This window comes from Cetorhinus maximus, chromosome 28 (genome assembly GCF_964194155.1).
Source record: "Cetorhinus maximus chromosome 28, sCetMax3.hap1.1, whole genome shotgun sequence".
Lineage (NCBI taxonomy): Eukaryota > Metazoa > Chordata > Chondrichthyes > Lamniformes > Cetorhinidae > Cetorhinus > Cetorhinus maximus.
In genome coordinates this window covers 15,882,003-15,954,091 of record NC_135906.1, presented here as the reverse complement: position 1 = coordinate 15,954,091, position 72,089 = coordinate 15,882,003, and the positions used below count along the sequence as shown (strand labels likewise).

The following is a 72,089-nucleotide window of genomic DNA, read 5'->3' as shown; positions in this document are numbered from 1 at the left end:
GGTAAATCCTGACTTCTGCATGTCACACTTGTCAAGACGTGTTCTGCACTGGCATGTTTTACCGCCAATGTGGGCTGTAAATTTGATGGGAGGGGAATGATTCTGGCGAGCTGGGCGTATGACAAGATACAGATGTATTACAATGAAGTTCTCAACGTTCGTCAGCAGGAAACCTGGCTTGCCATTGACGGGCAGAGCAGACGATTGCAAACTGGTTTCATGATGGCGTGAAACCGATATCTGGCCTTCCCGCTATATTGTCCGCTCACACCTGCCATGGTGCCTGCCACCAACAGGAGCGGACGATTCCTCCCAATGTTTCTTAAATTCAACACAGTGAGAGAGCAAGAAGGAGAGAAGTTGTGTAGAATAATAAATTTGGGGCTTAGGGATAAACAAGAGAGAAAAGTTCCGAAGCCCAGGGAACACATTCAAACATAAAGGGGCAAGAAATTGCTCAGTGTCTAAAAAACAAACCTATATTATTGCCACTATCATTATGACCTGCTAATTGCAATTATAGCACCTAACATGTTTGGCCCTTCCCCCAGCATGTATGGACAACACAAGGGCTGAATTTTTCCACCATAACAGATGTACCACTGCCACCTCCCAGGGCTGCCAGCCCAATCACAGGACCAGCAGCTAGGCAGCCTCAACAGCAGCACCGCCAGTGTTGGCCACTGCTGGGGCTGCAGGACAAGAAAGCGGGCTCGTCATTGCCGAGCACCCTTGAAGACAAGATACATTTGTTTTTAGGAACTGGAGCCAGGGAGGCAGACCCTGGTGATTGGGTGGGTGGGGTCACCTTCAAGCAGCGGTGCCATAGCCAAATAACACCCCCCCCACCCAATACTTTGCTCTCTTTTGAGAACCTGCTGTGGGGTTACAAGAGTTTACCTGGCTTCTGACACTAACAAAATGCCCTTAATTAGGCACTTAAGTGACTTAATTGGCCACCGGTGGCCAGTTGCATCACTGAGGTTCTGCTGTGCCATGGTGATGCTGGGCACCGCTCCCTAAGCCTTCCCCCACCATTTTACCAGCCCTCCCGCCTCCCAGTCTATCACCACAGTACTGGGAAAATTCAACTCAACGTTACGGATTTATCTTAAAATCCTCATTTCCTGAAGGAGAAAGTGCTCAACACCTTCTGTGACATAAATGTATAGAAAGTACTCTCTTAGAATGAAGGCTAATTATTATATAGTTAAATCTGGGACACCCTGGCAAGTATTAACATTGTCTGATAGGGTGAATGTTCATACCATTGATACAGGGGTGGAGTCATCAGTGACAGTAAATTTAAATTCCTTTCATCATAACTGAGCGGAAAAAAATCATGGCCTACGGTCACTTAAGTGAATCATGAGCTCATTTAGCAAAAGTGAAAGAACACCAGTTTTATTTGTTCTTAAGAGTGCACAAAACATAAGAAATAAGAAGTGGAGTAGGCCATTCAGCCCTTCAAGCCTGCTCTGCCATTCAACAAGATCATGGCTCAATTCCACCTTCCCACACTATCCCCTTATCCCTTAATTCCCTTAGTACCCAAAAGCCCATCAACCTCTGTCTTGAATCAATTCAACAACTGACCATCCACAGTTCTCTGGGGTAAAGAGTTCCAAAGATCCACAATCCCTTGAGTGAAGGAAACTTCTCCTCATCTCAGTCCTAACTGGCCGACCCCTTATTCTGAGACTATGATCCTGTACTCTAGATTCTCAGCCAGGAGAAACATTTTCTCAATATCCACCCCATTAAGCCCCTTAAGAATTTTATATATTTCCTGTTGATAAAATACATATTAAATTGAATTTCGAACATTTTACACGTGTGAACAATTAAGTATGAACATGCATTCTCTATCCACCGTTAATGGTGGAAGAGAATTCAAGCTTTCACTGTTAGCAGTGACTACTCTTGCAAACAAAGATTAGGAGCAAAGCTACCTAGGCCTCATGTTTAGAATTTCCTCCTTAGATCCTTCTGCCTCTCGATCACCTCTTACTCCCACCTCTTTGCTCAAACCTTTGGTTGACAAAGTTCTTTGGCTTGACGTCTTATTTTAATTACTTTTGTGTCTTGAGATGTTTTTATTATGTTAAAGTACGACATAAATACAAGTTGTTGTTGTTCTATCAAACAGTCCCAGGGTAGATGTAGCACAGGTTAGATACACAGTAACGTTCCTTCTACACTGTTGCAACGATGGTATTTATTTCAGAATTTCAGAAAAGCACCCCCTACTATAACAAAATGGCATTGTAATTTTCCACATCACCCATCCTGCAGCAGCATCGAGCTCACCAGCATTTAAGTAAATTGCAAGTTCCTTCCACAGGAGTTAGAGTGTGCCAGGAACCTGTCAGGGGTGATATATTTCATTTATTCTGTGAATGCATGACTTCTGATAAAAAGCATTGGATCCTTACAGGCAGAAGAAAGAGGGCACATTGATCCCATCGATTTGGGCTGCATTCAAAGCTAAGTCACAGAGGTGAATGGGCAATGTTCTAGCTGCCCACACCCGATTCCTATTTTGGACGTCACACAAAATATATCAATGCTGTGGCAGTGAAAATATAGACCAGGGCCAAACAACACATTAAAAATGGTCCAACTGTTTACCACAGCTTGCAGCACATAAATCAACCCGGCATATAAGATGACCCTATTTTTCCAGCCCCAAAAATCACGTTTTTGCCTATACTCGTGTAGAAGTTGGTCCCCTTTTCAGCCACGTCATGCTATATTCATATTAGTAGTTAGCCTCAATTTTTCACCTCACAAATGCATGGTTTTCTTACCTAATAACTGGGTGCAAGGGATCGAACAGGCGATATGGGCTGTGTTGTGAAGGTGCGTGGGAGTTTAAGACATGCCCACACAAAGCAGGCCCTGGGTGAATGACAAAGAGAAATGAATCTCCCGACAAAATGAATGAAGCATGAACCTGGTTTCAAGCTAAAAATCACAACATTTACTAACTCGCCAAATACCTGTGCTGGAGCAAGAAAATGTGGTGTTTGTGAGAAACTGGTAGGAGAATAGAAGAACAAGGAATCTGCCCTGAAGAAGATGCCCAAGACCAAATGCGCCTCGAGATCAGGGACCAGCCACTGGCCTGATGTTGAGAAGCATGTGTTGGAATGGGTCCTCGAAAATCATCAGGATGGTTTTGTCTTCACCAGAAATGCTATGTGCCACATTTAAGTGGGCCAAATCAAACCAAATCCAACAGCCAGTTGGCGTAGGAATGAAAATGTCTAGTATGGCGGCAGAAGACCAAGATTACTCAGAGACTACCAAAGGACCCTGATGCCAAAATTATGTTTCCAGTGATTCACCATCAGGCTGCAGCAAAAAAATGAGTATCACAATGATAGGTGGCTTACTGCACCCTGAGACACTAATGATCATTTCTATTTTAACTTACATTAGAATCTGCTATCCTTAATATAGATAATAAATCATTATGTCAAGCCTTATCGATCACAGTTATTAATTCCCAACAAATCCAACAGAAATAGCATTCTATCTGTCCAGATAACATTGACAATGACTCAACAATGTTAGTCACTGACAGACCTAAAGCGGAAATGAACACATTTCTGGTTGTGTGTGCATGTTTGTATGTGTGTGTATATGCGTATGCTTGTTTATATGTATGTGTGTATGCTTGTGTGCCTGCCTCAGCCTCTTGGTATACGGAAGAGTCTGTATGACTATTCTGGTTTCTGTCTTATTCCTTGCTATCATGTACAAAATAGCTCTCACTGATCCAGAAGTACATCCAATCAAACCAGATGTCACCAGAATTTAGAATTGTCTGCTATGTTGTAGGTTATTATTGATGTGATTTTTAACACTGTGCAGACCTACTGGTAACTAAAATAAAAGCAAAACACTGCGGATGCTGGAGATCTGAAATAAAATCAGAAAGTGTTGGAAAAACTCAGCAGGTTTGGCAGCATCTGTGGAAAGAGGAAGAGTTAATATTTCGAATCCAAAATAACTCTTCTGCGGAACTGGTAACCAGTTTGCCACAGCTACAAACCATTTCAGATTAGCTCCGAACTCTACTGAAGAAGAGCCATATTGGACGTGAAGCGTTAACTCTGCTTTTCTCTCCACAGATGCTGCCAGGCCTGCTGAGTTTTTCCAGCACTTTCTGTTTTTATTTCAGATCTCCAACATCCGCAGTGTTTTGCTTTTAATTAAAATGTTCCTGACATACGGTTGGGCTTGATTTGAACCAAATTCCCGAGGTATTGGTGCTGCCTCACAACTTGTGATAAAACATCTGGGTACAGTTTGGTATAGGTTGCTTTTACACCTGGAGTAAAACTGGCTTCAATTGCATTAAGGAGGTAGGGGATTATTTAAACCTTTCCCTCCTCCTATTGTTCAGGCAGAGAGGACAGTCATCCCACTTCATAGTTGCAGTTGGGTTAAGATGAAGTAATCAGTCACAAACATCACAAGAATGGCTCACACTGAATGTGGTAAAATCTGACCTTTTTTTTAACTGTGACAAGTCAGAGTTCTCAAACCCTAACAAAACCTGGCTTACCACTGACATGAGTTATTGCATATTTGCAGGTTTTTTACCTGGTCTACTTTCAATGTCCCTTCTCACTCCCCAAAAAGCCATATACATTTTCCCACCAAAGGAATTGTATCAGTTAGTCAGCACGCTACAGGCCAGTTCCATGTCAGCCCACTGTCTGGCATCTTCCTCCTATCCAACCTGTCTGATGCCTGTCAACTTCATCCCACCAGCCTACTCCCATCAAGTTTGCATCCTAAATGTCTTCTCCAACTCCATTATCAATGCTGCATTTAACTTTATGCCTGTAGATACAGAAAACCAGGGTAAACTCACACAGCTCCAAAAAATGCACAGCAGCATTGCAGGGGCCAGGGCCAGCAGGTAAATAACAAAACAAGCCATGGCTCTGCAGCTTTATCCTTAATTATTGTGAACATTTTTATCAATCACATGATTTGTCCATGAGTAAACCCCTTGTCTTCCCTCGACTCAGCTTGATAAAATTAGTAACACTGCAAGTAAAGGCATTATGGTACAATGATTTAGTTTTAGCAATGATTATACAACCAAAAAAATCTGCTCCTTTTCCTCACACTGATCAATCAATGTACTGTCCACTTCCAGCATTTTTTGTATTTATATATTGAATTGAACACAATCCTCATTTCGATATTAATCTGTTGTTATTTTTGCTCCACCCATTTTCTCCCTTGAAACACTGGTTCTTTCTCAGGTAGAGTCTTGTGGTGTCAGCTATCCTCCAGTTCCTCAGCCTACAGGCATTCTTGATGTGTGAACCTTGACAATAAATGTCCATGGGATGTTCAACTGCAGAGGCATTGTGGTTAAGTCTAATGCTGTCCTCATTCAAATCCCCAAGTGCATCCTGCTCAGCCAAGGTCAATGAATAGTGATCAGGAGCAGGAACCTTGGATAATTTCCCCCCACCCTTAGCCCAGGGCACTGTGACCAACTGTAGCACCCCAGCTGCTGTTCCCACTTGGATTAACTAACTCAACAGTGATCAGAAGATAGAATCTGCGACTTTCTGGTGAGCATGATCCAATTACTCACTGCTTTTACCAAATGAGCCATCAGAGAAGAAACAAGACCATTTCTATAAAATTTGAGCACTGTTTTATCCAAATAATCTGCTGAACCATAGCCCACCAGGTACACACCACAAAGCCAGAGTGAAACTAGGAGAGCAAAATGTGACACATTATAAAATCTGTCAACCAGTCCCCTCAACCAGTTAAAGAAATCCCCACAGGCTTCAGAAGAACTATATATTGCTTTATACGGAAACCTCTTGCCTATTGCCTCATATTCAAACTGCAACATGACTTTTAAACAGCTAATCAGTGATTGCAGTGAACCGAGTACAATAAAAAAGCCTCACTCGTTAGGTTAAAAATGTACATAAAAAACCATGATATTAATGGGTAGTACAGACCGCTAAAAAAATATGATTTATGAAAAAAACATACATGAATAAGGGATGATCACCATCATTGGTTTAAATCCAGACAGACTCTGCAGCAGCTCAATGTGAGATCCAAACACGAAGCATATGCTTATATATAAAGGAGGCTCACCTTTGTAATAACTGAGAAAGGATGGGTCAGTCTGCTACAACGAGAGATTCTATTAAGGAAAGATTGTCCAAAAAAAATTCCCGGCTCCCACACAGGACCACCCCATTCACAGAAGCTTCTCTTTGTTTACCAACGTGCGCAGCCTGACGATGTGACAGCCCAGTTAATCACTGTGTGCAGAGACACAGTGGAGAAAACAGGATAGAGAAGGAAAGACTGCAGATCCAGCAGGACTTGTGAATAAAAAGCAAGCCGTGAAATCCCTGATATATATATATGTGTGTGTGTGTGTGTGTGTGTGTGTGTGTGTGCGTGTGTGTGTCTGTGTGGTGGGGGGGGAAGAGGAGGGGGGAGGGGGTAGTTGTTCTCACTGTATAAAGAGACTATCGCTGTACCCATTACAGATTCACTTCTCACAAAAGCTCACCTGATGGGAGGCAAATCATTTGGAGGTTTTCAACCAAGAAGCCAAGAGGAAGAATTTACATCCCTACATCTACTCCTTCAGACTATGTGGGTAAAAATTACCCAAGGTAAAAATCAATCCAAGAACATAGCTAGTTACCCCCAAATTCAAACATTGAGACATTCAATAATCCCATAGCTTCATCTCAGAAAATAACCTTATGCCTCCTTTCTAAATGCAAAAAAAAATTTGATTTTGAAGATTTCCCCAAAATAATGAAGCCTAAATAATCAAATGACAATGGCAGTGTAGAGTCTGTGTTAGGTAAACTCAACCAGGGTGACGCCACGGGTGCTACAATGGATCTCACAAAATTAGCCAGTGTTCTTGCTCCTGATTGGTACCCAATATCTTGCTGGAAAGAGGTTACAATTATATAGCATCTCAACATAATAAATCACCAAGTTGTTTCACAGGTGGAGTTCGGACACAAGCAGGAGTAAACAGAAAAATAAGGTGCCTGAATGGCAGAAGGTTAGTATGCAGGTACAGCAAGTAATTAATGAAGCTAATAGAATGTTATCATTTATTGCGAGGGGAATTGAATACAAAAGTAGGGAGGCTATGCTTCAGTTATACAGAGCACTAGTGAGACCACATCTGCAGTACTGTGTACAATATTGGTCACCTTATTTAAGGAAGGATGTAAATGTGTTGGAAGCAGTTCAGAGAAGGTTTAACAGACTAATGCCTGGAATGGGCGGGTTGTCCTATGAGGAAAGGTTGGACAGGCTAGGCTTGTGTCCGGTGGAGTTTAGAAGAGTAAGAGGTGACTTAATTGAAACATATGAAATCCTAAGGGGTCTTGACAGGGTAGATGTGGAGAGGATGTTTGTGGGAGAATCTAGAACTAGGGGTCACTGTTTAAAAATAAGGGGTCGTCCATTTAAAATGGAGATGAGGTGAAATTATTTTTCTCTAAGGGTCGTGAGTCTTTGGAACTCTCTTCCTCAAAAGGCGGTGGAAGCAGAGACTTTGAATATTTTTAAGGCAGACATGGATAGATTCTTGGTAAGCAAAGGGGTGATAGGTTATCAAGGGTAGGCGTGGATACAAGTTTGAGGTGACTATCAAATCAGCCATGATCTTATTAAATGGCAGAACAGGTTCGATGGACCAAAGGGCTTACACCTGCTTCTTGTTCGTATGTTCATATTTTGATCCAGCAACAGTGAAGGAAAAGCGATATATTTCCAAGTCAGGATGGTGAGTGTCTTGGGGGGAAACTTCCAGGTGGTGGTGTTCCTATGTTGCTGCTGTCCTTGTCCTTCTAGAAGGTAGTGGTCGTGGGTTTGGAAGGTGCTGTCTAAGGAGCCTTGGTGTGTTTCTGCAGTGCATCTTGTAGATGGTACACACTGCTGCTACTGTGCATCGGTGGTGGAAGGAGTGGACGTTTGTGGATGGGGTGCCAATTAAGCAGCCTTCTTTGTCCTGGACGGTGTCAAGCTTCTTGAGTGTTGTGGGAGCTGCACCCATCCAGGCAAGCAGAGAGTATTTCATCACACTCCTGACTTGTGCCATGTAGATGGTGGACAGGCTTTGGGGAGTGAGGAGGTGAGTTACTCGTCGCACAATTCCTAGCCTCTGACCTGATCTTGTAGCCACAGTATTTATATGGTTAGTCCACTTCAGTTTCTGGTCAATGGTAACCCCAGGATATTGATAGTGGGGCATTCAGCGATGGTAATGTCATTGAATGTCAAGGGGCAATGCTTAGATTCTCTCTTGTTGGAGATGGTCATTGCCTGGCACTTGTATGGCGTGAATGTTACTTGCCACTTATCAGCCCAAGCCTGGATACAGTCCAGGTCTTGCTGCATTTGGACATGGACTGCTTCAGTGTCTGAGGAGTCGCAAGTGGTGTTGAACATTGTGCAATCATCAGCGAACATCCACACTTCTGACCTTATGATGGAAGGGAGGTCATTGATGAGGCAGTTGAAGATTGTTGGGCCTAGGATACTACCCAATATCAGTGGACTAGTAATCCAGAGATCCAGGCCATGCCAACACAGGTTCAAATCTCAACAGGGCAGCTGTGGAATTTAAATTCAATTAATAAATCTAGAATTAAAAGCTAATCTCAGTAACGGTGACCATGAAATTATTGGTGAAAAAACCCATCTGGTTCACAAACATCGTTCGGGAAAGTAAATCTGCCATTCTGACCTGGTCTGGTCTACGGAACTCTGGTTGACTCTTAAATGCCCTCTTAAATGGTCTAGGAAGCCACTCAGTTGTATCAAACTGCTATGAAGCCTAAAAGGAATGAAACCGGATGGACTACCAGCATCACCCTAGGCACTGGAAACGACAAATGCAAACCTAGCCCTGTCGACCCTGCAAAGTCCTCCTTACTAATATCTGGGGGCTAGTGCCAAAATTGGGAGAGCTGTCTCACAGACTAGTCAAGCAATAGCCTGACACAGTCATACTCATTGAATCATATCTTACAGATAATATCCCAGGCACCACCATCACCATCCCTGGGTATGTACTGTCCCACCAGCAGGACAGACCCACCAAAGGTAGCGGCACAGTGGTATACAGTCAGGCGGGAATTACCCTAGGAGTCCTCAACATTGATTTTGTACTCCATGAAGTCAAACATAGGCAAGGAAACCGGATGACTACCACCTACTACACCGCCACCAACAACCACCCGCACCTCCCCCCCAAAAAAACTGATGATTCTGTGCTCCTCCATGTTGAACGTCAATTAGAAGAAGCACCGAGGGTGGCAACAGCACAGAATGTAACCTGGGCGGCGGACTTTAAAGTCTATCACCAAGAGTAGTTTGGTAGCACGACGACTGACCAAGGGCAGGCAGAGTCTGCAACTGGTGGTGAGGAAACCAACAAGAGGGAAAAACTTACTTGATCCCGTCCTCAGCAATCTACCTGTTGCAGATGCATCTGTCCATGACAGTATTGGTAGGAGTGACCACTGCACAGTCCCTAAGGAGATGAAGACCTGTCTTCATATTGATGATTCCTTTCACCATGTTGTGTGACACTAACGCCATGCTAAATGGGATAAATTTCGAACAGATCTAGCAACTCAAAACTGGACATCCATGAGGCACTGTGGGCCATCAGCAGCAGCACAATTGTATTCAACTACAATCTGTAACCTCATGGCCTGGAATATCCCCCACTCTACCACTGCCATCAAACCTGGTTCAATGAAGAGAGAAGGGCATGGCAGGAGCAGCACCAGGCATACCTAAAAATGAGGTGTCAACCTGGTGAAGCTTCACCAGAAGTGCCGAGTGGATGATCTATTTCCCCCTCCTCCTGAGGTCACCAGAATCACAGACGCCAGTCTTCAGCCAATTCGACTCACTCCACATGATATCAAGAAACAACTGAAGGCACTGGACACTGCAAAGGCTATGGACCCTGACAACACTCCAGCAATAGCACTGAAGACTTGTGCTCCAAAACTAGTCCCGCTCTTAGCCATGCTGTTCAGGTACAGCTATAGCATTGGCATCTACCCGGCAATGTGGAACATTGTTCAGGTATTGTTAGGAGCTAGAGATAGTTTTAAGTAGGTTATATGTGTATTTGTATGTGTTAGGAAAAAGCTATAGCTTTAAGTTTAAATTTAATTTATTTTTTGATCTGTGTATCAGAAAGATGAAGCCTGGATTTTGGTTTCACTTTGTTGTGGGCCTGCACTTTAATGAGGTTTTACGACCCATGCTGTTGTTTAGGGAAGTTAAAACGCAGCAGGGAAAACTATGCTGGTAACAGAGGGCCCACAGAGATGCAGGGAGAAACAGAAAGCAGTTTTAGTGCAGTTGGAAGCAAGTGCCAGGAGAAGTTGGGCACAGGAACAGGAACTGCAGGAAGCAGGTTCCAAAGAGCAAAGAAAAAAGTCTCAAAACCAGGGAATGGTACAGGAAAAGGTCCCAAGATGATCTAACTGGTCCCAAGTTATGTCAAAAGACAAGGACAGGAATCTAGAACAGAGCCTGTTCAATTAATTTAAAGTAAGAAGCAGAGGAAATGGCTCCGAATTAAAGAAAGAAAGCTGCAGGGAGCATAATCAAGGCAAAGTGGACCTGCGAGAAACCAGAAGATCCGAGGAGATAGCCAAAGGTGGGTGACTCCCTAATTCAGGCCAGTGAAGCAGTGGTATCCTGCTTGGCACAGCTGAATATCTGAGAGTGTGTGTGAAGGGTGAAGCCTGAAAGCATATAGAGATCCAGGAGAGATGAACATTGGAAGGAGAGGTCAAACCCTTGGAGGTGGATCCTTGTTGAAGACCAACTGAAAGCGTTGTTTGGAAGAAGATTCCACGGTGAGTACTTTGAGCGTTAAGATTGGAAACTCTCAGGAGAAAGACAGAGTTCAGTGAGACTGGTTGGCTCATGGTGTGACAAGCATCTGGTGTAGTTGATGGGAGATGCATAGCACCTGCTTTGGGTGGCATCTGTCATTTGGCTTCAGAGTGTGGGGTGTCCGACCACAGGTCACCTATTGGTTTATATGAACTGTATACTGTTATGACCACAGCCAATGTTATTTGCTGAGCAAGCCAGATCCCAGAGGAAAACCTGCCTTATTGATCATAACCTTTTTCTTATATTTTGAAAATGAGGAGAAAAAAGCTACTGATCCCAGAAGCAAAGAACTCCAGTGACACCTTATAATTTTAAAACGTCATAAGATTTATTAACAAGAAGAAGAAAAACATAAGCGCATAAGATTAAAGTCACACAGTTGAAACAGTCTTACAAAACATCCCCCAAAAAAACCACTTGGTCAGAACACACAAGTAAACTACTTGGCAACAACTCCCTTATAGATTTTTAACCATAAAAATCCAGTAATATTGTCCAAGGCAAAAACTGCTGTCACTTTAGTAAATGACATATGACTTCTCACTCTCTTCTACTGTGCTGTGGAAATCCAAAAGAAAGATTTAGAAACAGACTGCTTTCTGAAAGCAAAGACTTCTCTGGCTTGAAAATCAATGGTTGCATCAAACATCTTCTCCCAGCACAGGTCTGGTCTCAAGACATCTCCCCCACACAGCCACACAACACCTTTCCTTAATTATCCTTTTCCCCTTTCATCTTCCAGAAGGGAAAAACAGTAAAAATAAAACTAGAAAATAAGAATACTGGTCTGAACTGGTCTTATATACCTTAAAATGGAACATCAGAAAAATTGGGAAACAAGAGTACTGGTCCGAACTGTTTTTTTCCTTCTGGGCTTAGATTCCATTGTCCTAAGCACCTCTTTGAATTCAACTTCTCCAAATTATAAAAATCTTTCATGTTATTGCCTCCATTTTCCGGTCAAATAAAATTTAATAACCTTCCCTTGTTTACTTAAGAAACCTTTGTCAGTTGTAAAAGTTTCTTGTCACTTCTAATTTCCCCTTTGAAATTTAACAGCTGAAAAGTTAAGTCCCTATTTATCTCATAATGCAAATTTCACCCAAGCTATTTACTTGTAAATCCAACCTCTCCAACCTCTCATTACAAATACATGAACCTAACACCTTTACCATTCATCTCTCAGTTCCCACATACAAGCTGTCTTCACTAACCTTCCTTCCAGTTTAATTAATCATGAGCACAGCCTTCTTTACAGACTATCACCATATTCCCAAGAATATTTTTTTAAAAATCTATCTTCCCAATATTTATTGTGATCAGGAGGGAATAAGGTAGATTTTATAACGTGTGTCGCACTTACGAATCTGCATTTTTCTGTGAAGTTTTTTTTATTCATTCATGGGAGTGTGGGCTTCGCTGGCTGGGCCAGCATTTATTGCCCATCCCTCGTTGCCCTTGAGAAGGTGGTGATGAGCTGCCTTCTGAAACCGCTGCAGTGCATGTGGTGTAGGTACACCCTCAGTGCTGTTAGGAAGGGAGTTCCAGGATTTTGACCCAGCGACAGTGAAGGAACGGCGATATATTTCCAAGTCAGGATGGCGAGTGACTTGGAGAACTTCCAGGTGGTGGTGTTCTCATCTATCTACTTGTCCTTCTAGATGGTAGCGGTCGTGAGTTTGGAAGGTGCTGTCGAAGGAGCCTTAGTAAGTTCCTGCAGTGCATCTTGTAGATGGTACACATTGCTGTTACTGTGCGTCGGTGGGGGAGGGAGTGAATGTTTGTGGATGTGATGCCAATCAAGCGGCTGCTTTTGTCCTGGATGGTATCAAGCTTCTCGAGTGTTGTTGAAGCTGCACTTATTCAGGCAAGTGGGGAGTATTCCATTATACTCCTGACTTGTGTCTTGTAGATGGTGGACAGGCTTTGGGGAGTCAGGAGGTGAGTTACTCGTCGCACGATTCCTAGCCTCTGACCTGCTCTTGTAGCCACAGTATTTATATGGGTAGTCCACTTCAGTTTCTGGTCAATAGTAACCCCCAGGATGCTGATAGCGGGGGATTCAGTGATGGTAATGCCATTGAATGTCATGCAGTGATGGTTAGATTCTCTCTTGTTGGAAATGGTCATTGCCTGGCACCTGTGTGGCGCAAATATTACTTGCCACTTGTCAGCCCAAGCCTGGATACTGTCCAGGTCCTGCTGCATTTAGACTTGGACTGCTTCAGAAACTGAGGACTGACAAATGGTACTGAACATGGAGGAGTCGCAAATGGTACTGAACACTGTGCAATCATCAGCGAACATTCCCACTTCTGACCTTATGAAGGAAGGAAGGTCTTTGATGAAGCAGCTGTAGATGGTTGGGCCGAGGGCACTACCCTGAGGAACTCCTGCAGTGATGTCCTGGAGGTGAGATGACTGACCTCCAACAGCCACAACCATCTTCCCTTGTGCTAGGTATGACTCCAACCAGCCAAGAGTTTTCCCCTCGATTCCCATTGACTCCAATTTTGCTAGGGCTCCTTGAAGCCATACCTGTTCAAATGTGGCCTTGATGTCAACGACAGTCACTCTCACCTCACCTCGGGAGTTCAGCTCTTTTGTCCATGTTTGAACCAAGGCTGTAATGAGGTCAGGAGCTGAGTAGCCATGGCGGAACCCAAACTTGCGTCAGTAAGCAGGTTATCGCTAAGCAAGTACCGCTCGATAGCACTATGGATATCTCCTTCCATTAATTTACTGATGGTCGAGAGTGAACTGACAGAGCGGTAATTGGCTGGGTTAGATTTGTCCTGCTTTCTGTCTAAAGGACATACCGGGGCAATTTTCCACATAGCCAGGTAGATGACAGTGTTGTAGCTGTATTGGAGCAGCTTGGCTAGGGGCACGGCAAGTTCTGGAGCACAAGTCTTCAGTACTATTGCCGGAATATTGTCGGGGCCCATAGCCTTTGCAGTATCCAGTGCCTTCAGCTGTTTCTTGATATCACATGGAGTACATCGAATTGGCTAAAGACTGGCATCTGTGATGCTGGGGACAGCCGTAGGAGGCTGAGATGGATCATCCACTCAGCACTTCAGGCTGAAGGTTATAGCAAATGCTTCAGCCTTATCCTTTGTACTGACATACTGGGCTCCCCCATCATTGAGGATGGGGGTACTTGTGGAGCCACCTCCTCCAGTGAATTGTTTACTTGTCCACCACCATTCACGACTGGATGTGGTAGGACTGCAGAGCTTAGATCTGATCCGTTGGTTGTGGGATTGGTTAGCTCTGTCTATCACTTGCTGCTTATGCTGTTTGGCATGCAAATAGTCCTGTGTTATAGTTTCACCAGTTGACACCTCGTTTTTAGGTATACCTGGTGCTGCTCCTGGCATGCCCTCCTGCACTCTTCATTGAACCAGGGTTGATCCCCTGGCTTGATGGTAATGGTAGAGTGGTAGATATGCCGGGCCATTAGGTTACAGTTTGTGTTCCAGTACAGTTTTGCTGCTGCTGATGGCCCATAGCACCTCATGGATGCCCAGTCTTGAGTTGCTAGATCTGTTCGAAATCTATCCCATTTATCACAGTGGTAGTGCCACACAACATGATGGAGGGTATCCTCAATGTGAAGGCAGGACTTCGTTGCCACATTGACTGTGCGATGGTCACTCCTAACGATAGTGTCAAAGACAGATGCATCTGTGCCATCTTGGTGAGGATGAGGAAGTATGTTTTTCCCTCTTGTTGGTTCCCTCACCACCTGCCGCAGACCCAGTCTAGCTGCTATGTCCTTTAGGACCTGGCCAGCTCTGTCAGTAGTGGTGCTACCAAGCCACTCTTGGTGATTGACACTGAAGTCCCCCATCCAGAGTATACTCTGCGCCCTTGCCACTCTCAGTGCTTCCTCCAAGTGATGTTCAAAATGGAGGAGTGCTGATTCATCAGCTGAGGGAGGGCATTACATGGTTTCCTTGCTCAAGTTTGACCTGATGCCATGAGAGTTCATGAGGTCAGGAGTCAATGTTGAGGACTCCCAGGGCAACTCCCTCCTGATGTGTTGCCAACTCTGCTGGGTCTATCCTGCCAATGGCACAGGACATATCCTGGGATGGTGATGGTGGTGTCTGGGACATTACCTGTTAGGTGTGATTCCGTAAGGATGACTATGTCAGGCTGTTGCTTGACTAGTCTGTGAAGCAGCTCTCCCAATTTTGGCACTAGCCCAGATGTTAGTAAGGAGGACTTTATACAGTCGACAGGGCTGAGTTTGCCATTGTTGTTTCCAGTGCCTAGGTTGATGTCATTTCTTTTTTGAGGCTTTGTAGCAGTTTGATACAACTGACGGCTTGCTAGGGCATTTAAGAGTCAATGCTGTGGGTCTGGAGTGACATGTAGAGCAAGCCAGGTAAGGACAGCAGATTTCCTTCCATAACGGGTATTAGTGATGGGTTTTTACAACAATTGACAATGGTTTCATGGTCATCGTTAGACTTTTAATTCCAGATTTTTTTTTTATATTGAATTCAAATTCCACCATCTGCTGTGGTCGGATTCAAACCCAGATCCCCAGAGCGTTACCCTGGGTCTCTGGATTACCAGTCCAGTAACAATACCACTGCGCCATCGCCTGCCCTTATTGTGGGTGAAGGAGTAGTACAATATAGCTCATCTGTTCTTGTTTAATAAATGTTTTATTCGTTTGTTAAAAGTTCATCTGCGGACTCTGTGACTCTGTTCAGTAGCCGCCCTTTACTTTTCTAAACAAAAAATAAAGTTAGGATCTATCAAGCCAGATTCCACCCTGGGATCTGACTTGTCCAATAGTAACATCTTTACAGTATGCCCCATCCACAAAAAGCAGTACAAATATAACTTGGCCAATTACATTCCATTAGTCTACTCTCCATCATCTGCAAAGTGGTGGAAGGTGTCATTGACAGTGCTATCAAGTGGCACTCAGCAATAACCTGCTCACTGATGATCAGTTTGGGTTCCACTAGGGCTACTCAGCCCCTGACCTCATAACAGCCTTGGTCAAAACTTGAACATGGGCAAAAGAACAGAACTTAAAGGAGAGGTGAGAGTGATTGTCTTTGACATCAAGGCAGCATTTGACCGAGTGTGGCATCAAGGAGCCCTAGGAAAACTTAAATCAATGGGAATACAGGGATCTCTCCACTGGTTGGAGTCATATCTGGAATAAAGGAAAATGGTTGTGATTGTTGGAGGTAAATCATCTCAGTACCAGGACATCTCTGCAGGAGTTCCTCTGCGCAAGGTCTGAGACCCAACTATCTTCAGCTGCTTCATCAATGGCCATCCCTCCATCATAAGGTCAGAAAGGGGGATGTTCGCTGATGGTTGCACAATGTTCATCCCTATTTGCAATTCCTCAGATACAGAAGCAGTCTGTGCCCATATGCAGCAAGACCTGGACAACATTCAGGCTTAGGTTGATAAGTGGCAAGAACATTCTCATCACAAAAGTGCCAAGCAATGACCACCTCCAACAAGAGAGAATCTAACCATACCCCCTTGACATTCAATGGCATTACCATTGCTGAGTCCCCCACTATCAACATCCTGGGGCTTAACAATTGACCAGAAACTGAACTGGACCAGTCATATAAATACTGTAGCTACTAGAGCAGGTCAGGGGCTGGAAATTTTGTGGCAAGTATCTCACTTCCTGACTCTCTAAAGCCTGTCCAACATCTCCAAGGCACAAGTCAGGAATATGATGGAATTCCCTCCACTTACCTGAATGAGTGCAGCCCAACAACACTCAAGAAGCTCAACACCATCCAGGACAACACAGTATGCTTGTTTGGCACTCCATCTACCACCATAAACATCCACTCCCCCCGACCCACAGGGGCAGCAGTGTGTACCATCTACAAGATGCACTGCAGCAATTCTCCAATGTTCCTTCGACAGCACATTTCAAAACTGCGACTTCTACCATATCGAAGGACAAGGACAGCAGATGCATGGGAATACCACAACCTGCAAGTTCCCCTCGATATCACACACCATCCTGATTTGGAACTATATCGCCGTTCCTTCACTGTCCCAGGGTCAGAATCCTGGACCTCTTCCTAATAGCACTATGATTCTACCTAGATCACATGGACTGCAGCAGTTAAAAAATGCACCTCACCATCACCTTCTCAAAAGCAATTAGGGATAGGTAATAAATGCTGGCCTAGCCAGTGATGCCCACATCCCACAAACGAATGAATAAAAAAAAATTCAACTGGAGGCTACAGAGGTAGGGATACCATGAAGAAACCTTAACCTTAGATAAGGATTTTGAAATTGATGCCCTAAAGAATGTGGGCCCAAAAGATGTGAGGAGCTAGATGAGCAGTACTTAGTATGAAAAGGATATGGTGAGCTATAGTTTACATTAGTTGGTGCTCAAGAGGCCATTAAGGTGGGGATTGGAAAAGCCTGACGAAGGGTTTCAAACAGCAGCAGGGGTAAAGTAGGGATAGAGTCAGTGATGCTTTGGAAGTGTAGAACTTCTTATAGCCAGTTGGTGAAGGAGGAGGCCAGAAGCCAATCTTTACTCAGTTTCAGATTTATTCAAAGTGAAACATTATAAACATATAGCTCCTAACTCTACAACAACTCTAAAGTGTCTCCTTACACTCTTTTTGAGCAATTTAAAAACAAATTAACTAATAAACTAATTAGCAATCCCTTAAAGGGGCACTGTACCAAAAAGCAAAAATCTTTAACAGAAGCTTAGCAAATTTAAATTAAAATACCGTTACTGGGAGCTAGGTTTCACTTAATACTCTTTTGAGTATCAAATAAACTAATTGATAATGAACCACCCCTTAAAGGCTTTGTACCCCTTTGAGTAAAAAAAATCAATTAAACAAATTAACAAACTGACAGCCCCTTAAAGGGGCACTGTAACAAAAAAGACAAAACTTTAAGGAAAACTTATTAAATTAAATTAAAATAATGCTCCCAGGCCTGATGATGCACTCCAGCCCCTGCAGCCTATTATGGCACAGCCGATGGTAAATGCTAAGCTGCTCAAATCCCAAAGGGAAACTTGAAACAACTGCCATAACTGTTTTGCAATTTGTATAAATTTCAAGATGCTTACCTTTAATTCAGTAGTACTAAGACCGCTCAGTCTTATAGGTTTCTTATGAAACTAAATTAAATCTTTATTAATAGAAGAAATTATTTTAAGTACGCACATATGTCTACAAATTACGACTATGATAACTTCTAAATCCCCTGATTAATCTAACTCCCAATTATACTTCCGTTAAGGAAATCTGCCATCCTTACCTGGTCTGGCCTACATGAGACTCCAGACCCACAGCAATGTGGTTGACTCTTTAAAAAAAAAACAATGCCCTCCAAGATGGCCTGACAAGCCATTCAGTTCTCAAGGGCAACTAGGGATGGGCAATAAATGCTGGCCCAGCCAGTAAAGCCCACATCCTGTGAATGAATTTTAAAAAGGCAACAGTAAGACAGATTTTAAAAGACCCAGGCAAAGAAATACGATACTTTGAATTGGATTGTTCAGGGTGAGTTTTCTTAACTTCTTTGTAGACGGTAGCTTGAAGCTCAGGTATTGGAGGCTTTTCACACTTGTTTTAAATCTTAGAAACCCTACCCTTACACACAGCCTTCTCTTCTTTATACATATTTTCCCCTTTGAATGCAAATTCCCATTGTTTCACTATGTCTTTGGACTTTACTTCTCTAATAATAAAAACCTCTCATAGTATCATTTTTACCAGTAATCTTTGGGAAAAATAAACACATTGTTACTTAACTTCTCCTGGCTAGGTGTAATATTTCACCTCTCCTTTGAATTCAAGCTAGTCTAGTTTATTTAAAATGCAAATGTTCCCTTTACCTCTTACATTCTAAAACTTCCCCCATGTTTACCTACTTAACATTTCAAACCAAGCTTATCTTCTGATACATCAAAACCTTCAGACCAGCTGCCTTTAATTCAGTTAAGACACACACACACACACACACACACACACAGAGCCCACTATTATTCTATTTTACAATAAATTCCAATACATTATGAAAATTATTATATCTTCCTGACAAGCGCCTATCAGAAGGTCACAGAAGGCCTGAAGCATCCCAGCATACACCCCATGTTCCCTCTGCAGGGACACTTGGGCACAAGCATAGCTGCGGAAGGGGCAGGCAGTTAGGCCTGACAACCCCCTCAACAGCCCGCTGCCTGGACCTGTTAATGGCCATTTTGGCCACACCCAGGAGCGGCTAACTCCGTCCGGAGCATCCCGCCCCCCCCCCCCACCCCCCAGCATCTGAAATGCAGACAAAACTTGAGGAGCAGCCCCTCAAGTAGTGCAAAAGGAGATGCACCCCTGGACAACCTATATGTATGTGGAAAACAGACTCCTCAAGGCCGCAGAAGATACAGGTGGCCTGGAAGTCCATGAACCATCTTAATCTTCTATTGCATGTATTACCCTCCACGCCAAGTCCCCTATGGAAAAGGGGGGGACTTCCACGTAGAGAGCCTCCCACCAGAAGCACCCACAGCCTCTGGACAGCGGAACCAAATGCCACGGTGTGTTCGGGCGGACGGGGGGGGGCAGGGGTGTTGGTGGTGCTGCTGCTGCCGCCCACACAGGAAACTCCTCCATGCAGGGTGGAATGGAGATGCATCTTTATACCCTTTTGAGTATCAGTTGAACAAAATTGACAACTAATTAGCTAAAGAACCATCCCTTAAAGGGGTACAGTAAAAAAAAAACTTAAACAGAAATTTAATAAGTTAAATTAAAACGTCATTAAGGGTGCAGATGATGCACTCCACCCACTGCGGCACCCACTCGTAGTGAAAGGCCTCTAATGCACCGGTGGATACCGCATGATCCCTCTCCTAAAACACCAGCGCACAGATGTAACCACGGAACAGAGGCAGGCAGTTAGGATGAATGACCCTCTTAGCAAGTTTATATGGGGGTCCTCTGCCGTCTCTTCACCGGGTGGCCAAAGATCAGGAGCATGGGACCAAAACTTGAGGACAGCCCCTCAAATAATCAAAAGGGGGCCACAACCTCGCACAACCTATGTAAATATGGAACATGCCCTCCTCAAGGCCACAGAAAATACAAACGGCCTGGGAGTTCATGAACCGCCTAAACCCATGGGCCACAATAGAACAAAGAACAAAGAAAAGTACAGCACAGGAACAGGCCCTTCGGCCCTCCAAGCCTGCGCCGATCATATTGCCTGTCAACTGAAACATTTTGCACTTCTGGGGTCCGTATCCCTTTATTCCCATCCTATTCATCTATTTGTCAAGCTGCCTCTTAAACACCACTATCGTACCTGCTTCCACCACCTCCTCTGGCACCGAATTCCATACACTCACTACCCTCTGCGTAAAAAAATTGTCCCGCACATCTCCTCTATAGTTTTCTCCTCTCACCTTAAATCTATGTCCCCTAGTAATTGACTCTTCCACCCTGGGAAAAAGCTTCTGACTATCTACTCTGTCCATGCCACTCATAATTTTGTAAACTTCTATCAAGTTGCCCCTCAATCTCCGTCGCTCTAGTGAGAACAATCCGAGTTTCTCCAACCTCTCCTCATAGCTATTAACCTCCAGACCAGGCAGCATCCTGGTAAACCTCCTCTGCGCCCTCTCCAACGCCTCCATATCCTTCTGGGTAATGTGGTGACCAGAATTGCAAGCAATATTCCAAGTGTGGCCTAATCAAGCTAACCTAACCCACCAAGACCAGGGAGATTGTTGAAAATGCAGGTAAGATGACTCAATGAATTTGAAGATTTCTACGGGGACTGTTCCTCCAATCACAGACTGTTTCTCTCCCGAGTTTGCAGCTGATAGGCTCACTTTTGAGCAGTGAACACCAGCAACTGTGAGTTTGTGAAGGCAGAGAGAGAAACTTTGGAGTGCACGGGGCCTCCGCACACCACGTCTTCCCATGGTTCCCGTTGCTCTGGCCCGGCTCTGGCCCCTTTCCCCCGGCTCTGGCCGTGTCTCTTCTGGCTTGACTGCGTCCCTCCCAGTCCAGCCACGTTTCCTCCTAGCTCTTGGCACTCCTCTTGGCAGACAGCTGCATTCAGCCGCTACTAGGCCTCAGGCCTTGCTCCAGGTCTCGCCTCCCCTCCCATCGCACCTACCGCCCACCAGCCGATTTAGTGAGTGAGGGTGTTTGAGGATGGGCGAATGAGAGTGAGTAGATGAGTGAGAGTAGGTGGGAAAGTGAATGAGTGAAAGTGGGCGGAAAGTGAGTGAGTGAAAGTGGGCGGGTAGGTGAGTGAGAGTGGGCGGGTGGGTGAGCGAGTGAGAGCGGGTGAGTGAGTGAGAGAGAGGGGTGTGTGTGTGTGAGAGAGAGGGGTGAGTGCATGTGTGTGAGGGAGAGTGTGTGTGAATATGTGTGTGTGAGCATGAGTGTGTGTGTGTGAACATGAGAGTGTGTGTGAATATGTGTGTGAATATATGTGTGCGAGCATGAGAGTATGTGAATATGTGTGAGGATGAGAGTATGTGAATATATGTGTGTGAGCATGAGAGTGTGTGAGAGAGGTGTGGACATGTGTGTGTGTGTGAGCATGAGAGAGTGTGTGTATGTGTGCATGAGAGTGTGTGTGTGTGCATGAGAGTGTGTGTGTGAGAGAGGGATGTGGATATGTGTGTTAGCCTGAGAGTGTGTGTGTGTGAGAGGTGTGAATATTTGTGTGTGAGAGGTGTGAATATTTGTGTGTGTGTGTGAGCATGAGTGTGTGAGCATGACAGTGTGTGAGCATGAGAGCGTGTGTGTGAGCATGAGTGTGTGTGTGTGAGCATGTGTGTGTGTAAGCATGAGAATGTGTGTGAGCAGAGGTATGAATATGTGTGTATGTGTGAGCATGTGTGTGTGTGAGAGGTGTGAATGTGTCTGTGTGAGAGGTGTGAATGTGTGTGTGTGTGTGAGAGAGAGGTGTGGGGGTGTGTGTGTGAATATGTGTGTGTGTGTGAGAGGTGTGAATGTATGTGTGTGTGTGAGGTGTGAATGTGTGTGTGTGAGCATGAGAGTGTGTGTGTGTATGGGGGAGAGAGAGAGGGCAAGTGTGTGTGTGAGAGACAGAGAGGGTGAGTGTGTGTGTGAGATGGAGAAGTGTGTATGTGGGTGGGTGAGTGAGTGGGTGGGTGGGTGAGTGAGTGGGTGGGTGAGTGAGTGGGTGGGTGGGTGAGTGGGTGGGTGGGTGAGTGAGTGGGTGGGTGGGTGAGTGAGTGGGTGGGTGGGTGAGTGAGTGGGTGGGTGGGTGAGTGAGTGGGTGGGTGGGTGGGTGAGTGAGTGGGTGGGTGGGTGAGTGAGTGGGTGGGTGGGTGAGTGAGTGGGTGGATGGGTGAGTGAATGGGTGGATGGGTGAGTGAGTGGGTGGATGGGTGAGTGAGTGGGTGGATGGGTGAGTGAGTGGGTGGATGGGTGAGTGAGTGGGTGGATGGGTGAGTGAGTGGATGGGTGAGTGAGTGGGTGGATGGGTGAGTGAATGAGTGGGTGGATGGATGGGTAAGTGAGTGGGTGGATGGTGGATGAGTGAGTGAGAGTGAGTGAGATTGAGGGCGGGTGAGCGGGTGAGAACGAGGGAGGGTGACAAGCTGAGGGCAAGGACGGGTGAGAGCGAGGGGTGTGTACGTGCATGCCTGTGTATATGTGAGAGAGAAGGGTGAATGTGTGTGTGAAACAGAATGGTGTGCACCTGTGTGTGAGAGACAGGAGTATGTGTGTGTGTGAGAGACAGGAATGTGTGTATGTGAGAGAGGGGTGTGTGTATGTGAAGAAGGGGTGTGTATGTGTGAGAGAGTGAGAGAGGTGAGTGAGAGTGTGTGTGCTTGTGTGTGTCTGAGAGAGAAAGTGAGGCGTGAGTGTGTGAGTGAGAGAGGCATGAGTGTGTGTGAGTGAGAGAGGCATGAGTGTGTGTGTGAGAGAGGCATGAGTGTATGTGAGTGAGAGGCATGAGTGTGTGTGAGTGAGAGAGGCATGAGTGTGTTTGTGTGTGTGAAATAGAGGGGTAAGTATGTGTGTGAGAGCTAGTGTGTGTGTGAGAGAAAGAAAGAGGCGTGAGTGTATATGTGTGTGTGTGAGTGAGAGGGGTGAGTGTGTGAGTGAGAGTGAGGGGTGAGTGTGTGAGAGAGGGGTGAGTGTGTGAGAGAGGGGTGAGTGTGTGAGAGAGAGGGGTGAGTGTGTGAGAGAGAGGGGTGTGTGTGTGAGAGAGAGGTGTGTGTGTGTGTGTGTGAGAGAGAGAGAGGTGTGTGTGTGAGAGAGAGAGAGAGGGGTGTATGTGTGGGAGAGATGGGTGTGTGTGTGTGTGTGTGAAAGAGAGGGGTAAGTATGTGTGTGAGAGCTAGTGTGTGTGTGAGAGTGAGAGAGATGAGTGTGTGTGAGTGGGAGAGGCGTGAGTGTATATGTGTTTGTGTGAGTCAGAGGGGTGAGTGTGTGTGTGTGTGAGAGAGGGTTGTGTGTGTGTGAGAGAGGGTTGTGTGTGTGTGAGAGAGGGTTGTGTGTGTGAGAGAGAGGGTTGTGTGTGTGTGAGAGAGGGCTGTGTATGTGTGTGAGAGGGGTGTGTGTGTGTGAGAGAGAGAGGGGTGTATGTGTGAGAGAGAGGGGTGTGTGTGTGTTTGAGAGAGAGGGGTGAGTGTGTGTGCGTGTGTGAGAGAGGGGTAAGTGTGTGTGTGAGAGTGAGAGGGGTGGTGTGTGTGAGATTGAGAAGGGTGAGTGTGACAGTGAGAGAGAGGGGCGAGTGTGTGGGAGATTGAGAAGGGTGAGTGTGACAGTGAGAGTGAGAGGAGGGGTGGTGTGTGTGCGTGTGTGAGAGAGAGGGGTAAGTGTGTGTGAGAGAGAGAGGGGTGAGTGTGTGTGTGAGAGTGAGAGGGGTGGTGTGTGTGAGAGATTGAGAAGGGTGAGTGTGACAGTGAGAGAGAGGGGCGAGTATGTGGGAGATTGAGAAGGGTGAGTGTGACAGTGAGAGTGAGAGGGATGGTGTGTGTGAGATTGAGAAGGGTGAGTGTGTGGGAGAGTGAGAGGGGTGAGTGTGTGTGAGATTGAGAAGGGTGAGTGTGTCAGTGAGAGAGAGGGGTGAGTGTGTGGGAGAGTGAGAGGGGTGAGTGTGTGTGAGATTGAGAAGGGTGAGTGTGTCAGTGAGAGAGGGGTGAGTGTGTCAGTGAGAGAGGGATGAGTGTGTCAGTGAGAGAGAGGGGTGAGTGTGACAGTGAGAGAGAGGGGTGAGTGTGTGTGAGATTGAGAAGGGTGAGTGTGACTGAGAGAGAGGGGTGAGGGTGACAGTGAGAGAGAGGGGTGAGTGTGTGTGAGATTGAGAAGGGTGAGTGTGACTGAGAGAGAGGGGTGAGAGTGACAGTGAGAGAGAGGGGTGAGTGTGTGTGAGATTGAGAAGGGTGAGTGTGACAGTGAGAGAGAGGGGTGAGTGTGTGTGAGATTGAGACGGGTGAGTGTGACAGTGAGAGAGAGGGGCGAGTGTGACAGTGAGAGAGAGGGGTGAGTGTGTGGGAGATTGAGAAGGGTGAGTGTGACAGTGAGAGAGAGGGTGAGTGTGTGGGAGAGTGAGAGAGAGGGTGAGTGTGTGGGAGAGTGAGAGAGGGGGGGTGAGTGTGTGGGAGAGAGGGAGAAAGGTTTGAATGTATGTGTGTGGGAGTGAAAGAGAAGGGGGAGTGTGTGTGAGGGGGGGTGAGTATGTGTGTGAGAGAGAGAAGGGGATGAGTGTGTGTGTGAGAATGAGAGCGAGGGGTGAGTGTGTGTGCATGGTGTGTGAGAGAGAGGGGGCTGTGTATGTCAGTATGTGTGTGAGAGAGAGAGGAGGGTGAGTATGTGTGTGAATGAGAGAGATGTGTGTGAGAGAGAGACAGTGGTGGGGAGAGTGTGTGTGTTTGTGTGCATGTGAGAGCGAGTGGGTGAGGGAGGGGAAGGTGCCTGCCTGGCTCACTCCCAGTCTCAGGATTTTCATTCATCCTCACCCCCACTCACCAACGGGCACTCTCACAGGTGGTGCGGGATAGCGAGTGAACACCCTGAGACTGGGACTGAGCTGGATACACACACTTTCATCCTCTAATGGCCATCTTCATTACTCATTTTTAAAATTAGTCATTTATTGTTCAGCAAGCTGTTTCTTTTCATACATCAGCTTTTTGTTTGAAATTCAAGTTCAATATTGAGCCAAACCTTATCTTTCAGAAATTTGCTCAACAGCCCCTCCTCCCAGTGTGACAAAAATTGAAATGTACCCCCCACCCCGTCTCCCACATGAAAAGTTTGGACAAGCCTGACCTAAACTTGCTCTTCAACGGGACTGCTGTGTGCAACACCCTCCATGCCAAATCCCCAATGGTAAAGGAGAGGACTCACGCATAGAGAGCCCTCCATTGAGGGCCACCACCACCTCCAGACGGCCAGACAGAACACCACGGCATGTCCAGATGGTAGACGAGGGCAAGGAAGTGAAGGGTGTGCAGCAACAGCCTGTACAGGAAACCTCTCCATACAGAGCGGAATAAAAGTGTCTCTTCATACTCATTTGAGTACCAACAAAATAAACAAATTAACTAATAAATAAATTCACAGCCCCTCAAAAGGGCACTGTAACCAAAACCCAAAACTTTCAAGGAAGTTTATCTAATTAAATTAAAATATTGTTCCCAGGGCTGAAGATGCACTCCAGCCCCTGCAGCACCCACCGGTCGCAGAAGGCATCAAGCATACTGGTGGACACCACATGCTCCCCTCCAGGAACACCCTGGCACAAACATAGCCATGGAACAGACGCAGACAGTCGCGTCTCACGGCCCCCACCACATCCCACTGCCTGGACCTGTTAACGGCCACACTGACCAGGTCCAGAAGCAGCCCCAAGAGGAGGGCCTCCGATCTGCCCACTGCCCACCAACCACCCCTGCCCCGCACTGAGTGGCCAAAGATCAGAAATATGGGGCTGAGGTGCAATCAGAATTTGAGGAGCAGCCCCTTCAAATAATCAAAAAGCAGCTGCAACCTCTGACAACCTATGTACACATGGGAGTCCTGAGCCACCTTAGTCTTTCGTTGCTAGGAACTGCTGTGTGCAACAACCTTCACGCCAAATCCCCAATGGTAAAGGAGAGGACTCCTGCATAGATAGCCCTCCATTGGGTGCCCCCACCACCTCCTGACGGCCAGACAAAAACACCATGGAGTGTCCAGACAGTTGACGAGAATGAGGAAGTGAAGTGTGTGCAGCAGCAGCCCATACAGGAAACTCTTCTGTGCAGAAAAGAAAAGCCAAGGACTTAAATCTACACATATCAAAGTCCCAACCTATAAGACCACCTATTGCTTCCGAAATAAACAGATCCTGTCAGAAAATTCTGTATTCCTCTTATGCACTCTGCCTCATTCTGGCTTTAATTCCAGTAATAAAGGAAATCATTAAATAAAATCAGTCCTTCGGGGTCCATTGCGTAATTGGATTCCAGAATTGCATTGGAGATTGAGCCCCATGAGTTATGCATTTGCCTACTAATCAGCATCTGAGCTCTACCCTAGCCTCCTGACTTTGTCACTATTCATTGAACAATGATTATGTACATGTGTTTTTTGTTGTGAGTAACACTGCATGGACATCTCCATATCCAGAAAATAAGAAGTGCTTTTTGGAGAAACCTAGTTAAAGTCCTAAAGTCTAGGACTTCACCAGTGTTGAAAAAGAGTGGGAGAAAAAACAACAGGAGAAGGGGTTTACCAAGGCAGTTGGTGGTACAGGAAAGTGGAGTGCTTTTCTGGATGAATCAATAATTGGCAGTTTTGGCAGAGGAGAGTGGGGTCTGAAAGCGCTTGATACAGGCTAGCTCAATCTGCAGATGGATAGCTAACCTTGTTAGGCAGCAACACAAAAGTAAATACTGCAGATGCTGGAAATCTGAAATAAAAACAGAAAGTGCTGGAAATACTCAGCATGTCAAGCAGCACCTGAGAGGAGAGAAACAGTTAAAGTTTCAGGTCAATGACCTAAAGTCTCCACTAGCTAGTGCCCAGTCATATTGTAAAACTAAATTTCCTTTCATCTCTTTGATCTATGGCTGGAATTTTCCATGCCCGCTGGCGTTGGGTGTGTTCAGTGGCATGAGCAGACAATATGGTGAGAAGGCCAAAAATTGGTTTCACGGCATCGTGAAACCAGTTTGCGATCGTCCGCTCAGCCCATTGATGGCGGGCCCACGTTCCCCACCATCGGACGTCAGAAACTTCATTGTAATACATCAGCACATCATTACAAGGCCAACGTGCCGGACTCATCCTCCTCCTCCCTCCGCTGGATCATCCACCCACAACGGAGGGAAAACATGCCGGCGCAGATCACGTCTTGACGACTGTGACATGCAGAAGTCGGGATTTACCCCAGGGCCTTGCTCACATTGTGGACATCCGAGGAGCAGAAGATGCTGGAGCCGGACAACAACGGCACACCGGAGGAACGTCCACGGCATGCTGGGCGGATTCTCATGGGCATGGCTCCGCTGCGAATCAGCTCATGGATGTCGGAAAATCACCGCTGATGCTCACAACGGATGACGGTCGAGGGGGGTGGGAGAGGAATGTTTAGGATTGACTGGGAGAGGAAGAGGTTTCGGGGAGTGAGGTTGGGAGGGGGGTAATAAAGATGTCAGGAGGTGAGGTCGGGAGGGGGGGAATGAAGGTGCGGGTGGGGGGTGAGGTTGGGAATGAAGGTGTCGGGGGTGAGGTTGGGAGGAGAGGGAGTACGGAGGGAGGAGGAGGTAACTGTGGAAAAGATGGCAGCTGGAGAGGTAGGTGTAAGGGGATGTAGGGGAAGGAGTGCAGAGAGGGAAAGGAGTCCAGGGGGAGGATGGAGTGCAGAGAGGGGAGGGAGTAAGGGTGGAGGCAGAAGAGAAGATGTCTGAGGGAGTCAGGAAGGGGAAAGGAGTAAGGCTGGAGAAAGAAGTGAGGCTGGAGGAGGAGGTAAGGCTTGGGGAAGGAATCGGGTGGGGTGGGGAAGGACTAAGGGTGGAAGAAGGGTGTCTGAGGTGTTATGAAGGTGGAGGGACTAAGTTGGGGGGGCGTGGTGCAATGTGACCGGGGAGGGATGGGAGAATTAAGAGGGGGGAGGAGATCTGGGGAGGGGTTCTGAAGGGGAAGGAGTCTTGAGGGGGGAAGGGGTTCCATAGGGGAAGGGGGATGGGGGAAATGTCCAGTTGAATGTGCAAGGCAGGGGTCTAATGGGTCCATAACTGCCTTCCAGGGGGGGCGAACTGAGGTTGGGTGTGGTATGAGGGTATGGTGAGAATGACTGAGGGCAGAGTGAGGTGGTAAGGTGGGAGGATGAGGGGTCGATGGGAGCAGTGGTTGGTGGGGACTCGGAGACAGACACGGACCTGAGAGTGGGCAGCAGGAGATCAGGGAGGTGAATGTGGATGGGGGTGGGATTTTCGAGAAGGAAGGGAATGTGCACATTCACCTGGGACATCCCCGAAGGAAAAGAGTTGTAGCTGGTAGGTCACGGAAGGGAGGTGGGAGGTGATGGAGGGGTTCAACAGTGATGGGGGGAAAAGAAATGGGTGACTGGGAGATGGTAAAGGGGGGAATCGAAAATAAAGCCGAATTAGCACCATGCTGTCCAAATCAAAAGTGAAACGACAGTCGTGGTGGACGAGATCAGGTGCTGCATGGGGGTGTGATGAGCGGCGGAGGGGGGGAGCAGCAGAGATGCAGCTCAGATGGACAACTGAACACGAACCCCAGCAGGCAGCATTCAAAATGCTCAGGACATTGAGGTGAGTGTGAAACGTGAAGGGGGTGTGTGTGTGTGGGAGAGTGCTTGCACGAGGCTCCGAAAGGCCCTGCCACACACACACTTCTCCCTCCAGAATTACTCATTGGCCAGCTGCTCCCTCTGCGGTGTCAAAGGATGAGGTTGAGGGGCTCTCAGTCAAAGGGAACTTGGAGGGAAAAGACAGCCTCTGAGATTCCTGAGTGGATCGCCCAGGGGTGACCTGCTGCCACTGCTCCTCTCTTCGGGTGCCCAAGTGCCCCGGCCTGATTCGTTGAGAGGAAGGAGCACCTGGAGGGACATCGAGGTGCCCTGTTTCCCTCTTGTGTTGCCACTGCAGGAACTCTTCTCTGCCTCTTGCGATGGAGTGCAGGTCTGCACACATCTCCACGTTCTGCTGGACCAGGGTCTCCATGGCGTCTGCCATCCTCCCCATGGATACCTCAATACACATACACGTGGGCACCACTTCATCAGAGAGCAGACGGATGCACTCCTCTGGCTCATGTGCCACTCTGCTGTGACTTCCATAGCTCTGCATGATGTTCCCACTACTTCTGCTGACTCTCCAGGATGAGTTGGAAAGCCAAATCTAGAGGCTCGTCATCTGACTCGGACCTCACAGATGCCTGATCCCCAGCAGTACTCCAAGTGCTGGGCAGCTCGCACGAACCTCCTGCTGCTGTGGACTTGTGTCTGTGCGGTGACCACCAGATTGTGAACCTGAGCCTGCTCTAGATCTAGGACCTACCGAGGTGTGTGTGTATCTGTGCTGGTGCAGGGTGTGGGTAATCGCTGTGTCGGGTTTTCCAGGCTGCTTATTTACAGCTCTTCTATGGAGGTGGTGTCCTATTGGCTGGAGGTGAGGACCTGGATGGAGCTGAGGGACTGGCTGGCTGAGGGTGTCGGTCACTTGGCAGAGCCCCCTGTGAAACAAAGTAGAGATAATAGTGCATGGCAGCAGAGACAAAAGCAAGAGAGAGAGCACTCACATTTGCGTGGAGAGAGGGATGACGTGGTGCAGGATCCTTACAAGGGTTTTTGCCGCCGACCTCACTGTCAATGCAGGCACAGTCCATGTCCTCGCCAATCAGTGCGATGGTACACTCCTCAAAGTGAGTGAGCCTAATGTGGGCCACTCCACCCCTGGTCAGGGGCTTCTTTCTGCTGATGTGAGCTGCTTCTCCTGGATGAAAACAGATGGCAAGAGTGTGAGCAGAGCGCATGGCACTGCGTGGAGTGTTTGAGTGGTGAGCGGAGCCATGGGCAGGATGAGGACATGAGCTCGAGAGGGTATGAGCCTGATGGAGATCTGAGGGTGTGTGTGAGAGTTAGTGGTGTTGTACCTTGAGGTGTGAGATCCCTAGGGATGTGTGATGGGTTTGTGAGTATGTGAGTTGAGAGTGATGAAAAGAGTGAATTACCTTGGCGGAACAGATGAGACCATTCATCCTGTACCGGCACTAGGTGGCTGTCCTCTTTTGCAGGGCATTGGCGCTGACCACTGCTGTCGCTGCTTCCCAAGCTGGATTAGTGAGGTTGCTGCCCATCCTGCGACCAGAGCAGGGGTGGAGGACATCATGGCGAGCCTCCACCGCTTCCAAAAAGCACTTGAGGAACGCGCCATTGAACCTGGGGACTGCAGTCTTTTTGCCTTTCAGGGCCATGTCTTCTTTACAGCAGTCAAGGGCTGGGAGCACTGACAGATGGGCAGCTGGACTTTAAATATGGCGCCCAGTGTGATGAAGCAGCAAGGAGATGGAGTGGCGGGTGAATGAGAGCCCGCCCGCCATGGAAACAGTGTGTTTCCTGGGAATGCATAATTAATGCAGCAGGTTTGGGACAATACGGCATGAAAAGCCACCATTGCGGCCGGCAGGCTGCCCGCTACCACACTTAGTGCAAATCTGGGTCAATTCCACCCTATGTTGTGGAATCTGTAACGATTAAATGTATTACTTATGTTTGCTTTGTCAATATCCTGTGACACCTTCAGCACTTCAATAAAGTCATCCCTGTGCCTTCTCTTGTCTTGTGTAAATATTTCCAGTTTCTGCAGCCCCTCCTCATAACTCAGGTACATAATCCCAGCTATTCATTTAGTTTCCATGTGTTGTGCTCTTTCCATTGTATCTGTATGTTTTTAATTATATAGTGACGAGAAATGGTAGGGCTGAAACTCTGCTCTGTACAAACTCAGAGTGCTACTCCTCTAGTGATATAGGGAAAGCTACTATTTGTTCCCTTTGCTGTTGTTGCGCACGGATGGATTCAATAATCTAACCACCACACAATGTCTCTGTGTTGTGATTTTGTGAATATAAATAGTTGAGGTAAAAGTTCAGCCATGATAGTACTGAATGACAGAGCAGGTCAAAGGATCAAATGGCTCACTCCTGCTCCTATTTCTTATGTTTTATGTACCAACAAAGGTGGTGTTAGTGCCCATATATCATTCGATCTGGCCTTCCCCAAAGATATGGCAATGATTGTGCCAGTTTTCCAAATCGCGCTGCTCGTGTTGCTGCCTATCGGATTAGCAGGGAATTAGAGGAAACCTGACTGCTCAAAATGAAAGATGACTATCATATTACCCATCGGGGTTAGATATGAACCCCCAGGAGGAGGCATCACAGACATGGAAGGCCAATGTCTTATCCACTGCATTATCTAGATACCTCACGCACAGGAGTAGGAGGCAACTTACTGACCCACTTCATTTGTTTTTGAAATGGTTGGCTCGTGGCACGAAGGGATCCAAAGAAAGGACAAAAATGACAAACAAAATTAAGAACCACAGAAATATGATCACCCATCCCTGTGCCCAGAACAGTTAGCAATAATTTTGAACATTATAGAAAGTATTACCTGCCCTTGAAACCAATTCGTAAGGTTTGCACAATGCAAATTTATTAACTTTAGAAAAGCACAATTGACAGTATTGTCACCACGATCGTCTTGGCTATGATTTGAATAGGATTCAATTCATCGGGTTTTCAAACCTTTCTCTTTGTCTAATTCTGATAGTGGTTTCTTCTTTCTATTCCAAGAAAGGTAGTGTTTCAACTATGTGACAAAGAAAGGTGCAAACTATACAAAATAATTTCTGTCTGTGAAATCTAACCCACACAAATATCCTGACTAGGGCCACTGTCCAATGAGGATCAATCCAGTAGCAGGTGACAGGTCAGTGCCCATGGAACCTCAGCCAGTCAAGAGTCAGTGCCTCCAGGAGAGGAGGGAAAAAATTGGGATGAATAAATGAGCTGATTTATGCTGTTCATTTTGCAATGCTTCCTTTACTTTGTGATTTGGATTGTAGTATATTTTCTATGTTCATTGTGGCTCCATAGTTTTACTGAACCTAGTATTTCCTGTGCCTTCTGTCCTTGACTTCATTTCCTGCTTGAACATGGACTGGTGAACAAAGTGATCTGATGATGTTACCAACGCAATGTTGACATACATCAGCTGAATGCAAAAGTACTTTCAAGAAGTTAAATCCATAATTATATTGGTGCCAGATGTGATGTCAACGCGAAAGCACAGCTGAAGAAACTGAGCTCAGGTTACTTATCATTCCAAAATCTGGGAGATGTCACAAAGTCTAACAAGGCAATGGAATCGGCGGAAAAGTAATATTTCCTTCAAGCCTTTAAATACAATAGTATAATTTGTCATTGAAGTGAACTAGGGACCAAGACTGTCAGCAAGGGATAAAGATAAACTGGCAGCCAGACCAACTGTAAAGATCACGAGACAATTCAGTTCTGCAACATATCCAAACTGCATAATGGGCCACCTTTCTGGCGTAGTTCATGCCAGTCAATTTTGAAAGCTCTAAATAAAAACCAGATGGAGTCCTGGTTCGAATTCCTCTTCAAGGGAAGATAAGTGGCCTGGAGCGGGCTCCAATATATTTCAGCTCTGAAACAGGATGCTTTGGGAATTACTTTATTGACGATAAACAGCACTTGAGTGTCAGCTGAGCATCTACTTTGTTGCTGAGTTAAAGGAAGGAATTTAGATTTAAATGTTATAGGTCTGGTCCTTCAATGGGAGCTCACTTCCAGCTCCAAGTATCAAAACGTCATTCTGTGCATTAATCATCATCATTTGGGTCAACTAAAAGGGTTGTCCGGACAACCACATCTGTGGATGTGCCTGCCAAGGACTACATCACATAGGATTGTTCCCAATTTGCAGCATCATTCTATTGTGCAGTGCATTTTTAAATAGAATCATAGAATGGTAGTTCCATTCTTATCTATCCAGTCGTAACTAGAAAATCATCTGCAAAGGCTTCTTCTCCTGCTTCCGTATCTATATCTCTACAGTCTCCCCAGGATCTATCATTGGTGCCTGCTTATTTCGCATTTATATGCTGCCCCTAGATGACATTACCCCAAAACACTTCAGATTCCACTTATACTCTTAACAACAGCTAGTTCTACTTCAGCACCACCTCTCCTGACTCCTCCACTTGTTTTATTCCAGAAAGCCCTGCTTAAGGATGGAACTGGAGACAATCTTCTCAATCTTTTAAAAGCTTTTACTGAGATACACATTACAAAGCATGCTCATCCTAACCAACATCCCCAGGTTCAAACTGATCTTATTTCATGGAACTGAAAGCGAATCCCCAATGCCCACCATTGTATACAATTAAACGCAATTAATATACTATAAACATCATTGTCCTTGATTTTACACACTGCTTGTCTAACATCCAGGTCTGAATGAGCAAAAATTTCCTTTGGCCCTCACCACAAATTCCATTCCCTGGTCATCAACTCCATCCCTCTCCCTGATAACTGTCTGAGAACCTGAGATGAGCTTCTGGCCACATATCAGCTCCAGCACCAAAGCCGTTTATTTCCACCTCCTTAGCATCGTCCATCTCTGTCACTGCCTCACTTCATTTGCTGTTGAAACCCTCGTCCAGGCCTTTATTTAGTCTATTCCAATGCTCTCCTGGCCGGCCTCCCATCTTCTGCCATTCACAGCCTTGAGCTGATTAAAAACTCTAATGCCCAAATCCTAACTCGCATCAAGTTCAGTTCACTCCTCATCTCTGTGCTCACTGACCTATGTTGGCTCCTGGTTTGGCGATGCTTACACTTTGAAATTCTCATCCTTGTTTTCAGATCCCTCCATAACCTCACTCCTCCCTATCTTTATAATTCCTCAAAGCCTACAGCCCTCCAAGATCTCTGTGCTTCTACAATTCTGACCTCTTCTCATCTCCAATTTTAATTAATCCAACACTGGTGACCGTGCCCTCTGTTGCCTAGGCTCTCATCTCTCTCTAAACTTTTCCACCTCTCTCTCCTCTGAGACACTCCTTAAAAGCTACCCCTTTGACCAAGTTTTGGTCACTTGTTCTAATATCTCCTTATGTAGCACACTGTGAGATTTGGGTGCTATATAAATGCAAAGCGGTGGTGTTGTCTGCATCGCTCAAATCCTTGAACCTATTTTTCTTTGGGGACAGCCTAGGCCTTATGGAAAGGCTGGCAAAATGCAGAGGAAGGCATCAGGAAAGAGCCCTTGTCTTTCTGCCATTGTGCCATATTTCTCAGCAGCAACAAAATTGGTGCCTCAGATGCCCATCAGGAGGCCAACTGAGCCACTTAAGTGGCTAAATAAGTGCCGTTTTCTACTTCACCAGGAGGGTATGTCGCTGCTGCATTGGGAAACCTCCAGAAAAACCTAGTGGCCTCCCTGCACGTTTGGGAGTGGGAGGGGGGCTCCTCTATTGGGCACTCCATGGTCCGGGGGGGGGGGGGGGGGTCCCCAACAGAAATGGCTGTCCTTGCAGCAATGGTGCCATCACGAACTCCCCTCCACCCCCAACTTCCACATCTTGCTTTGGCATCTCCCATCTAACTTACCTCCCTCCAAGGCTCCCTCTCCCTGATGCTGCAACCTCAGCAATGGCCACCACTAGCGATGGTGCTGAAGAAGCTGCCGACACGTTAATTGGACAGTGGCTCATCTGGTGGCCTCTTAATTACCATGGCCAGCAATATGCCACCAGTGGTCCTACTGCCAGCCAAAGTGGGGTTGGCTCCCACTTTTGGGTCCGGTGGCAGGACTTCAACTTTACCAGCAAAATTCAACCTGCCATCTTTCTTGCACATTTGGCAAAATTATACTTTATAAATTCTTTTCAAATTGTCTCCATTTTATCAATTTTGGATATTGCTCCTCTGAACTTTCTTCTCTTATGCCTTGGACTTGTGCTAAATAAATGCAAGGCGGTGTTGTGGTCTACATGGCTGAATTCTTGAATCTATTTTTCCTTGGGGACAGGCTGGGGCGTATGGAAGGAATGTGCAATTAGCGTTAATGAAGTGAGTCCTGCAGTTTCGCAGGAATTTGGGCTGCAGAGCAGGAACCACACCTTTTGGAATTCTTTAGCACGTGAACCAAAGGCTTTCCATAATATGCTTCAGCAGCAACTTCAAACAACCCAATTTGACAAATCACTGCAGATCCAGGCTTGCACGCTACTGAGCTGCATTTTTGTGTTCTGCCACAAAGTGCAGTGAAATCAATCCTCCAGACCATAAACATAATTACAAAAGCAGTGCTTCAAATGAGAGCTTTCTTTGCCAAGTATGGTATGTAAATTCCAGCCCCCATATATATTCAAATTTCTATCTTGATTAAATCTTGTGTAAAAGTGCAGCTTTGGGCACAGGGCTGAATTTTCATCAGCAGCCAGGATTGATTTCAGGTTAGAAACTTGCTTCTGGTGGGAAATTATTAAAGTTAAAATTTTCACTGGGGTTGAGTCCTTAATTGATACGCAGATGGGTTTTCTGTCTAATTACTGTCGGTGGGAATGGAATGGAGGTGGGTCAGATAAAGTGTGGGACTGATTTCCACTCCCTGAAGCAGCCATGACTGAGGCTGTTGGTTGTCCTAAGAGAGAAATACACAGAGAGAGCTCTGTGTTCAGCAGCCTGAAGGAAGAAGACGGCTCAGTAAAGTCATCGCAGTCCGGCATTTTGAGGATCAGCAAATCCTTTTGTGCCACAATGTATGACATGAAGCCCACAGATAGCGCGGCCTCCCAGTCCTTCCTGTCCTCTATCACGGAGGTCTTAGGCGACAGTACACTGGAGAGTCTGGACAAACTGCTAACTCCTGACAAATTGACTAAGGCCCTTGAGTCCTGCGAGAAGAGTAAGGTTCCTAGAAGAGATGGCTTACCGGCTGAGTTGTAGTCGGCTCTGTGGGACTGGATCACCCAGACCTGCTAGAAGTGTACGAGAGTATCCTTCTGGCCGGCAGCATGTCAGAATCAATGAGGAAAGGCATCATCACCCTCAACTACAGGCGGAAGGGGGAAAGAGAGGAAATTAGAAATTGGCAGTCCATTTCACTGTTGAATGTGGACTATAAGATTCTGTCCAAGATCATCGCCAATTGAGTCAAATCTGCTCCGGAGTTGGTGATTCACCTTGACCAGACCTGCACCGTACCCGGCAGGAAGATCTCTGGCAGGCTCGCGCTACTCAGGGATACGATTGCCTATGTACAGGACAGGGGTGTGGACACCTGCCTGATCAGACTGTCATAGGCCTTCTCTTGATCCAGAGTATCACACACTTACATGGTAGATGTGCTATCCAAAATGGGGTTTGGGGACGGAATCCGTGACTGGATCCAACTGCTCTACATAAACATCAATTGCGCAGTTTCAATCAATGGGTGGGAATCAGAAAGCTTTCCAATTAAATCTGGAGTCAGGCAGGGCTGCCCTCTCTCCCCTGTCCTGTTTGTGTGTTGCAAAGAACCCTTGCTGAGTCCATCAGGAAGGATCCAGGCATAAGAGGTGTGACCAACCCAGGCAGTGGAAGCACTCAGGTCAAAGCCTCCCTGTACATGGACGATGTCACCGTCTTCTGCTCGGATCCACTGTCAGTGCACATACTTGTGGTATATATAAACGATTTAGGCTTGAGTGTAGGAGGGTTGATCAGTAAGTTCACAGATGACACGAAAATTGATGGGGTGGTAAATAGTAAGAAGGATAGCCTTAGATTACAGGAGGATATAGATGGGCTGGTCAGATGGTCTGCTCAGTAGCAAATGGAATTTAATCCAGATAAGTGTGAGGTGATGCGCTTGGGCAGGACAAACAAGACACGGGAATACACGATGAATGGTAGGACCCTAGGAAGTACCGAGGATCAGAGGAACCTTGGTGTGCATGTCCATTGGTCCCTTAAGGTTGCGGGACAGGTAGATAAGGTGGTTAAGAAGGGATATGGGATATTTGCCTTTATTAGCCGAGGCATAGAATATAAGAGCAGGGAGGTTATGCTGGAACTGTATAAAACGCTGGTTAGGCCACAGCTAGAGTATTGCGTGCAGTTCTGGAATCCGCATTGTAGGAGGGATGTGATTGCATTAGAGAGAGTGCACAGGAGATTTACCAGGATGTTGCCTGGGCTGGAGAGTTTTAGTTATGAGGAGAGACTGAATAGACTGGGGTTATTTTCCCTGGAGCAGAGGAGATTGAGGGGAGACATGATTGAGGTGTATAAAATGATGAGGGGCATAGATAGGGTAGACAGGAAGGAACTTTTCCCCTTGGTGGGGGGAATCAATAACCAGGGGGCATAGATTTAAGGTAAGGGGCAGGAGGTTTAGAGGGGATGTAAGGAAGAATTTTTTCACCCAGAGGGTGGTGGGAATCTGGAGCTCACTGCCTGAAAGGGTGGTAGAGGCAGAAACCCTCATAACATTTAAGAAGTATTTGGATGTACACTTGCGATGCCATGGCATACAAGGCTATGGGCCCAGAGCTGGAAAATGGGATTAGGATAATTAGGTACTTGTTTGACCAGCGCAGGCTCGATGGGCCGAAGGGCCTTTTTCTGTGCTGTGGATCTCTATGACTCTATGAAGCTTGGCTAGTGGTGAGAAAGGCTCTCCCCATCAGATCCTTCCTACACGCCAGGAGCCTCACCTGCTCTGCATGCTGCCCTCTAGGTAGCTGTTTGGGGAAGAGACCGTTGTTTACCTCCTTGTGGAATGTGTTTTTGCAAAGAAGGTCTGGAAAGAGATGCAGCAGTTTTTGTCGAGGTTCATCCCTAGCAGTTCTGTGACATATGACTCTGTGCTTTACAGGCTGTTCCCAAGAACACACACTGAAACAAACATCAACTGCAGCTGGAGGATCATCAACTCGGTGAAAAATGCTCTTTGGTCTGCCCGAAACTTGTTGGTCTTCCAGTGCAGAGAGTTGTCCCCGACCGAGTGTTGCAGACTGGCACATTCCAAGGTCCAGGACTACGTTCTGACGGATGCACTAAAGCTTGGAACAGTCTGTACAGAGGTGCAATGGGGAAAGGTCGCTGTCTAAGACCTTTCAGCCATAGTGCATCGAGGATCTAGGAATTGTCTAGACCCCTCGGGCTGTATAACTCACATTGAATGTATGCAGTGAATACTACATGTATCACAATTGTATTGAAGCATGACCCAGACCTTCCTGTCGCTTGCCATTTCAACACACCATCCTGCTCTCATTCCCACATGTCTGTCCTTGGCCTGCTGCAATGTTCCAGTGAAGCTCAACGCAAACTGGAGGAGCAGCACCTCATCTTCCAATTAAGCACTTTACAGCCTTCCGGACTTAACACTGATTTCAACAACTTCAGATCATGAACTCTCTCCTCCATCCACACCCCTTTTTGATCCCCTTTTTTCAAATATTTATTTTTTAATTTTTATTATATTTTTTCCCACCTATTTCTATTATTATTACTTTTAAAATTTATTTCCATTCATTCTTTTATCCCCACCTTTTAGTCTATTTTATCTTTTCTCCCACACCATCCCCTCCCACCACCCCACCCACACTAGGGCCATCTGTCACTTGCTCATTCTGCTTTCTACTCTTAATGTCACCATTAGCACCTCCTTTAGCCAGTAGTTCACACCCTGCTTCCTGTAAGGACTCCATCCCATTCTCTCAGTTCTCTTCGCCTCCATTGCATCTGTTCCGATGGTGCCACTTTCCAAACCAGTGCTTCTTCCTTAACCGAGGTTTTCCACCCATGGAGGTTGACAGGGCAGTCAACCATGTCTGACCCATCACCCGCGCCTCTGCCCTCACACCTTCCTCTCCCTCCCAGAACCATGTTAGGGTCCCTCTTGTCCTCACTTTTCACCCCACCAGCCTCCGCATTCAAAGGATCATCCTCCGCCATTTCTGCCAACTCCAGCATGATGCCACCACCTAACACATGCTCCCTTCATCCCCACTGTCGGCATTCCTTAGGGACCATTCCCTCTGGGACACCCTGATCCACTCCTCCATCACCCCCTACTCCTCATCCCCTACCTACGGCACCATCCCACGCAATCGTAGAAGGTGCAACACCTGCCCCTTTACTTCCCCTCTCCTCACCGTCCAAGGGCCCAAACACTCCTTTCAAGTGAAGCAGCGCTTCACTTGCACTTTCCTCCATTTAGTCTACTGCATTCGCTGCTCCCAATGCGGCTTCCTCTACATTGGAGAAACCAAACGTAGACTGGGTGACCGCTTTGCAGAACACCTTCGGTCCATTCACAAGCATGACCCAGACCTTCCTGTCGCTTGCCATTTCAACACACCATCCTGCTCTCATTCCCACATGTCTGTCCTTGGCCTGCTGCAATGTTCCAGTGAAGCTCAACGCAAACTGGAGGAGCAGCACCTCATCTTCCAATTAAGGACTTTACAGCCTTCCGGACTTAACACTGAGTTCAACAACTTCAGATCATGAACTCTCTCCTCCATCCACACCCCTTTTTGATCCCCTTTTTTCAAATATTTAATTTTTATTATATTTTTTCCCACCTATTTCTATTATTATTACTTTTAAAATTTATTTCCATTCATTCTTTTATCCCCACCTTTTAGTCTATTTTATCTTTTCTCCCACACCATCCCCTCCCACCACCCCACCCCCACTAGGGCCATCTGTCACTTGCTCATTCTGCTTTCTACTCTTAATGTCATCATTAGCACCTCCTTTAGCCAGTATCACCACCATCAACACCCCTTCGACCTTTTGTTCATGACATCTTTCGCAATCTCTTCTTTGCCTCTACCTATCGCTGGCCTTCTATCCAGCTTCACCTGTCCCACCCCCCTTAAATAGTATATATTTCACCACATTTTTACTTCTCTTTAGTGCTGAAGAAGAGTCATAAAGACTCAAAATGTTAACCCTGTCTTTCTCGCCACAGATGCTGTCAGACCTGCTGAGTTTTTCCAACAATTTTTGTTTTTGCCTTCTTGAACCGCTGTATTCCATGTTGTGCAGATACACCCACAGTGCTGTTAGGGAAGGAGTTCCAGGATTTTGACAGAGCGACCGTGAAGGAATGGCGATATATTTCCAAGTCAGGATGGTGAGTGGCTTGGAAGGGTACTTCCAGGTGGTGGTGTTCCCATCTATCTGCTGCCCTTGTTCTTCTAGATGGTAGTGGTCGTGGGTTTGGAAGGTGCTGCCTAAGGAGCCTTGGTGAGTTTCTGCAGTGCATCTTGTAGGTGGTTCACACTGCTGCTACTGCACATAGGTGGTGGAAGGAGTGAACGTTTGTGGATGGGGTGCCAATCAAGTAGGCTGCTTTGTCCTTAATAGTGCCGAGCTTCTAGAGTGTTGTTGGAACTGCACTCATCCAGGCAAGTGAGAGTATTTCATCACACTCCTGTCTTGTGCCTTGCAGATGGTGGACAGGCTTTGGGAAGTCAGGAGGTGAGCTACTCACTGCAGGATTCCTAGCCTCTGACCTGATCTTTTGGCCACAGTATTTATATGATTAGTCCAGTTCAGTTTCTGGTCAATGGTAACCCCCAGGATGTTTGTATTGGGGGATTCAGCTATGGTAATGCCATTGAATGTCAAGGGGCGATGGTTAGATTCTCTCTTGTTGGAGATGGTCATTGCCTGGCACTTGTGTGGCATGAATGTTACTTGCCACTTGTCAGCCCAAGCCTGGATATTGTCCAGGTCTTGCTGCATTTGGACATCGACTGCTTCTGAAGAGTCGCGAATGATACCGAACATTGTGCAATCATCAGCAAACATCCCCACTTCTGAACTTATGATCAAAGGCAGGTCATTGATGAAGCAGCTGAAATGGTTGGGCCGAGGACCCCACCCTGGGGATCTCCTGTAGTGATGCCCTGGAGCTGAGATGACTGACCTCCAACAACCACAACCATCCTTCTTTGTGCTGGATATGACTCCAACCAGCGGAGAGCTTTCCCCCTGATTCCCTTTGACTCATGTTTTGCTAGGGCTCCATGATGCCACACCTGGTCAAATGCTGCCTTGATATCAGTCACTCTCACCTCACCTCGGAAGTTCAGCTCTTTTGTCCACGTTTGAACCAAGGCTGTAATGAGGTCAGGAGCTGGATGGCCCTGGTGCAACCCAAACTGGGCATCAGTGAGCAGGTTATTGCTAAGCAAGTGCCACTTGATAGCCATGTTGATGACCCCTTTCATTATTGTTGTACCACAGCTTTATTGTTGCTGTGACAGCAAAAGTGGTATAAGGTGGTGAAAAAGATACAACAGGATCCTCCACAGTGGGGGAAAATTCTCTCAGAGCAGATGTGCTTCCTTCATTGGTGATAAGTGACTAAATGTTCCCAGCTATGTCTTCTGTGCATGTTTTAGCATGCCTATATCAGATTACCTTCATATCATGCCCCTCAACCTAGGTCAGGGGGGCTCAGCTGAAATGCTCTCAGATCAGGAGATCCTTGACATTCATGGCACCCTCACGAGCCCTTCAGGCCTCGGGCTGTGCCCTGCCACTTTACTGCCCAGCAGGGACACCTCACAGTTCAACGTCACCTTCCTCCGCCTCCACTTCATTTCTCACCTCCTACTCTTGCTCATCCCACAATGGACTGTCTCCTCCCAGGGTCTCACCATTCTCAGGCTTTACACCTCTCTGGGGGGGCCAAGATGTGAACAGCGCACTGGGCAACCACAATGACAGAGTCCCTTACAGAAGGTATTAGGGGACGCCATTCAACCTGTCCAGGCACCAAAAGCACATCCTCAGAAGCCCAAAGGTCTTTCTTTTCATTAATTCATGCGATGTGAGCGTCACTAGCTAGGCCAGCATTTATTGCCCATCCATAGTTGCCCTTAAGATGATGGTGAGCTGCCTTCTTGAACCGCTGCAGTCCATGTGCTGTAGGTACACCCACAATGTTGTTAGGAAGGGAATTCCAGGACTTTGACCCAGCGACAGTGAAGGAATGGCTATATATTTCAAAATCAGGATGGTGAGTGACTTGGAGCGAAACCTCCAGGCGGTGGTGTTCCCATGTATCTGCTACCCTTGTCCTTCTAGATGATAGTGGTCATGGGTTTGGAAGGTGCTATCTAAGGTGCCTTGGTGAGTTCCTGCAGTGCATCTTGTAGATGGTACACACTGCTGCCACTGGGCATCGGTGTGGAGGGAGTGAATGTTTGTGGATGGGCTGCCACTGACCTGCTCTTATATTTATACAGTATTTATATGGCTAGTCCAGTTCAGTTTCTGGTCATTGGTAGCCCCAAGGATGTTGATAGTGGGGGATTCAGTGACGGTAATGTCATTGAATGTCAAGGGGCGATGGCTAGATTCTCTCTTGATTGAAATGGTCATTGCCTGGCACTTGTGTGGTGCAAATGTTACTTGCCACTTGTCAGCCCAAGTCCAGGTCTTGCTGCATTTGGACATGAACTGCTTCAGTATCTGAAGAGTCACGAACTGTGCAATCAGCGAACATCCCTACTTCTGAACTTATGGTGGGAGGAAGATCAATGATGAAGCAGCTGAAGATGGCTGGGTCGAAGACACTACCCTGAGGAACTCCTACAGTGATGTCCTGGAACTGAGATGTTTGACCTCCAACAACCACAACCATCTTCCTTTGTGCTAGGTATGACTCCAAGCAGCGGAGAGTTTTCCCCTAATTCCCACTGAATCCAGTTTTTCTAGGGCTCCTTGATGCCACACTCAGTTAAATGTTTCCTTGATGACAAGGGCAGTCACTCTCACCTCAGGAGTTCAGCTCTTTTGTCCATGTTTGAACCAAGGCTGTAACAAGGTCAGGAGCTGAGTGGCCATGGTGGAACTCAAACTGAGCCTTAAAGAGCAGGTTCTTGCTAAGCCAAGTGACGCTTGGCGGTCGCTGATGACCGCTTTCATCACTTTACTGATGATTGAGAGTAATCTGCTCAATGATGGTCCTAATGAGCAGGTGGCATTGACTGTGTGCCTCTGTCTGGGGCTTCTGTGGAGGGTTGAGTCAGCATGTCCTCAAGGATCCTTGTCCCCTAGAATCCATCCATGTGGTTCAGGGTTGAAGTGAAGATCTGAGGCAGTGTCAAATGGCAGAGAATGAAGGATAAAAACAAAAAACTACTGCCAATGCTGGAAATCCAAAACAAAAACAGAATTACCTGGAAAAACTCAGCAGGTCTGGCAGCATCGGTGGAGAAGAAAAGAGTTGACGTTTCGAGTCCACATGACCCTTCAACAGAACTGAGTGTAGTTAGGAGAGGGGTGAAATATAAGCTGGTTTAAGGTGGGGGGCGGGGGGAGAGAAGTTGAGGGTGGGGTGGTTGTAGGGACAAGCAAGCAGTGATAGGAGCAGATAATCAAAAGATGTCACAGACAAAAGGATCAAAGAGGTGTTGAAGGTGGTGATATTATCTAAGAAAAGTGCTAATTAAGAATGGATGGCAGGACACTCAAGGTACAGCTCTAGTGGGGGTGGGGTGGAAAGACTGACAAGGTATTAGTTGTAGATTTTAAAATAATGGAAATAGGTGGGAAAAGAAAAATCTATATAAATTATTGAAAAAAACAAAAGGGAGGGGGAAGAAACGGGGTGGGGATGGGGGGAGGGAGTTTAAGATCTAAAGTTGTTGAATTCAATATTCAGCCCGGAAGGCTGTAAAGTGCCTAGTCGGAAGATAAGGTGCTGTTCCTCCAGTTTGCGTTGGACTTCATTGGAACAATGCAGCAAGCCAAGGACAGACATGTGGGCAAGAGAGCAGGGTGGAGTGTTAAAATGGAAAGCGACAGGGAGGTTTGGGTCTTTCTTGCGGACAGACCGGAGGTGTTCTGCAAAGCGGTCGCCCAGTTTGCGTTTGGTCTCTCCAATGTAGAGGAGACCGCGTTGGGAGCAACGAATGCAGTAGACTAAGTTAGGGGAAATGCAAGTGAAATGCTGCTTCACTTAAAGGAGTGTTTGGGCCCTTGGACGGTGAGGAGAGAGGAAGTGAAGGGGCAGGTGTTGCATCTTCTGCGCGGGCATGGGGAGGTGCCATAGGTGGGGGTTGAGGAGTAGGGGGTGATGGAGGAGTGGACCAGGGTGTCACGGAGGGAACGATCCATACGGAATGCCGCCAGGGGGGGTGAAGGGAAGATGTGTTTGGTGGTGGCATCATGCTGGAGATGGCGGAGGATGAACCTTTGAATGCGGAGGCTGGTGGGGTGATAAGTGAGGACAAGGGGGACCCTATCATGTTTCTGGGAGGGAGGAGAAGGCGTGAGGGCGGATGCGCGGGAGATGGGCCGGACACGGTTGAGGGCCCTGTCAACGACCGTGGGTGGAAAACCTCGGTTAAGGAAGAAGGAGGATATGTCAGAGGAACTGTTTTTGAAGGTAGCGTCATCAGAACAGATGCGACGGAGGCAAAGGAACTGAGAGAATGGGATGGAGTCCTTACAGGAAGCGGGGTGTGAGGAGCTGTAGTCGAGGTAGCTGTGGGAGTCGGTAGGCTTGTAATGGATATTGGTGGACAGTCTATCATCAGAAATTGAGACAGAGAGGTCAAGGAAGGGAAGGGAAGTGTCAGAGATGGACCATGTGAAAATGATGGAGGGGTGGAGATTGGAAGCAAAATTAATAAATTTTTCCAGGTCCCGACGAGAGCATGAAGCAGCACCGAAGTAATCATCGATGTACCGGAGAAAGAGTTGTGGGAGGGGGCCGGAGTAGGACTGGAACAAGGAATGTTCCACATACCCCATAAAGAGACAGGCATAGCTGGGGCCCATGCGGGTACCCATAGCCACACCTTTTATTTGGAGGAAGTGAGAGGAGTTAAAGGAGAAATTGTTCAGTGTGAGAACAAGTTCAGCCAGACGGAGGAGAGTAGTGGTGGATGGGGATTGTTCGGGCCTCTGTTCAAGGAAGAAGCTAAGGGCCCTCAGACCATCCTGGTGGGGGATGGAGGTGTAGAGGGATTGGACATCCATGGTGAAGAGGAAGCTGTTGGGGCCAGGGAACTGGAAATTCTTGATGTGACATAAGGTGTCAGAGGAATCATGGATGTAGGTGGGAAGGGACTGGACAAGGGGAGAGAGAAGGGAGTCAAGATAACAAGAAATGAGTTCCGTGGGGCAGGAACAGGCTGACACGATCGGTCTGCCAGGACAGTTCTGTTTGTGGATTTTGGGTAGGAGGTAGAAGCGGGCCGTCTGAGGTTGGGCGACTATCAGGTTGGAAGCTGTGGGAGGAAGATCTCCAGAGGAGATGAGGTCAGTGACAGTCCTGGAAACAATGGCTTGATGTTCCGTGGTGGGGTCATGGTCCAGGGAGAGGTAGGAGGAAGTGTCTGCCATTTGACGCTCAGCCTCCGCGAGATAGAGGTCAGTGCGCCAGACAACAACAGCAGCACCCTTGTCAGCGGGTTTGATGACAATGTTGGGGTTGCACCTGAGAGAACGGAGTGCAGTAAGTTCAGAGAGAGACAGATTAGAATGGGTGAGAGGAGCAGAGAAATTGAGACGGCTAATGTCACGCCGACAGTTCTCAATGAAAAGATCAAGAGAAGGTAAAAATCCAGAGGGAGGGGTCCAGGTGGAGGGAGAATATTGGAGGTGGGTAAAAGGATCCGTTGAACGGGGAGAGGACTCCTGCCCAAAGAAGTGAGCACGGAGACGAAGACGGCGGAAGAAGAGTTCAGCATCGTGCCGAGCCCGAAATTCATTGAGATGAGGGCGTAAGGGTATGAAACTAAGTCCTTTGCTGAGCACTGAACGTTCAGCATCGGAGAGGGGAAGGTCAGGGGGTATAGTGAATACGCGGCTGGGGCTGGGATTGGAAGATGGGGTGGGGACGGAGGGACAAGCAGGGGTGGAGGGTCCCAGATGGGTGTTGGTGTCGATGAGTTGTTGGAGCTTGCCTTCCTTAGCACTTGAGAGAAAGAGAAAAAGTTTCTTGTTGAGGCGTCGGATGAGGCGAAGACTAAAATGAAACTGGGGACACGCACAGCTTTGAAAAAGGGTGTGGCGGTGCTGCTGGAGGGAGAGGTCGAGTGTGTTCATATGGCGGCGCATGGCACTGAGTGTGGATCTCAGAATGCGACGGGAACAGCAGTCCGAGAAACATTTTATGTCCCGGAGATACCTGTAATCCTGGGTGGGTTCGAAACAAGAGGGATGGAATTTCAGTTGAAATCCACGTGGGGTGAGTCGGAGACGGAGACAGTCACTGAGAAAGGAAATATGGCTGTGAAAGCGGGTTTTAGAATGAAGGAGTCATGGTAACTGCCAGGAAAGCAAGCGCACTTATGGAGGAAAATCTTATTGTGAATATTTTTTAAAATTCGCTCATGGGATGTAGACATCACTGGCTATTGCCTATCCCTAATTGCCCTTGACACTCAACCACATTGCTGTGGGTTTGGAGTCACATGTAGACCAGACCAGGTAAGGAAGGCAGATTTCCTTCCCTGATGGAGAAGAGCATTACCCTGGGTCTCTGGAATACTAGTCAGTGACAATACCTATACCACTGCCTCCCCCGGAATATTGAGGGAGTGGAAGCTCTGGCTGTTGATGTATCTGACTGGCTGGTCACTGAGTGCCTTGATTGCCACATGGATGCAACAAATGTTGTCCTGCACCTCAGGGAATTCAGTGATTGTGGCAAAACCCAATGCCCTCTGACCCTGCGAACTCGTGTCTGTTGTGAAATGCATGTACTGTCCAGTTCTGGCAAAGAGGGCATCAGTGATCTGCAAGATGCAATGGTGTGCAGCCACTAAGCTCCACAGCTGATCCTTGGAAAGAGCCAGAAGCAAAGAAGTTCAAGGCCACAGTCAGTTTTACCGCTAGTGCCAGGGCATGGCGATGATTACTGCGAAATGAGGTCTTCAGCGACGAGCTCACAGATGTCTGTAATCATAAGTCTGGCGAGTCATAGGCCTGGATGTTCATCCTTGAGTTGGGTAGCAGTAGTTGGGAAAATTCCTGGCTCGGCCTGCCCACCTTAGGAGAAAGTGCCTGCTAAGGTGGACCTTCATTGCAGGAGGGCAGATGCAGGCTGGAGTTCGGCGGGATGGTGCCATACCAAAACCCCACCACCTTTCCGCCTCTGCATCCGAATGGAGGCATTAAGTGGCCAATGAATGCAATGAATGTCCAGTGACAAAACCACTACGCCATCACCTCCCCTCCATATTTGAATCTCTGAAATCATAATTGCAGATATTCCACAGCAATGAAGAGCGCTATTCAGCACCATACACGACTCCTTAGATACTGAAGCAGTCCATGTCCAAATGCAGCAAGAACTGGACAATATCCAGGCTTGGACTGACAAAGTGGCAAGTGACATTCACACCACACAAGTGTCAGGCAATGACCATCTCCAACAAGAGAGAATCCAACCATCGTCCCTTGATGTTCAATGGCATTACCATCACTGAATCCTCCACTATCAACATCCTGGGGGTTACCATTGACCAGAAACTGAACTGGGCTAGCCATATAAGTACTATATGGAATACTCCCCACTTGCCTGGATGAGTACAGCTCCCACAACACTCAAGAAGCTTGACACCATCCAGGACAAAGCAATCCACTTGATTGGCATCACATCCACAAACATTCACTCTCTCCACCACCAACGCACAGTAGCAGCCGAGTGTACCATCTACAAGTTGCACTGCAGGAACTCACCAGGGCTCCTTGGACAGCGTCTTCCAAACTCACGACCACTACTATCTAGAAGGAAAAGGGCAGCAGATAGATGGGAACACCACCACCTACAAGTTCTCCTCCAAGTCACTCACCATCCTGACCTGGAAATATATCGCCGTTCCTTCACTGTCGCTGAGTCAAAACCCTGGAACTCCCTCTCTAACAGCACTGTGGGTGTACCTACAGCACACGGGCTGCAGCAGTTCAAGAAGGCAGCTCACCACCACCTTCTCTCGGGCAACTCGGGATGGGCAATAACTGCTGGCCCAGCCAGTGAAGCCCACATCCCGCGAATTAATAAAAAAAAGTTGTGGGAAAGGTGAGCACAGGAGAATTCAACAGTTTTGGATATGTGCAAGATGCAGCACACTACTATCAACCCGGAGACACTCACTGGTGAGAGTGCATCCAGGCCTTTCTAGGCTCCTAAAGCACATCTTCAAGGCTCCAATGGCCTTTTCTGTCGCACATCTAGTAATCATGTGGCTCTCTTATCGCCCCTGCACCTCAATGGTGGGTTTCCTCACAGGTTTTGTGAGCCAAGTTTGAGTCTGAGTCCTCTCTGGCTAATGCTGCCCATTTTGACCAAATGCTACCATTGCAAATAATGCTGGAATAACTGCTCTGTATACTGGGTAAACTGACAGTTGTTTCCTGTGACACTTTGAAAGGAAAGCGAAGCATGAAAGTTGAACACAGTAGTCAATTTACTGATGCAGTAGTTCTACTCCTGGAGTAGTTTGGAGATCTTGCAGGAGCCAACACAGGTCAACTATTGCTTCCCTGAAGAACCTTAATCCTATAAGGCATAGCTTCTCAGACAATCCTCGGACATGTCTCTTGGAATGAAACTCTGTGCACTGCACCCTCTTGTGATATAGGCACCTTTGCCACTGTTCCTGCTACACCTCATCCTCCATATACTGAAGATGCAGCAGAATATCTAATAACATGATAAAGATTTGGGTGAATTGATCTAGTTTGGAGTGCAGAGGCAAGAAGGGGTGGAGGTGACCAGGCAGAACAATTACCGTGGGACAGCAGCATGCCTGTTTGCTGGGATCTACCTGCCTCAGGGCCATTTTCAAGGCGGCCAGGTCAGAGGTACAATGGCTACCCATCCACAAGCTGCGGGTAGCCAGATGAAGTAATTGAGGGCACTATCAAGCTCTTTCCTGTGTTGGTTGGAATTTTTGCAGTGTGCAGGCCCCAGCTCCCCCACCATCATGGCAAAGAAACGAATAGTAAAACGAGGCGCCCTTCGACGAGGAGGCCAGAGAGTCAGCGCTCTGGATGACCTTTAAAACCAACCATGTGCCCATGCAGAAACATGGTCACATCTGCAGTTGCAGTCACCCTGTGGGGCTGGAGGAAACTTACCCGGTCTGGCAGCTATGGGTTTCAAAGGGTTTAAAAGTGCTGGGAGAGATGGCCTCTCTCTCCCTTACCTGCATCAGCAGGCTTGTCAGTAGTTTCAAAATGAATAGTTTTAGTGTGATGACCATTTTTGTAGTCTGAATCAATATGTTATTTTGCATAGTGAACTAACATAGTCAGAAGCCATTTTGTACTAATTTAGAAGGCATTTTAAAATAACTAAATCAATTACTACATCATTGGAAACCAGCCAGGTTAGCTAAGTAGAGAGCCTTAATTGTGAAACAATTAAAGAATAAGTAATTAAACAATAGATTTATCAGTAAGGCTAGTAATATAACCTGTAACACAAAGTCTGTAATATTTTATGTTTTATAATTACACATAATTAACACCTGATTTTAAATATACTAATCATGAGAAATATAAAATGGTGTCTCTCCAGCCAGTCTGAAGAGATAAGGTGTGCTAAACTCGAAACTTTCATGACCTTGGCGAGTTATATTAAGATGGGGAATGAATGAGGCATTATCCAACCTTTCTCATTTTTGAGTAGGCCATTGTGTTAAGACATCAGGAGATGCTAACAGATGCCAAGAGCCAATTATAAATTAGCAGACAGTTAAGTTGACCAATTACTGTGCAACACTTGGGCTAATTTGAGATATGAAAATGTGAGCTAAGGGGATAAAAATGAACATTCCGAGTAGCCATGTCGTTAATATGTCATCCACCTTTTGGGGTTATCTTCACTTCACGTCTTCGGCCTGATCAACCAAGGAAAGATGTGAGAAGTCTGTTTAATTACTAAAGTTAAGCTTTCTCCTCTTACTGCTAATTACTGTTAATTGAAACTTTGCTTTTTACCTTTCTAACTTGTTTCTTTTCTACCTTTTAATGGTTAATGCAGCTTTTGAATTTACCATTTAAAGTGTTCATTCTTGCCAGATGGTTAAGCCTTGTAAAACCTGATGATTTAATTCACAATTGGGGATTTATTGCAAACAACCTGTACCCTATAAGTCAATCCAACAGGCTGTAGCTCTCTCACTGCCGGACGCAGCATTGGAGACTGCTTGCCATGCATAATTGAACAATGAGCACGCCCTCTGGCCATGGATTGACCAATACTTTCAAAATTCCAGTGTATGTGTCACACCAACGCTGAGCAGGGTCAGAAATGGGCTTAACGTCGGGGTCCCGACCTCAAAACTAAAACCCTGCCCCAGAATTGTTTCTGTGCTCCAAATGAAACTGAAGGCCAATTTCACAGGCTATCACAAGGCAAAAAGAATTAAATTGTCAAAATGGCAAAGAAGCAAATTCAGCAGTCTAAAAGCTAAGGTCAAGGTGTGCATATCTAAAAGTGCTTCCACTGGGCTGTGCACTGACAGAAATATCTTAAAAGCGACCTGAGATCAGTTACAGTACAGGTACATGGAAATCTTAGAGATAGAATACAGAGTTTTTGGTTCCAAGAAGATTTCGTAAGCATTGGATAATCTTGACAAACAATCACACATGACATGCTTATAAAACAGCCGCTGGCTATTCTTGCAGCTTTATTGTTGAATATCCCGTAATGTGACTTCCAGTTACTTAACATGCAGTGCAAGTGATCTCCTGCAACTAATCATTACAGAGCCTTCTCTGTCACTCAGTGTTGAATAACCAACATTTTATAATAACACCCCACCCTTAATATCAAAGCTACATAAAAGAAGAGCTGTTCTTCATTTGCTCTGCACAAAATAATACAGAGTATTCTATCTAGAATATTGCATCCATCCACTGGTTTCTGTCCCGTGTCTAGCATTCACCTGTGACACATGGGAGTCATAGTTTCAGCACCTTCATGCAAAATTAAAGGCAGTTTTGTCTTTTTTTAAATTCAGATAGATCAAAATTTCTATCTCTATATGTTTTGTATTATCATTCTGTGGTGTCAGCACATTTAGTTATGATTGATAAAATTAAAAGTTATTCCTGCTTGCCATGGTAATCAGTCACAGAAACAGTGCCACATCAGAATCCGACTATAAACAGTAGCTCTGGTTCCAAGAAGATTTCGTAAGCATTGGATAATCTTGACAAACAATCACACATGACATGCTTATAAAACAGCTGCTGGCTATTCTTGCAGCTTTATTGTTGAATATCCTGTAATGTGACTTCCAGTTACTTAACATGCAGTGCAAGTGATCTCCTGCAACTAATCATTACAGAGCCTTCTCTGTCACTCAGTGTTGAATAACCAACATTTTATAATAACACCCCACCCTTAATATCAAAGCTACATAAAAGAAGAGCTGTTCTTCATTTGCTCTGCACAAAATAAACAGTCATCGACCGAGAACAGAAGAGCTGAGGGGAAAAACCTAGGCAACGACAATGTGAGTTTTCTAAAATAGTGTCCTTTCAATTTACAACAATCAGTGTACTTTTAAAAAAAGAGTAACTCATTGTATGTGAAGTACTTTGAAATGTTTCTGAGCAATGTGATAAGGGTTTTTTTAATGCAAATATTTTTCTTTTATATAGAAGTGAATAATCTGTTTTACACTAAATGTGGTTTAATTGCCATAAATTCTACACAAGCTTTTAAAATAGTGTCGATTTCCAGAAACATTTTGTGCATTGATCTGTGAAATACCTAACTAGAATGCAACAGAAACTTTACTGCAATACACAAACTACATTAATTAGCAATTTAATATTTAAAACTGATTAACTCAGTGGTGTTATTATGCCATTCGTTCAAACCCAACACAGTGAACTGACTGATTGGTAAAAGAGGTCTTTTTAAAGATCACTTTTCTCCCAAGTCTTTTTGGGGTATATTTAATACAACTTCATTTCCACACAAGTATAGAATTTCCAGTCTTATATGAACAATGTGTGTTTCAGCAGTGATAACTTGTTAGTTGTGTAAATCAGTGCCTTTTTTAAAAAAATCATTGGTACAATGTCTGCAATAGAAATATCACTGAACATTTATAAACCTCATTAGTTAAGATTAGTAACTTAAAAAAATATACTTTTTAATGGTTATTATCTTGATGTTGGGATTCTGGATGTGCAGTGCTTGAATTGGAAATCTCACCATCTCCTGTATTTGATTAATCAACACGATACCAAGGAAAAATGTTCCCATTGATGGAAAGATCGAGAACAAGAGGGCACAGATTTATGATAATTGACAAATGAGCATGACATGAGAAAAACTTTTCATGCAGTGAGTGGTTAGGATCTGAAATGTACTTCCTGGGTGTGTGGTGGAGACAAGTTCAATGGAGGCATTCAAGAGGGAATTGGATTGCTATCTGAAAAGGAAGAATATGCAAGGCTATGGGGAGAAGGCGAAAGAGTGGCACTAGGTAAATTGCTCCTACAGAGAGCTGGTGCAGACATGATGGACCGAATGGCCTCTTTCTGTGCTGTAACAATTCTGTGATTCTATTTCCTGTTGGGAACACTTGAGGCCAGACTAAATGCAGTACTGTGTTTTGCACACTCAAGGAGTTACTCTTGAGACCCAAGAATAGCCAGATCTTGAGCTGTTGGAATTTACAGCTGCAGAATTTACCTCAATTCTGATGATACTGTACTAGCGGTGGATGCAATACAGCTGCATTAATATTACACTGTTGATTTTAAAACTGTTTAAGAAAAGCACAGAATTATTCAATTTTTTAAAAAATAAAGCTTTTTACTGTATCCAGACTTGCTGAGTTTTTCCAGGTAATTCTGTTTTAGTTTTGTTTTGGATTTCCAGCATCCGCAGTAGCTTTTAGCTTTTTGTTTTTATTTTTACTGTATCTGTTGTTTTAAACACTTGAGAGCTGTTAGTTCCAATATCTTGAACCAATGTTGGAAAAGTAGCAGGACAGAGGATCAAATCGGGTGAGATGAAAGGTCCAATGGTTTTGGGAAGCTGCAGCAGAATGAACAATAGATTCTTTCTCTATTCTCCGTACACCCTCACTGGAAGACCCTAGCCCTTTAAATTCCCTTATGCTGTATCATCTTCCCACTTCTGCTGCTTCCTCACAACTCCTACTGAGTTCTGAGCTCCTACTACTGCTGTTCTTGTTTTGACCAAATGCTGTAATCAGTTTCCACAACAAATAATGCTTTGGTTACCCCCACCCTGGATAAACTGTTCTGCGTACTGGTTTCAATAGCAGTTGTTCCCTGTGACACTTTGCAAAGCATAGCACAAAAATTTAACACAGTTGTCACATTACTGCTACAACACTGCTGGTCCTGGAGATGATTTAAGAACCATAACCATCTGAAATGCAGATTCTCAGACATTCCTAGGAATGTAATTCTTAGAATAAAACCTGGTGCACTGCAATCTCCTGTGACGCAGGCACACCTGTCTTAGCTCCTGCTACTCCACATTCGCCATCTCCTGAAGAGACAGCAGCATATAGAATGATATGACAATCATTTGGGTGAATAGGTCCAGTTTGGAGTGCAAATGTTCAAATAAAAACCAAAGTATTTCTCTGCTTCAAATAAAACAGGTCAATTTCATAGGCTTATCGTAAGGCAAAAAAAAACTACTTTACTAAAATGGCAAAGAAGCAAATTCAGAAATCTAATAACTAAGGTTAAGGCGTGCATCTAAAAGTGCTTCTGGTGGCTGTGCACTGAGAGGAACATTTCAATTAAATGTGACCTGCACAAGTCCATAGAAATCCTAGAGATAGCACATAGGTGATTCACTGATTACTGGATTCTGTCCCTTTTGTACCCAGCATCCACCTGCGCCACCTAGTACATAAGAATTGTAGTTTCAGCCCCTCCATGCAAAATTACAGGTAGTTTTATTTTCTTTGTATTTCAGATAGGTCAAGATTTCTATCTATATACATTTTGCAATTATCACTCTGTGGTGTGAGCTCATTTGGTTGTGGTTGATAAAATTAAAAGCAATTCCTCCTTGCCAAGGCAATTAATCAAAGGAATGCTGGCACATCAGAATCTGACCATAAAAAACAGCCCAGCCCTGGTTCCAAATGTAGTCCAAAGGATTAATGTAAATATACAGTCTACATCATCAGTGATGTAGCATCACATGACAACAGAGTATGCTGAGATAGTTCCATGTGAAGCCTCGTGCTAAGCCTTATCCTGTATATAGTTAGAAGAGTGTTTAATAGAAGTTAAAGTTTACCAACCACCTTGAATTCAGCATTCTCTATCGATCCTAACCAAGGACAACCTCATCTAAGACACACAACGATGATAACGGACCAAGAAGGTTTCATAAGATTGGGCAAACTTGGTAAAGTTTGACACATGACATGCTTATAAAACAGCTGGTGGCTATTCTTGCAGCTTTATTGTTGAATAGCTTGTAATGTGACTTACACAGTTACTTTACATGCAGTGCAAGTGATCTCCTGCAACTAAGCATTACAGAGCTTTCTCTGTCACTCAGTGTTGAATAACCAACATTTTATAATAACATCCCACCCTTAGTATGAAAGCTACATAAAAGAAGAGCTGTTCTTCATTTGATCAGCACAAAATAGTTATTGACTGAAACAGAAGAGCTGAGAGAAAAACTTAGGCAATGACAATGTGAGTTTGTGTTCTCTCAATTTTGACATGGTAACAGTCAGTGTAATTTTAAAAATGAGTAACTCATTATATGTGAAGCACTCTGAAGTTTTTCCTAAACAACGTGATAAGGACTTATATAAATGCAAGTCTTTATTTTTCTTTCTTTTATATAGAAATGAATAACTTGCTTTAAAGTAGATGTGGTGCAACTGCCACAAATTCTACACAAGCTGTTAAAATGCACTTTGATTTCCAGCAACATTTTGTGCATTGATTACCCATATCCCCACAACTCCTACCATCATTTACATTTACCTTCCCCATCATCCTGCCCATTCTTATGACTACATTCTCACTGTCATCCTTTATGCACTCCTAAATCTGTGGATTGCACTGATCCCTCTTCTCCATCCATTGTGGCTTTTAAAAAGGCAAAATCTGTTTCTGAGCACTGATTCAGGAAACAGGTGTTTAGTTTTGTTAGAATAAATAATGAACACTGTATGCAGCAGCTTACCTGGCATGTTCCATAGAGGCTGTCTGTCCTCCTGAACTCCTGTCACCTGTGATCTGCATCACTATTTGTGTGCTGTATGCAACAGCAATGCCACCTAAGATTAAGAGAATGGAAAGCTAAATATTGTATTGACTTTACAGTCCATTTTACTTTATAAGTTAAAAGTAACACATACATGAGGCCTAGACTTAACAAACTCTTGCAAAACTAATAGGTCCTGGATTTACTTGAGTGTTTACCCTAGTCCTAATCATAAACGGTGCCCGCTATCTCCAGGAACTTCCTCCTGCCCTTACAAGGTTAGGGCCTCCTTCCCTGGCTCAGCAGGGGTCAATATCTTACTGATAGAGGGCAGCGTTCTAGAACCTGAAGAATGGAGTGCATTTGTTATAAAAGTGTGACAGCCCTCTTACGCCCATTTGGGGGTGGCGGGGTGCATCAGGAGTCAAATGGGAGATGGCTGGGATTTCAACTGTGCCTTGGGTAAAGCCTCCCCTTCCCCTCAATTCCCAACAGCAGACAGGCAGTGGACTGTCCAGCTGCATGGGGTAGAAAGCACAAAAATGTATCTAGGCATTCGTCAGCCCCTCTCGCTGATCCCACAAACTTTAGGGTAGAGGTCAGTGCTGGAGCATAACCACTGGGTTCATAGCTAACAGACCTTAAATTGAAGTTTACCAAAACATTGTTTCAGTGGCTATGAAATGCTAATTTGAATGATTGTTCAAATAACACTAAAAAGGTGTAACAAAGCGTTTCTCAAGGATCTGCATTATCAAGAAAACAATAACTTATTTAGCAAATACTACGTATAAATATAAATGAAAAGTACAAGAGAAAGTGTGATGCTTTACCAACAAATATGACAAATTGTGTAACATTACAACTCCAAATGGAAAGCAGTGAGTACAGAGAGATATGAAGATAAAAGGTTTTGGGGTTCTTCCATTTTTATTTATTGTACTGAAGCAATGAAAAAGCTCAATAAAACAGAAAAGGCTATCAAAAATCAGACTATCCTCAGGAGGATTTGTTAAAATGCCTGGAACAAAATATTTATCCATCACAGCTGCGTTTCAGATTATTGTATCAATTTGTTGACCACACAGTGATGCTTCTGGCAAATGACAGATTTAGGTAACCCAATAAAGGGATTGAAATAATTGAATAGTCTAGGAATTATTAAGAATAGCAATATAAATAAGGGTGTATCATGAGAATGGAATCACAACAAAATAAAACCATGCATAATAAATAAATGCACTGGCTCTGTTGAATTTCACAATGTCAAGTGAGTCAGCAGGAGAGCTATAAATTTGCCTTCATGCTATTGGATAGGGAGGAAAGAATTAACAAGGGTTCCTGCTTCTGACTGCAAACCAGGTGACTCCCTCATGTATGAGAACTAGATCAAATTCAGCCATGGTGATCCTCATGATGAACAACACCAATTCTTTTGGCTCACAGGTGGAAGATGACCACTTGCGTGGTACTACAGGGCTGCATAGTTTGTTTCCATGCGCCTATGGAAACAAACACCAACAGGTCACTGCTTTGACGAGAGCAGTGGGGTAAAAATTGGTAAAAATTGAAGTTACTATTCAAAGCAGTAACAATAGTCCAGGTGCTGCATTGTAATGATGGCAAAATCGTCACTGTTCGCCGCTCAAAATCCTGTAACTTTGGCATCCACGTATGTGCAATTAAATCCAGAATCAGTACTTCGCTCCTCCTCCACAGAATATGCTGTTGAAGTCCCCGGAGACAGCAATCTTTAGAACTCACTGAGCTGACGAGAACTTACCCCTTTACTTCTTTAACATGGCTTTTAAAAACCCCTGAAAAAGTTACACCTTGTTAATGAGGTATAACTGGGTTTTTAAAAGCATACTAAATCATTGCCCCTGCTGAAGAATCTCACTCTGGCCCTGGAAAATAAACTTTACATTTGTGGAATGTCAATTTTTTTCCCATGCTAATTTAAAAAAATCTTAAGTTTTTAATATAACATTTTTTAAAACTTGTGTATGATATTTCAGCTTTTCATGTGTGTCCCAGCATTTATTTCGCTCTCTGTAAAATGTATAAAAAGTGAAGGATGCTCAGTGCATTTTACTTCCTGGTTTGCTGAAAATTCTTCAATGGACTTGGCTGTTTACCCTGCTTAATGACATCCATGTTGTTGGACACCTGGGGATCCCACTGACTTTGCTCCAGATTCAAATTAACATTGGAAAAGATGAAATTCGTACCACAGAGATTAATAGATTGTTGTGGCCAGCTTTCTTCGAGGTCAGCAGCAAGCGTTGTCGTTTCGCTGCTGACTGCAACATCTAGTCCAATGATAACAAAAAATTAAACTGTGTTCCTGACTGTATTTACTGACTTCCTCCACTGCCACCTAGTGACAGCCAGTTATATTTCCACTTTCACAAAAATGATTTAAATCAACTTCGGTTTTACATCTATCCATAGAATACATGTGCCACTAAGGGCATATGTACTCAGAAAGTTGCTTTTAATGTGGATGGGTAGAAACAAAAAAATGCTACAAAATATTAATTTTATCAAGTTTTGTTTTATTTTGCTTGAATAACAAAACTAAGACGTATATGAAGGAGTGAAATACATTTTTTACATCAGTGAATTGGAGAAGGCAGAAGTCCATGTTAGATTCTGGATGGGGAGAGTGGGTTTTAGTCTTCTCCGTCTATTACATTTTTTTCCACCAAACATTACAATTTAATATTTTTATTTGATTTCAATTTTACTCATTTTTTGAACAAAAGGAAACAACTACTGAAGAATTCCAAGAAATTTTTAGAAATGCAAAACTGAAAATGTGGCACTCTATCCATATTGTTTTAATTTGTTCCATTTCTTTTTTCTTCCCCCTCAGGAACTGGGCTGGGTTAATTATCTTTCTGTTCTTTGGTCTGACGCCTAGAATCAGGTGAGAAAACTGATAGTGTGCCCAAAGAAGTGTAATAGGAGAGTGAAATTTAGAAACAATGATGGTGTGGTCTGGGACTGCACCAGAATGGCAGGGTGTGTGTTTACATTTGTATTTCTCCTGTGCTGAATTATTAATCAACAGTGGGTCACTATCAACTGACCACTGCTGCAAAATGCACATTTTGATGTTGTTTGAGGAGAGGGTTGGGTTCAGGTATGATGCCCCTACACTCAAATGCCTTGCCAACAATCATAGTCTAGGCTCACACTTGAAAAATGGCCACTTGGCAAGGTACCAGGGGATGTTCATTGCCTGAGAATCGTACCTGAAGAACAATCAGTGGGTGGGGTTTTCCGGTCCCACCTACTGAGGGAATCGTCGCGGGCAAGACGGAAAATATGACAGACCAGCAAATGGTCTGTTGACTTCGGGCAAGAATTTGCAGTCCCTCAGCAGGCGAGTCTGGAAAATCCCGTCCAGTGCCTTCGGGGGATGACAGGGAAAAAAATGAATAAGCAAAAGCACAATGCACTCCAGGTATGAGATGGATTGCTCCACAAAGTGAGGCATTCTGTCTTGTGGATGGTGGAGAACATGATGTTACGGGATCAGACTGTTTTACTACCTCTCCCCATGACTAATTGCAGAGTGGTATTGGTGATAACAATGAAGTAACCTTCACCCTTCTATGAAACAGAAAGCAGCCACTAACTGGCAAACTGGCAAACAGATTTAGTCTGTATTTTCTGCACTGCATTAGTGTTAACAAAGCTATGACACATAAAGGAAAATAATGGGTTTATACAAAAAGAACTGCAGTTTATAAACTTAAAGATCACTTGAGATTAATTGATGGTTGGAGACACCAGAACTAGGAGGCATGGTCTAAAAATAAGGATCTCCCATTTAAGACAAACATGAGGAGAATTTTTTTTCTCATGAGTCTATGAAACTCTTTTCCCCAGGGCACAGTAGAAAGAGGATCATTGAATATTTTTAAGGTAGAGGTAGACTGATTATTGACTAACAAGGGAGTCAAAGGAATTGGGGATAGGCAGGAAAGTGGCCATAATCTTATTGAATGGTGGAGCAGGCTCGTGGGGCCGAATGGCCTACTCCTGCTCCTAATTCGTATGTCTGTATTTTGTATGTTGGTATGGTTCAGTTAGCACTCAACCATACAAACTCAGGGAGGTCCCTGCCCTCTATGAGTCCATTTTCTGCCTTACAACAGTGACTACAATTCAAAGGTACTTAATTGGCTATAAAGCATTTTGAGACATCCGGTGATCGTGAAAAGCGCTATAAGCCTTTCTTTCTTTTCAGCTGATCTCAGTCAAACCAGTAATAGAGGCCTGGCAATTGGCCTCACTGTCCGAGTTAAGGAAGAATAAAAAAAAGTGTCCGGGGTTCTCACAGCTCAATTACCCAAAAACCCTTGCTAGGTAATGCCCTTGCATATACGGAATGAGAATATAAATTGCCTTGTCCTGTGATGTCCCTCACTAAAATTGTCTCTTGAAACAAGAAAGACAATTATGCTCATCAATGCTCATCCTTTTCAGTAGATGATGCAACCCTGGTGTACCACTACCCACCCCCCCCCAACCTCAATTGCTAGTCAATTTCTGAAGGAGGCAATAAAGAGAAAACTACTGCAGCTAAACATAGAAAATTCCCCCTAGATTCCTAAAGGCATTCAAGCAGGCTCGAGGAGACAGTGGCTACCCATGATGCATCACTAGGTGTACTTAACTATCCCCTCTCACTCCTCCCCTCACATTCCAAATGTCTTATTATGCTTAGGAACACAAGAGAGTACAGGCCTGGAAAGGACTATCGCCCTACTTATATCATATCTCAATGATCAGACTTTATATCTTTAAGCACCTTTAATAGTGTATCTATTAAAAATGCAACCATTACTTTACCACAGTTTTTGTATCTACATGGTATGCTGTTAAGAATAGCTTGGGTAATATTTGCTTCTAATTATTCTTTTTCTAATTTTTCTTTGAGCAGTTATTCTAAACCAACTCAATGCAAAGAAGTAAAGGAATGCCTCAATTATGATATTGTTTGTGAAACCCCGGATTATGAGGTGAGAAGCAGAGCTCAGAGCCAATTCTCAATTCTAGAATAAACAGACAAAGTTCAATATCATGTATATCGTACCCAATATGGAATGGGCTTTTTTGCACTTGTTGCTTATCCTGGACAAATAGAATTCGAAAAGAGTTGTTGGATTTGATCAGTAGTTCTTTCATTAGATCTTCAAAACACTAGGCACAATACATCCAATAAACAATTGCTGAAGGATTTATTTAATCTCTACTAATATCTGGTGACACCTAAAAGGGCAGTGTTAAAATAGCAATTGGTTGCTTGGATGAGGCCACTGTCATTTCACAATTGCATGGGATTTGAATTTGATCCAGTCCAGGCCAACAAACAAAGGTTTACTTTTTTTGCCAAATGTAAGCAACCTACATGGAATGAGATTGGGCAATCTCAACCTAGTTTCTAGTGGGTGTGGATCCAGACAACAAAAAATAGTTGAAATTTGGTCCAAATTGGCACTCATTCTAAGATAACCAGAAAGATAGTTGATTAAGGAAACAAAATCACAATGGTGTAGTGGGGGGAACTTCTTTGAAGTTTGAATTAAGACATATTTTATTCAGGACATGTAATTAGAGGTTTAACCAATTGAACAGGCTGCTTAGTGTTTAACCACTGCTGTTCTTTGCTGCTTCACATGCAGGTTCGTCATTATAATGCTTCAAAATGGGTTGCGACCAACATTACATCCATCTTAATGGAATTTGCTGGCTATCAAGGATTCACAAGGCTCTTTCAGTATATCCAGGGCAAAAACGTAGAAGGTACAAATATGAGAACAAAAATTAAATATAACACTGACAATCATATTAACTATAATAATTACTTCCAATTAAACTCTATTTCAAAGTTAAAAATGACATTTAATCTCACAAAATAAATTGCTTAACATTTGAAAAAAGCTTTCCAATATTTGTCTATGTAGTCAGGTGTGTTGCTTTAGGGAAAAGACTGGTGGAGAGCTGGCACTTCCCCACAGGGAGGAAAAATTAAAGGGCACTCACCGAAGGTCATTCTTAGACATTTCCTAGTAACTTCTTCCATAGCAGATAAAGCCTGAGACCAGGTTGTCCACCTAATCATCTTCTCAACCAGGAACCATCTGTGATATAACAGCACCCAAGAAAGTTGGAGGGAGAATACCATCCTAAAAAAATAATCAAAATCATTTTCATGGAAAGTAGTTCTTTTTTGATGGCCGACTAAAAGCACTTTTCGCAATTACTAATAAGGCTGTGCCAGGATTCTACCAATAGCAAGAAGGTAAGCTTTAAGGAGCATCTTAAAGCAGCAGGGGAAGGTGAAGAGGAAGAGGGCTTAGGGGAGGACATTCCAGAGAATGGGGCCTAAGAGACTGAAGCCATGGTCGCCAATAGCTGAGCGACAGAAGAAAGCAATTCACAACTACCTGAAATCAGAGTAAAAGATAACTTGGGCAGTCTATAGGTGCTTACGGTGGCAACAAGAGGCAAGGCCACAAATTAATTTAATCAATTTAAAAACAATGACAAGAATTTTACATTTGAGAAATAGATGTATCAGAAGACAATATAGGTCAGTAATGATGGGGAACATGATACAATACACACAGCAGGGTTTTGAACAATGCACTTTTTGAAATGAGGAAAGCTATTGAGTCTTCAGGTGCCAAAGACATATGGTAGATGAGCTGAGGTAAGGGTTGAGGCAGGAGATGTTTTGGAGGTGAAAGTAGCCAGTCTTTATGACAGTAAGGATATGGATACAGAAATTGAGCTCAGAATCAAACATGTGTCCAAGAATGCAAATAGTCTGGTTGAAGCTGAAACAGTGGCTAGAGAAGGGAATAGATCCAATGAAAGTGGAAGGAGTCTGAATACATTGGCTTTAGTCTTCCCGATATTTACTTGGAAGAAGTTATGGCTTATCAAAGACCACATGTCAGACAAACACCGTAACGGCAGAGAGACAAGGGAGAGATGAAGAAGGTGGTGAAGAGGTAGATTCTGGTGTTATCAGTGACATGTAGAAACTGACCCCATTAATGCAATTAACATAACCAAGGGACAACAGATAGATGAGGAAAAAGTGACCAAGAATGGCACCTTCGGTAACATTAATGTTCACCCTCCACATCAGCCAAATAGCTCTTCACATTTAACTGTATAATTTGTGTTGCAACTTCTATATATTCAAACATATTTCTATACATAATATTTTATTGTTATGGGAGGGTTGGAAACCAGAATGATGGGATTCAAACATCCAATTGCAGGTGAGATGGATATTGTCTTGGTGTATGACATGTTCCTGGACATTGGCTAGGTAAAGAAGGTTGAAGCAAGGGCCATACCTACTGAGAGCAGAGGGACCTTGGGTGGGTTTTTTGAGGAGAGATGCGATGATGAGGAATTTTTACGAGGGAGGGGAAATAATGCAAGATGAGAGGGAGCTATTTATAATGCTAGCTAGCATGGGGACAAGATAATCAAAAAAACATGATTGAAAAGATAAGATTCTAGGAGGCTATCAAGTGCAAGAAAAGGAGTAGTAAGTCAGAGAAGTTTAAAGGAAGTTACAGAAAGAACAGTCAAGGTAGGGCCAAATGATGAAGCAGCAGAGCAAGGAGAACACATAGCAGGTCAAAACTGGAAAGCCATGGGGTATGGCCTGGAACTTAAAGTTGCAGATGTTTTATATTAACTTAAGTTGCTGAGGATGCAGGGGGCAGAAGCGAATTGGGCAGTGCCTTTGTATGCATAAACAAAAGATAAATATTTCAGGATTAATTATCATACCAGTAGCCATAAAATGAAGAGGGATAAGAAAGGCTACAGTAAAAAGAGAGAAGATGCAGGCTAGAGATAAGTTAAATGACACTTATTAAATAAACAAATTTTCTTTTAAAGGAGTGAAAGAAACCTGTTAGAACAATCTATTTCAACACATGAAGAATCCTGGGTAGACCTGGATTTTATAACAAGGATTCTGAGAGGAAATCTAGTGATACACATGACACAATAAACTGAGCCTCTTATCAATTAGAGCTATTGATCATTGAGGTGGTGAAGTTGGCTGAGGACTTCAGTTGCAATGGGGTGAAACAGAGAAGAATGACATTGCAGGCAAAGAACTCACTCATGGTAAAAACCATTTGCAGGATTTGAAGTTCAGCTCAGGTCACATAGTTTTGAGAAAGATTTCAAAGAGAGGGAGGTAGAAAAGTGGAAAGGTTTAAGAAACAAATTCCAACAAGTAGGAGCAATGCCATTGATTGCTCTGTCATCAGTTGTGAGCTAAGCAGAGGATTATGCAAAAAAGATGGAATCAGAGAAGCAGGGTGTTCAGGGGTAGGGGGTAGAAATGTAGAGCTGGAGCATGTTGCAGAGTTAAGTGGGGTGAAGATGTGGTGGGGGCTAAAGCTGAAAGCTAAGATTTTAAATTTAAGGCATCTGGGAACAGGTAGCCAATAAAGATCAGAAAGGAAGGGCAAAGGTGATGAGAAAGTAGTACTCAATACAGGTGCAGTCACACACCACTGCTTGATTAACCTTATTTTGTATTCTATACTATTAAACTTGGTAGTGCCTTGCACTACAGGTTTTGCCCATCTAGGTTTTGCATAGAAGGTCAGTATCTTAACAGGGAATAAACACTTACGTATGAATACACATGGAGTCTCCCGATTTTCACCGTAACTTCAGCATTTACTAATTTTTCCAGATTTCTGCCAATCTTCCACCAAAATTACAGCAGCAAATCAGGAGAGTCCCCATTATGAACAAGCACTGACAGTCTTATTTAAACACAGGCAAACAAATCGACATGACAGCTCCTGTTCTGCTTAAGATACCTCAAAATGAAGGAACAATGGAATTCAAGAACTACATCATCCATTTTTTGATACCAGCTAATTATCAGCAGAGCCCCCCAGCACCCATTGATACTAATGTGAGTAGATAGATATTTCAACATTTGTATAAATTGTACTTTGGTCCAATTTCCTGCTCCTCTTTTCTCTCGGTAATATATATCGTTAACTGCTTGAAGGGTGAGGCTGCCAATCTGCTCATGGGGAGTTTGGTGAATGTCAATCTTCATATAGCCATAAAGCGATACACAAGTCAAAAGGGTAACTCACTCTCCAATTTCCCTCACTCCACGTGAGGAAAAGATCTGGCCAATCAGGAAAATCCATGATGGTGTGTTGCCAAACAGGAGCTCTGCATGTAGGAGATCAAATGAAGCAGAGTTTTATTTCCAACACATTGAGTGTTGCCTCCTAAAACTGGTAATAATGATCAATATGCTTTGAAGGAGTGCATCAATAGATTTGGTTCCATAACCAGAGTGATAACAATTGCTACCAATTAATTTATGATTCAGTACATTTGGCCATAAATGCACTGCAACACAATGACTTTAAACTACTTCATATTTAGCTGTCACTGGTGAGTCACAACCAACCAAGCAGAAATTCTGTTCATTACCTCAAACTAGTAAGTTTAATGTACGTTTGTTCTTTTTTAAAGAATTTAATTTTTATCTCTTAACTAGAAATCAATTATTTCATTTGCTCCCAAAGTTAGCAACACTTTTTTTTTATTCATTCACAGGATGTGAGCTTCGCTGGCTGGACCAGCATTTATTGCACATCCCTAGTTGCCCTTGACAAGGTGGTGATGAGCTGCCTTCGTGAACCATGTGCTGTAGGTACACCCATAGTGCTGTTAGGGAGTTCCAGAATTTTGACCCAGCGAGAGTGAAGGAATGGCGATGTATTTCCAAGTTATGATGGTGGACAACTTGGAGGGGAACTTCCAGGTGGTGGTGTTCCCATCTATCTGCTGCCTTATCCTTCTAGATGGTACTGGTCATGGGTTTGGAAGGTGCTGTCGAAGGAGCCTTGGTGAATTCCTGCACTGCATCTTGTAGATGGTACACACTGCTGCTACCTGTGCGTTGGTGGTGGAGGGAGTGAATGTTTGTGGATGGGGTCCAATCAAGTGGCTGTTTTGTCCTGGGTGGTGTCCAGCTTCTTGAGTGTTGTGGGAGCTGTACTCATCTAGGCAAGTGGAGAGTATTCCGTCACACTCCTGACTTGTGCCTTGTAGATGGTGAACAGGCTTTGGGGAGTCAGGAGGTGAGTTACTCGTCACAGGATTCCTAGTCTCTGACCTGCTCTTGTAGCAATAGTATTTATATGGCTAGTCCAGTTCAGTTTCTGGTCAATGGTAACCACCAGGATATTGATGTTGGGGGATTCAGTGATGTTAATGCCATTGAACGTCAAGGGGTGATGGTTAGATTCTCTCTTGCTGGAGATGGTCATTGCCTGACACTTGTGTGGCGTGAATGTTACTTGCCACTTGTCAGCCCAAACCTGGATATTGTCCAGGTCTTGCTGCGTTTGGACATGGGCTGCTTCAGTGTCTGAGGAGTCATGAATGGTCTGAACATTGTGCAATCATCAGCGAACATCCCCACATCTGACCTTATGACGGAACGAAGGAAGGTCATTGATGAAGCAGCTGGAGATTGTTGGGCCAAGGATATATCCTGAGGATCTCCTGCAGTGATGCCCTGGAGCTGAGATGACTGACCTTTAACAGCCACAATCATCTTCCTTATGCTAGGTATGACTCCAACCAGCCAAGAGTTTTCCCCGATTCCCATTGAATCCAATTTTATTAGGGCTCCTTGATGCCACACCCGGTCAAATGCAGTATTGATGTCAAGGGCAATCACTCTCACCTCACCTCGGGAGTTCAGCTCTTTTGTCCATGTTTGAACCAAGACTGTAACGAGGTCAGGAGCTGAGTGGCCCTGGCGGAACCCAAACTGAGCATCAGTGAGCAGGTAATTGCTAAGCAAGTGCCGCTTGATAGCACTGTTGATGACCCCTTCCATTACTTTTCTGATGATGGAGAGTAGACTGACGGGGCGGTAATTGGCCGGGTTGGATTTGTCCTGCTTTTTGTGTACAGGACATACCTGGGCAATTTTCCACATAGCCGGGTAGATGCCAGCGTTGTAGTTGTACTGCAACAGCTTGGCTAGGGGCACGGCAAATTCTGGAGCACAAGTTTTCAGCACTATTGCCGGAATATTGTCAGGGCCCATAGCCTTTGCAGTATCCAGTGCCTTCAACCGTTTCTTGATTTCAGGTGGAGTGAATAGAATTGGCTGAAGACTCATCTGTGATGCTGGGGACCTCCGGAGGACGCCGAGGTGGATCATCTACTCAGCACTTCTGGCTGAAGATTGTAGAAAATCCTTCAGCCTTATCTTTTGCTCTGATGTGCTGGGCTCCCTCATCATTGAGATCATTGAGGACAGGGATATATGTGGAGCCTCCTCCTCCAGTGAGTCGTTTAATTGTCCACCACCATTCACGACTGGATGTGGCAGGACTGCAGAGCCTAGATGTGATCCGTTGGTTGTCGGATTGCTTAGAGTGTCTGTCACTTGCTGCTATGCTGTTTGGCATGCAAGTAGTCCTGTGTTATAGCTTCACCAGGTTGACACCTCATTTATACGTATGCCTGGTGCTGCTCCTGGCATGCCCTCCTGCACTCTTCATTGAACCAGGGTTGATCCCCTGACTTAATAGATGGTAGAATGGGGGATATGCCGGGCCATGGGGTAACAGATTGTGTTTGAATACAATTCCGCTGTTGCTGATAGTCCACAGTGCCTCACGGATGCCCAGTCTTGAGTTGCTAGATCTGTTCAAAATCTCTCCAATTTAGAACAGTGGTAGTGCCACAAAACATGATGAAAGGTAACCTCAATGTGAAGATGGGTCTTCATCTCCATAATGACTGTGCGGTGGTCACTCCTACCGTTACTGTCATGGACAGTTGCATCTGTGGCAGGCAGGTTGGTGAGGATGAGGTCAAGTCTGTTTTTCCCTCACAACCTGCCGCACCACCACCTAGAGTCATTTAGGACTCAACCAGCTCGGTCAGTGGTGGTGCTACTGAGCCACTCTTGGTGATGGACATTGAAGTTCCCCCACCCAGAGTACATTCTGCACCCTTGCCACCCTCAGTGCTTCCTCCAAGTGGTGTTCAACATGGAAGAGCATTGATTTATCAGCTGAGGAAGGGCAGCACATGGTAATCAGCAGGAGGTTTCTTTGCCCATATTTGACCTGACCTGATGAGTCATCATGGGGTCCGGAGTCAATGCTGAGGACTCCCAGGGCAACTCCCTCCCTACTGTATACCACTGTACTGCCAGTAACATAACCGGGGATGGTGATGCCTGGGATATTATCTGTAAGATATGATTCCTTTGTTGAGACTTTGTACAAGTGATACAACTAGGGCAGCAGATTTCCTTTCCTAAAACATTAGGGTTTTTACAAAGATCGGCAATGGTTTCATGGTCACCATTGGACTTATAATTCCAGATTTTTATTGAATTCAAATTCCACCGTCTGCTATGGCAAGATTCGTGCATTACCCTGGGTCGCTGGATTACTAGTCCAGTGACAATACCACTACACCATCGTCTCCCCCACTACATGACAATCTAAAGTAGTGGCATAGGACAGCATATTTCTCCTCTAATTTTTCTGCTATCTCTGATAGTGTAGCATCATGTTTCTGCCTATCAAATTAGACCAGGAGTTTACTACACGCTAAATTCAAGACACAAACCTAAAATTTTTTAATGGCACAAGATTATTACTAAACAAGGGAGTTTTAATGTAGGGATTCCTCTTATCACATTAAGTAACCAATTCCATTACACTGTTTATTTTTTCATTTTTTTACCTACTGACATTTTTTTTTCTTTTATATGAAACAGGTTTATTTCATTGACTTCCCAGATATGTATGCCTACGTGAAATCCTTTGGTGGTTGGTTATTGACATTGAATACAAAATTCTACGCTTCGAAATTAAAACAGCAGCTGAATAATGCTGCCAAACGCTATGACTCCAGTTATTACTATGGCGCTGGCTACAACAGGTAAGGACTTAGTGCGAGGTTAGGAGACTATTGATTTAATACAATGGTTATCTAGGTAATTGAGTGAACTGAAATGCAATATGTTGCATTGTAGGGTGCAGGGCAGGCAATCTCAACTGCAATCCTCTGCATAGCAATCACAAATTTAACTATGATGAAATGGGGAGACATTAAGTACTCTTTCAACTCCAGGTGGTCAATGTAGTTGCAGCACAGATGGAGATTTGGGAGTCTCTACTCTCGGATGCAGATAACAAGAGTGTGATAGTCAAGGAAGCAGAAGGGAATACCTTCACAAAGAACAATGCAGTGGGGACACAAGTTGGTGCTCATAAATGGGGGAAGTAGATCTGTGATTTGTCATAAAATGAGACTGGATCACTGGCTATTCAAGTGACACAAGAAGCCAAGCAAAGACAAGATATTTCCCATCTGGAAGATAGGAAAATTAATATATGAATAATTTTAATAGCAGTTAGCTATGGCAAGAGATTGCATCTATTTTCCTTCATATTTTTTATCTCCCTCACATTATCTTAGAAGAAGTGGAAACTGAAGGAAATGACTAAGGGCAATGCCCCATTCTGCAATGTATATTATGTACATTAATTTGCAAATTTTACTTCAAAAAAATTGCTTGGATTAAAATCAAACTTTTAAAAATTTCTTTTTCATGTAGACCGAAGACATTAGTTGATCGGCATAATGAAGTTTGGTATATCGCGGATGGAACTCCAGTGTGTCCAACTCAAGCCCCATGACCTCACCAATAAGAACTTTCGTGGGACTTGTTTTCTGATCCACGGTATAACTCATAATATCTGTAACCATAGCTCTTCAATTTTAGCTTCATAGAAAGAAACATGAAATTATTATCTGCCTGGGTCAAGGGATCATATCTAATGGTGTACTCTTTTTCTGCTTCAAAGACACAATGACCATTAATTCCAATTTTAGGACTGGCTAGGGACCATGATATAAAGTATCCTCTCCTGAAACCAAGCTTCAGCATAAAACAAAAGAAAATGCTGAAAATTCTCAATATGTTGGCAGTATCTGTGAAGAGACAAACAAAGTTACCGTTCCAAGTCGATGACCTTTCATCTTCAGCATAAATGTTTTGTTCATTCAGCCAACTACTATCCTACTTCAATTCATATTCAATTACTAGGGATGGTAGCATATTGGTTATCTTACAGGACAAATAATCTGTGTTCAAAACCCACATGGCAGCTGGGAAATTTTGATTCAGTTAATTAAAAAAGATCTGGAATAAAAAGCTGGTATCAGTAATGACCACCATGTAGCCTACTGGGTTTGTTTTAATTAGCTACATAAATAACCCTCAAGCATTGGTTGAAACTGATGTATAATCAGCTACTAAAGATGTCCAACTTGTCCTCTCTAAACTTTGTCTGATTTGTTCTGTGTGAGGAGCCTTTACCCAACACTTCATGGCACAAAAAATCACAACTCAATGCACAACTCAAACTGCAATTTGGTTAGATTTTTTTTTCTTTTAAAGATATTTTGTTCCTGAGCCACAGACTGAGCTCCAAGTAGGACCATCTAACAGAGGAGCTGAATAAATTACACTTTGGCTTCTGAAAAGTATTATTGACGTTAAATAATTACCTATTCAAATTTTTCATTTTGTACTTTTCCAGTACTCAGTCTCTGCCACTGGTTGGTAATGGACCACAAAACTGCTCTTGGGGTATCCTGAAACAATAAATTGAGGAAATACAATATAGTAATGTTCATACTTTAACTCCTGGCTTGTCAGATTTTGACGGTTAATTTCTTCTGCCTTTAGACCTCAGATCATGGAAAGGTTCTACAAATTTCTTGAATGTAGGCTATTCAAGATTCTATTCTGATGTCCTTCCAGATGTACATCAGAAATATTGGAAGTAAATCACAGAATTATTACAGTGCAGGAGGCCATTTGGCCCATCGTATCTGCACCGGTTCTCTGAATAAGCAATTCACCTAGTACCATTACCCCACCTTCTCCCTGTAATCCTGCACATTCTTCCTTTTCAGACAATAGTCTAAATTCCCTTTTGAACGCTTCAATTGAACCTGCCTCCACCACACTTTCAGGCAGTGCATTCCAAACCCTAATCACTCGCTCGTAAAAAAGTTTCTCCTCATATCACTTTTGCTTCTTTTACTAATTACTTTAAATTTGTGCCCTTATTCTCGATGCTTTCATGAGTGGTAACAGTTTCTCCCTATCTCCTGTCCAGACTCCTCATGATTTTGGATACCTCAATCAAATCTGCTCTCAACCCTCTTTTCTCTAAGAAAAACAGTCCCAACTTCTCCAATCTATCTTCATGACATAAGTTCCTCATCCCTGGAACCATTGTCGTGAATCTTTTCTGCATCCTCTCTAATGCCTTCACATCCTTTCTAACACGCAGCGCCCAGAACTCGACATCATCCTCGAGCTGAGGCCAAATTAGTGGCTTATACTAATTTAACGTAACCTCCTTGCTCATGTACTCAATACCTTTATTAATAAAGCTTAGGATACTGTGTGTTTTATTGACTGCTCTATCAACCTGTCCTACCACCTTCAATGAATTATGCACAGATACACCCAGGTCCCTGTGCTCCTCCACCCACCTCAGAGTCATACCCTTTATTTTATATTGTCTCTCCATGTTCTTCCTACCAAAATGAATCACCTCGCACTTCCGTGCATTGAATTTCATCCGTTGTTCAGCCAATTTCGTATCCATGTTGCTACTGTCCCTTTTCTTCCATGAGCAATAACTTTTCTCACAAGTCAGTTGTGTGGCACTGTATCAAGCGCCTTTTGGAAATCCATGTACACCATATCAACAGCACTGACCTCATCAACCCACTCTGTTACCTCTTCAAAAAACTCCAGCAAGTTAGTTAAACATGATCTTCCCTTAAGAAGCTTGCCTTAATTTACCTGCATTTGCCAATGTGACTGACTATTTGTCCCAAACTATTGTTTCTATTAGTTTCCCCACCACCGAAGTTAAACTGACTGGTCTGTAGTTGCTGGGCTTATCTTTACACCATTTTTTGAACAATTCTCCAGTCCTCTGGCACCACCCCTGAATCTAAGGAAGACTGAAAATTATGGCCAACGCCTCTGCAATTTCCACTTTCACTTCCCTCAGTATTGTTGGGTACATCTCATCCAGTCCCAGTGCCTTATCAACTTTAAGTACAGATAACCTAACCAATACCTCCCCCTTATCAATTTTAAATCCATCTAGTGTCTGAATTGCCTCATCTTTTTACCATGGCCTGGGTAGCACATATAAACACCTGGCAGATTAATTTCAGTTTTTCCCATAACTCCATTGTTAAGTTTAAAGTGTAATTTCTTTAACAGACTCTGGAAAGAAGGAAAAATGCAAATTTTCTTTTTCTTACATTTTATGTCATTATTGAATCTGCTTTTCCATAAATCCTAATATCGAATAGAATAGAATGTGAGAAATGATAAAATATTTTTGTGTTTCAATAAATTAGCTACAAATGTACATCGTTTGTGTGTTGAAATTATTGTATTGCTTTTGTTGATATGAAGTGGTACTAGACTACAAACACATCCCCATATAATAGAAACATAAAATGGTTACAGCATAGAATGAGGCCATTCGGCCAGGCATGTCCGTGCTAGCTCTCGACAGGAGCAATTCACCCAGTCCCACTCTCCTGCCTTTTCCCTGTAGTCCTGCACATTTTTCCTTTTCAGATAATGATTCAATTCCCTTTGATTGAATTCTCCTCCA

The 72,089-nt window shown here is 44.6% G+C and overlaps 1 protein-coding gene across 2 annotated transcripts; it reads left to right on the top strand.

Annotated features, from left to right (window-relative positions):
• The first annotated feature begins 51,335 nt into the window (after positions 1 to 51,335).
• LOC144668834 (heme-binding protein 2-like) lies at positions 51,336 to 71,837 on the top strand. Of its 2 annotated transcripts, XM_078531235.1 has the most exons (8): positions 51,336 to 51,565; positions 58,166 to 58,219; positions 60,245 to 60,323; positions 60,987 to 61,107; positions 64,134 to 64,273; positions 68,141 to 68,304; positions 68,984 to 69,109; positions 69,234 to 71,837. In XM_078531235.1, coding segments are annotated over exons 1-7 (642 nt in total). In that variant the 5' UTR covers positions 51,336 to 51,563; the 3' UTR covers positions 69,066 to 69,109; positions 69,234 to 71,837. The 2 variants fall into 2 exon arrangements, with proteins under 2 accessions (XP_078387361.1, XP_078387360.1); XM_078531234.1 differs by having other exon boundaries at positions 51,337 to 51,565; positions 68,984 to 71,837.
• The last annotated feature ends 252 nt before the right edge of the window (positions 71,838 to 72,089 follow it).

Bases quoted from the DNA above. Each gene is read 5' to 3' on its own strand.
- LOC144668834 (XM_078531235.1), top strand. The intron at 58,220-60,244 runs GTGAGAAAACTG...TTCTTTGAGCAG, and splicing joins GGTCTGACGCCTAGAATCAG to TTATTCTAAACCAACTCAAT. The intron at 60,324-60,986 runs GTGAGAAGCAGA...CTTCACATGCAG, and splicing joins GTGAAACCCCGGATTATGAG to GTTCGTCATTATAATGCTTC.